The 72,089-nt window shown below is 36.0% G+C and overlaps 1 long non-coding RNA gene across 1 annotated transcript; it reads right to left on the bottom strand.

The window, feature by feature from the left end:
* Positions 1-47,070: 47,070 nt before the first annotated feature.
* Positions 47,071-52,357, bottom strand: LOC131039013 (uncharacterized). Its single transcript, XR_009372673.1, has 3 exons — positions 52,039-52,357; positions 50,788-50,910; positions 47,071-47,145 (listed from the first exon to the last, which is right to left on the bottom strand). It is a non-coding gene; the product is annotated as an uncharacterized LOC131039013 (long non-coding RNA).
* Between the last annotated feature and the right edge of the window lie 19,732 nt (positions 52,358-72,089).

Raw genomic sequence — 72,089 nt, 5'->3', positions numbered from 1 at the left:
CAAAAGTAGATTCCAATGTTTGTACCTTGGGGAGGTCTGCCTTCAAGGAGTCTCCTTTCAAAGTATCCTCCTCCTTAGGTGATTTCTCCTTCACAACATCCTATGTTCTAGGGAGTTCCTCTTTCTTTTGTTCTTCCTTTTTAGCAGTCAAAACAGTCGTTCATGTCTATAAGTCCATCGATTGACTGGATAAGTCCACCAGTTTGACTGGATGTTAACTGAACGTTGTCAAGACTGTCGGTTACAAACTCTCTCGGTGTGTCGATCAAAATATACTTAGTCGGTTACCTCTTGTATACTGGTTTAATAACTACTTAGCCAATTATACTGATCTGTTTATTGCTTATTCGGTTTACCTCTTATGTTTCGGTCTACTCACTACTTGCCGGTTGGCCTCTTGTGTGCCAGTCTACTCATTGCTTACCTTGCTGTGTCGATCTCCTTACTGCTTTCCCCGTCTACACATTGCTTACCCGACTATCCTCTGTACACTAGTCTACTCAATGCAGATAGAATGTGAAGAATTGGAAGATGATGTTGCCAACACTGCTCGACAAACTATTCATCCGACTTGATTCATATACCCTATAAACCAACACTACAGAGGAAAATTTTACTTCAGCATCCTCCATATAAGTGATTGTCATTTCTCTACTATCACAATGGGATTTGCTTAGCCGGGTGACTTCAGTTGATGAGATTTTTCTTAGGGTTAATGCTTCACCGGTTACACTAAACACTGTAACTCTTCGAATCACATCCTTTGTGATCTTGATCGGTGCTTGAGTTTCCAGCCACAAGAATTAATCACGAACTCTTCTCAATACATACCTAACACAGTCGACATGAAACTAATTGGGAAACCGACAGCATTAGACAAACCCTTGGTCTTTAGAGGTAGATATTCTGCCTTGAACTGATCATTAACACAGAACCCTTAAAATTGATTACGAATGAATTTGTCTCCAAGCTCTTCTAGCTTGCACTGGATGTAGGAGTGAATGTCTTCAACCAATAATACACCGAAGGGAATAGATGATAAGGTACCGGTCATGTCAATTTCATTGGCTTTCATCGGATGCAGCTTCAACTCGGGCTGGGGTTCTTTGATAGCTTCAACCAACACACGAGTTGATATAGGCGCTGCCATCATGACCTTCAAACAAACTTTTCTTAGACAAGGTTTAATACCTTCTCCTCAGAAATACCAAACACCACTATCGCTCTGTTTGAACTTTTCGCACAAATATTACTAGCAAGATTTCAATCTCCTTTGATCGCACAAGTGCTTGAGAAATTTCACAAGAAATCAGGATAAATGAAAATGTATTGACATTTCCTTATTTATCTGTTTAGATTCATCAATGAAATGATACAATGGTTAGATTTTAAACTTACAACTTAAAGTACACCAATTTTCCTTTTTACCGGTTGTTTGTTACTGATACCGATACACAAACAATTAACTCACAAGACATTTCTCAAACAAGAACTTTAGGCTAACTTTTATGCATCTCAACTATGCGGATAGACATAACCTTCTATTGGTAACAGGGGATTCAAAAGTAATCTTACCATATGTGCTCCCCCTAAGCATCAGTATGCCTAGTTTGAAGAGGATCTGTGATCACCGGTAGATGATGACTTTGTTTTTGGAGGACTTTCTCCTTCTTTTCGTTCTTCTCTCTTAATCCATGTCTTTTTCATTTCATTCTTCACCTCTTCAATTGTCTTCTTTCCTTTCAATTCACTTTGTCCTTTCTTCTTGCCAGACTGGTTCTTGCCTCCAGACCAATTATATGATTGGTTCCTACACTCTTTGGCTAAGTGACCAATCTTATAACAATTGAAACATGTCATACCAGTTGTCCTCTACGGTCCTGCATTATTTGTCTATCCCAATCTTACTTTGCAATTTGTTGCAACATGACCAAAATTACCTCAAGTCAAATAGGTGACATTGAACTGATTATTCCTTTTGTTAGGACTAACCGGTTTGAATGGTGAACTTGATTCATTTGACTTGAGCTTGAAATCTTCAGATTTGTGTCCAAACTTATTGCATGTAAAGTAATGTCCATTGAATCTTCTTCTATTTGACATACTGCTAGATTGAGATATACACTCATAAGTAGTGTGGCCATACTTATGATAATTATGGTAGTAACCATCAAAGGTGAAAATGTTCTTTTGACTAACTGGTTTGTTTCTATAGACATCAGACTTATGACCCGGTTTACCACAATGATTACGAGAAGATTTGGGAAACTTCATACCTTTCACTTCTAAATGATTCTTTCTATCATCTTTTATCCTTTTGGATTTAGATGATTCTCCAGATTCCATAGGACCTGTACCAGAGTAACCACGACCGGTTGTTTCCTTTTTTCTTCTCTAATCCTTTAACTGTTTCTCTATCTTCTCAAATATTTCATTGAATTTCCTCAGCTTCTCATTTCTCTCATTGTCAGTTGAGTGAATTCATCACCGGTCCTTAAACCCTACTAAAACCTTAGCAAAACTTCATCAGAAATTTGAAACATGCCTTCTGTTAATCTCCACAAGTTTTAGTTTCGATCATATATATATATTCATGATACAAGTTCACCATCAAAACCACAAACCAACAATCATCGTCGATCAACCGATCCAATCAAAATAATTCTTCTTTATCGGTTAAAGTCCTATTTCACATACTTTAGCTCTCTATCATTAAACCTTGTCTTTTGGTAAACCAAATCAATTAGATGACAAAACAAAACATCGGTTGCCAACAATGACAACACAAATAACTGATCATGTCATCAATTCATAGAATCTTAATCTCTTCATCACAAATAGACAACACAATGACAACACAAATAACTGCCTCACCTGATCTACATCGGTTATGCCAAATGCCAACAGTACTAAAACATAGATCCATTATACATAATCAACCTTCATTAAATCAACTGATTAAATCTACAACTAACAAACAACATGCTGCTAAGACTAACATAAATCTAGAAAAACCATAATCGGGATACAAACACAGAAGGTATTACCCTAGATCATAGGTCACTTCCCAAAATAGAACACATAGAAAACATGGTTAGTAAACTTACACATTTAATATTACCATGGCATCATTAAATGACCATCTTCAAATAAGCACAATCACAATATTTGCATACTATACCTAAGCACCCACACATTCACGTAAGCAACCAAATATTAAATTCATTGGAATGGGATTCTAACATCATATGAATTCTCCTCTATTTAGATGATGTGATGTCATCCCTTACCATCCATCATCCATAAAATATAACCATGTTACCTTCATGAGTTAACTATATTAGTGGAGACACTATTATCATGACGACCAACATATCTAATAGACATAGTTATCTACATTTATTGTCATATCATGACGTGCTTCATATGCATTAAGTGTAGGTTACCTACCTTATTGTGTGAGGGTTAGAAAAGTATTACATATTGTGCATGATTATTATATGGTTTTCATTTTATTGTTGCATTAAATTAACATAGTGTGCTTAATATATTAGTTCATGCATCATGATTACGTGACATTAATTTTATCATGACGATTATATGCCCAATGTGAAGGGTTTGGTGAAATTCACTCTTGTACATGATCATTATAAAGGTTTTGTGTGAAGGGTCAAATGACATATAGGAAAGTAAGTTGTATCGGTTTTGTTTGATGGTTGCATTAATTTTTCTTGTTGTGCATGGCCTATTTTTTCATCCACCACTATTGAGTTTTATTGATTTTTATTAGGATATCTTTATTCTTGAATTATGTTTAGTGTATTTTACTCTTTTTCCTTAATATTATATGTATTTTATGTGAAGAGTCAAATAACATGTTCTTGAGTTGAATGGGACTTGCTTGATTATTCCATTAAACTCTTGTGTGCATAATGTGTTTGTTCATTCATCATGGTTGTGTCATATCCCTAGAAACCATAATAATATTTTTGCATGACCCTAGCCCCAGTGTAATTTGGACTAGGAGTGGAGTTCTTAGATTTTATTTTATGGACATGTGTGTGTGTGTGTGTGCTAGTTGAGAAATTTTATACTAATAACATGTTGGTGAACTTATGTGAGGTTTATTGTCGGTTGCAAGTACAAGGGTGCAATATGAATTGGATTTTCTGGTTTTGTTGGTAAGAGATAGGTAGTCTAGTGTCATCTTTGTGTCAAGGTCTTTGATTAACCCTTGCAATAATTTAGATTTTCGCAATCCAATTAAATTGAATTTATAAAATTTAATAATCTCCTTAGAAAGATAAGCAAGTCTAGCAAGAATTGGTTGAGTTGTTGTTTAATACTAAGACCCTAGACATTTATTCAATTGCCATGATTTATTTATTAATGATTATATCTGTAAATATTGATAATGTCCTAACTACATCCTTGTTAAATAAAGTTGTTGAATAATAATAAACTTACCAAAGAATAATTAAATGAATTTAATCTATAATGAATATATTATATGGCAAACAACAACTAAATATAATATAAACATAAATAAATAAATATAAATATACATAAATAATTAAATCTATAACTTGTGGGGAAGGAAGTTACAAAATCTAAATATTAGATAAGCTAATAAATGGTCTAGATATCGAATGCATAAGGGAAGGAAAGAAATAAAACATGTAAAAATATTGAAGGAAATACACTCACGAATAGGAAGGGAACGATAGTAAAATAATTTATCGGAGAAGGTATTTGACACCAAAATGGGGGATAGGAGAAGTAAATGAGCATGACCTAAGACGTGAAAGAGATGAGTGCAAGAACAAAGAGGATAGTTGGGCGATTAAAATGTTATAAAATCCATGCCTGTAAAGGCTTGTATTGGACGAAAAAGAAAGAAAACTATGATGCCAGACATGCTTAAAAACCTTGCAAACCATCATAATTAAGATTATCAATATGCATTTTGTGTTGGGAAGGAGAAAAAATATGAGGAATTGGAGTCAAAGTGGAGATCAAGGAAGAAAGTTCCAGGTTCAGGCATTGGAAAACATTAGGACTTCATTAATTTAGGTTCACTTTTTTTAATAGAATTTCTAGTTTCTATTATGGTCGAATGAATAAAATTTTAAATATCAATAATTAAATATTTTATTGTGAATGTTGGGTGTTGTGGGTTCACTTTAGAAAAAATCTTAAATTGTCCCTTTCTTGTTGATTTGCAACACCCTAGTTATAATATCAGTATTTCCATATGCAAGTTAGTCTAAAACCCTTCATTTTAATTGTTAATTCTGTTTTCTCATCATGCCTCTAAATTTTCCATCAACAATAGATTGAGTTGGGTTACATGTTTTCCATAATGAATGATAGATTTGAATAAATCCATTGTAAATTTTAACATTTCATAGTTTTTGCTACAGTTAGAATTTGGGTAGGTGCATTAAACAAATCATCTAATAGATAGATATAATAACATACTAGTTGTGAGGATGTTTAAAGGTACTAATTTTGGAGCTGGATCATGTCAAAATTCAGGCATATAATTACTTTTGTAGACCAGCAATGTATCTCCACAAACATTAATATCAAACCTTTCTAATGAGATAGTTGAAATAAAATAGTTCAAACAACTCAATCCTTTCAAACTCATATTGTGATGTATCACTTTCTAGATCTCATGTGTAGGAGAATTGTGTATTCAGTTGCATAGGTTAGCATCTACTTATTTGAAATATTGAAACTAAGTAATGAAGTGACATTACAGTATTAAATATGTTAACTCAAAAGTAAAATCAAGATTACCTTGTATAAGATGGCACTAAAAAAATACATACATACTTTATAACAGGAAATACTCAAAGAATAAACTTATAGTAACAAAAAAATTCTACCTCAATGGTCTTGCCCTACCAATATTGCTAGACCCTTAGTGAAGAATCTAAGTACACAAACTACATTGATTATTATAATAGAAATTATATTTTATTATGGTGTTAAGCTAAATCAGTCTTGGTTTGTTAGAATGATATAATCCGTCATGAAATGGTTTATCGATTGCACATATGAATTTGCTAAGGGATTACTACCTTATAAGGTTGGAAGTGCAATGGTTGATGTAAAAAATAAAAGATTTAGTTGATATTACTTTCAACTTAGTGTCATTAGAAAAACATGTCATTTCTTAAACCATTTTTTGGAGCACATTCATAGTTGAAATATAAACATAGAATAGTTGCAATACCCTTCTAAGTGATGAATAAGGATGAATCAGTTAGTACCAAACCGGTACTGAGAGGGGGGGGGGGGGGGGTGAATCAGTACAGACAAAAACTTTCCCTGAACCAGTTTGACTGCAAAGACTGTACTTAACAGGTAAACAGTAACACTAGTCTAAATCCTGGCACTACCGGTAAAATACAGTGAGAGTATGAAAGACATAAACTGGTAAACACTTAAATCTCTACACAATCTAATATCCCATTTCCACTTCACCCGTATGTATGAACAAGTAATATATCATCAAAAATATAATGACTACCTGTTCAACATGCTTTACCACTTGATAGAGAATATTAAAGAATCACATGAAAAGAATCACACATGACACACTGATTTTTCACGTGGAAACCCAACTGGGAAAAACCACGGTGGGGATGAATACCCATAAGCTGTTCTTTGAACTCTTTGAAGTCCGCTCTGTTAGGAGCCTAGTCCGATTAAAGACTTTTACAATAGGTTCTAGTAGGAACCGATCCTTCTAGGGATCACCCGGTTAAGAGATGGCTAAATACCCGGTTAAAGGTTAGAACCCTGTTAAAGGTTACCTCACAAGAGGATTTGAAGAACTCATTGAATTGAGTCACCTTGTTAAAAGATTTACACAAAAGCCTGTTAAAGCTATCCAGTTAAGGGATTTTCCAACTGCTGAAATCGTTAGAAGTCAACAGGTAATACACTGATCTAATAACAGCACTTAATGCCAAGGTAGATCCACTTTAACTCATTTTCTTCTACAATCACACTCTGTAGGTATCACCACACTTCTCTGGTCTGGCAGGAATCAAGTATCACTCACTGGGATACACACATAACATTTGCCAACAACTTCAAAATGAAAAACATCATCGACCTTATAGGAAACAGACAAGTCGGTAGCATAAACCCTAAACCCTAAACATTTAGGTTTTACAATTCAATCGGTTCAATCCTGACCGTTAATCATATTGCATTGAATACAACGATCTCAAACAGATCTCAAACATTTTCCAACATTCATTCTTTGTCGCTTTAGGAGTTTGAAAACCCATCACACCTTCTCCACCGCTTACAGAGACTTCACGCATTCCCAAGGTAGATAAGATCAATCTCCATGCAAGATCCTCAAGGAAATCCTTCATGCGCACAAGGCTAACGTGGCAACACTATCTGATCTTTATTACAATGCTATCTCATCGCACAATGTCATCGGTTCGATTGGAATGCATCAACTGGAAACCCTGAAGTTGAGACTACCAACCGGTAGGCATGCCAAGTGAAACCCCGATACAAAACTTCCCATATACTGGTTCTCATTTCAACATACCGCTTCACTTTTTCATATATACCGGTTCACAATATCATATCGGTTCTCACATATACCGGTTTGCTTACTTCAATATATCGGTTCATACTTCAGCATATTGACATCAATGACAACATACAATATCATCATTTCATCAAGTTCCACACATATGCCAACACTAAGCCAAGAAATGATAGTAGCAACCGTCATTGTTGTGTTGCAATTTGACTACCTAATTGGCTTTGTTAGAAATCCTATGACCTTTAAAGAGATAAGCTTATCCATGTTCAAAATTCACAATAGTCAAGAAGCATATGATGTCAAACAATTGTTAACCATACCACATAGATAGTAGGACAAATTTTGCTAGGAGCATATGGGCCTTGGGGCCAACAACATGTCAACAATGGATTTCTTTGGTTGCTTAGTTGTCTAACGGACTGCAAGAAGAAGAAGAATTTACAATGAACTAGGTAACATACCAAGCCTCACTATGCAGTAGAGATATGGAATTGATACCTTATTTTACTATTTAGGAAAACTTGGTGTAGCTAGTCTTTAGGTGGGTACCCCTTTTGTTTAGCAAGTTGATTTGAACATCCACTCTCTCACCACGAGCCACAAAATTTGATTGGAGGGGTGCATAGGAATCATATCCACATTGGAGTGTTCGTATCGCACCCTTGAGGTAAACAATAAAATATTTAAGGGAAGAGTCTACATGACTAGGCAAGTAATTATGGTCTGTTAGCCCTCCATAGATATTGTGATGTAATCAATTTGTAAAATTGTAAATTACTTATGGCACATTTATGATCTATGATCTAGAAAAATTACATTGTTAGTGAATATTATGCATTGTTGTCATTCAATGTATATTACTCTTTTGTTACCATATTTTTTAAAAAAGAAAATTGTGCAAACTTATAGTCCTATCTGGGATTGTCATTATAGGTTGAGTGATATCAATTTTTATCGTGATGATTATTAATATTTTGTGTGAAGTAGCTAATGGCACTCTCTCTTTCATATGATGTTTATATGTGTAATTCCCCGCCAGGAAACCCTGAAGGGATAAAGCTAAAACACAAAAATAGAGTGCAAATATTATTTTTTTAATTTAAACACAACATAATGATACAAAGAGATATCATAAGCTCAAATAACACAGCAGAAGACTCAAATAACACCTAAAGAGTTTCCCAATGTGATTACTTAATTTAACACTTAACTCAACTCATGCTAATTAATCCAATTAAGTTGATTAACTTAATGGCAAGATAATACTTTAAACAAAGATAAATCTGTTCGGTAAGATAAAAATATATATATAACATGATAGGGTTCATCCATTGAGGTTAAAAATATAGATAATTTGATTAAGTTCATCCATTACAATATAACCATACATCATGCTCAAACTTTCGTTAAAACATAAGTCATGCATCTAATTTCATTACATACTTTAATTGCATTATCAACAACTGAATGCATTCCATTAATCAATTCTACATTCTTCATGATCCAAATTACTGCATTTAGTAAGATGACTACATACATGCATTTAAGATTAACTTCATTTAATCCACATTATACATTTTAACCATAATGTCATCCATAGATGTTAAATTAAAAAGTAAACAGAAGAACATAAACACCACATAATACCGTAATGATATCGGAGTTCACCCCTAGTGGGCTACATCTCCAGGTCTTCTCAACTGCAAGACCTCTCTGATAAAATAGTAGGGTGAAGAATACATAAGGTTCACGTGATTTACATCCCACCATCAAGGCGTACATAAACCAATAAAATATACAACCACATCGGTCCAATAAATACACGAGTGATCCCTAAATAGGAAAAGGATCCAGCTGAACATGATAAGAAGCAAATACAAAGATCAACCGGAGCATCCACGAAACTAAATCTTTGCAGCAAATCATAAGCAACCCATGGCCTAATATGAATATCAGGTTCTCACAAGGGCATAAACAACAGGATGACTCCACAACAGTGCTCCTAACAAAGACAACACAACCAACACACTAGCGAACATAAGGGACAAGTGTCATCACATAACTTGGTATGGTTACCATGGCAGGTCTCCATAGGTTTCGGCCCCATCTACTGGGTTACCCTAGCAACCTATCCCGAACCTCCAACCCATCCAAGTCTCATGTGGACCCAACACACCCTTTTGTGAAGACAATGTTGATGGTTTTCCATTTCAGGCCTTCTCACTGCATGTTGGGTCTGTACTAGTACTCATCCCATGCGTAAGGCACAATTATCTTACTTAGTGTTTTGATTAACTAACTCTCTAATGTGATATTAGGTTATCACTTATTTAGACACACTTTCGATGGGTTACCCAACAACCACTTTGGGCGCGGCCCCCACTCGAAAACCACTTTTCCATATGACACTAGACCATAATCAAACAAACTCCTAAACCAAGGAATACACCAAGACAAGATTATGAAGTTCAATACGGTAGGAATACCCCATTGGTCAAACAAGACTTCATACGAGGTGCACTGTTTGACGGTACTCTAACTAGAGACTTGACCAGCTATGGTCAACCACGAACCAACATTCAATGTCCGCATAAAGTACATGACCAGATACAAAACCATCGCACGAAAACAATCAACACTCGAGATCAAGGACATAAACAGGTACCCAAATCAACATACGACAATATCCAACAATCACAATCAAGGAGTTGCCATTTCTTACGCAAATGCAAATACAGAAAAATTAAACATACATAGGCATAGATCGAAAAAGATAATCTTCTTCCATATTGTTTACACACAACAATCGATCCATTTTTCTAATTAATCTAAGTTTGATTGCAGTTTGTCTACCTTGTGTAGGTACATGTCGTTCACGGTTTACTAACTCACTAAAGTTCGTTTTGCATCATAAAATAACATAAATACGTCATCATGAGTTTTCAAACCAAACTCACAAGAATATAATTAAATAAACATTAATCAACTAAAAATATGATATTCATTTTTCAAAATAAAACATCATTCCATATTGGTTGGAAAACAATCTCTCTAAACTTTTCTTCTCCAGATCTAAGTTACGTTTTTCGGTTAAAGGAAATATACATTTATAGAAACCAAAACAGGTAAACATTTCTCAATTAACCGAATATTTCCTTGCGTATATTAAACAAATATACAAACCTAAGATATTAATTAGTATATATATCTCTAACTATATATACCTTAATTAATAAATTCATAAATTAACAACAATTAATATATATTTAAAAAATATACATTAATTAAAACGACAATTAATATATAATTAATAATACTCATTAATCTATAAATTAGAACAATTAATATATATATATATATATATATATATATATACATTAATTCGTAATTGGCAATTAACATATTATTAATAAAATATATTAATTAAAAATTAATAATTAAAAAAAAAACTTTTTAATAATAAAAAGAAACTTTAATTTTTTTTAAAAACATTTTGGGAAACCCACGAGCCCCACCAAGTGGAAGCCACGTGGATCCCCTTTCCTTTGGGAAGGGCTATGGGGACCATGAGGTGGTCTCCCCACAACCATGGTTGTGTGGAGACCACGCCATGGCTCTCCCCATGGCTTGGGGAAGCCATGACTCTCCCCAGCTATGGGTCGAGGCCATGGTTCCCCCCAATTTGCCCCAATAAAATAACATTTATTCATTAATAAAAAAATTTTGTTTAATTTATTTTATTAAAAACAAACCCCAATCTGTAGTCTCAACTGAGACAATATTCTAAGAATTAAGTTTCCAGAATATGCATGATTAATTTATAAACACAAATGTCAATAGTAGGATGTTGTGATGGTTAAGTTGTTGTGTTGTTGTTCTTGTCATCAAGATTCAAATACCACCGATTCATAGCTCCGGGTTAAAAGCATTTGCCCCTTAAAAAAAAAAAAAAATATAACCCAGAAAATGGCAGGGAGGATGAAAAATAAGCGCCCCCAATTTTAATTTTAAAACAACCCGAGCAACCAAAATCTAAAGTTGAGGTTGGAAAAGAAGACAAGGACCTTCCCCCAAAATGCCCAAACATTTCTCCAAAAATGTCGTTACAGTTAGAGGTGAGTCAAAGGACACGCGTCGACCAGTGTTCGACTCACCGTAGAATTTGAGATTCCGCAAGTTTATTGGGACGTTAGAGCGGTGCATGGATGTCCACGTGTCTTGCCTTCCTCCTTCCAAAGATAAGCCCAAAGAGGGTTTCAAGGCATACAAAGGAACTTTATCTTTAGGGCTCATGATGCCAAAATAAATAAAAAAATTAATCCTGAGTTTACCATTAATGTACCAAGCGCCATGTGTGTCATAAATGTGTTGGGTGCAATTTAGGACATTACATTCTGCCCCCACTTTAGTAGACTGATCGACTCAAAGGATTGGGTGTACTAAAGTATCTTTAGAAAGATACATTCATTAAGCTCATTCAATGCAATAAATGCAAAAAGTGCAATAAATACTTAGCCTAAAAGGATACTGTAGAGGTCCCAGAGGTTGAGCCGGAGATCACAGACGATGCCCCCAAGTCTCTCCTAGAAACCATAGTGTTAAGTGTGACGAATTCCATACTACAAAAGTCAAATATTTATCAGCATGAAAAACGGAGGAAACTACTTTGGCAAGAAGAATGCTTAAGGGGCATTAGTACAAGCCAAAATTGTTCCAAAATGGTCAAGAAAAATTTTGGGGAAAAATTAGGCTATATACTAGAGAGTGGGCTCCGAGAAGGGTCATTTTCACTATTGACATGACACTCTATAGAGCCAGGTTGATGATCTCAGTTAATAGGTAGATGTCGCCTAGTAGGGCATTGTGAGTCATCTTGACCACCCCTGAGTGCGTCAGCTGATGATAGGCTTAGAGATGACATGTCAGCGAAAGGTGGCAGTTCGGGAGGAGTTGATGACACAGTGAGAGACCATGGAAGAGCTACGAGGGGAGCTAAGAGGTTTGTGGTCACTAAGCACAATTGCTACGAGATCGCACTCCACCTTAGTGACACAACCCTCTCATCGATATTAGGATCCCCCAATGCTTGCGACCTCAAAGACCTGCCCACCATAGTGTTCATGAGGCATTTTTTATCTACCACATGTATAACATTATTTTGATATATATATATATATATATATATATATATATATATATATATATATATATATATATATATATATATATATATATATATATATATATATATATATATATATATATATAGATATATATATATATATATATATAGATATATATATATATATATATATATATATATATATATATATATATATATATATATATATATATATATATATATATATATAGATGTATTCATGTATATCAAAGACACATATGCCAACATCATGTGTTTTTGTAGTGATGTGATACATATACATTGATATTGATATTATACACATAAATATACATGTGACTCATCATTTTGATCTTCATAAATTTATATATATATATGCATGATTAAAATTTTATGATGATGCTTATGTATATATGACGAGTTATAGATAGAACATGTGTACACATGCACACACACAAACACACATGGATATAGAAATGCACGGTCACTTCATAACACATAAATGAATGTCATGTTGATGAAGGTATACATATATCATGATGCGACCACTATAAGGATCTAGATGTCATACGTATGATATATATATATAACCCATTTTCTATGCATAGTACCTACGTAGGTGTGCTACGTTGACAAGTTCTTTGATAGGAGTACCATCCATGGACAAACCATAGGCTCTCGAACCATAAACAGAAGTGACGATGTATGAACCTAACCAATCCGGGTTGAACTTTCCTCTTTGATCAGGTGGCGCGTTGGCATTTCTTTGGTTCTCACAAAGAACCAAGTCACCTATCTTAAAGGCTCGAGGTAGCACACTTTGGTTATATTGTCTCGATAAATATTTTTGGTAAGCTTGAAGGTGTTGAATGGCCTTCAAATGACACTCATATAACAACTCCAGTTGATTTAGATAAAGAGTATGATAAGAGTTGTCGTTGATAACCCCTTTTAGAGAAACATGCAATGATGAAATATACAACTCAAGCAGCATGATAGCGTCAGTGCCATACACGAGGTTGTAGGGCTTTGTTCCAGTAACTATATGAACACTCATGTGATAAGCCCATAACACATATTGTAACTCGAGAAGTCATCCATGAAGGAGAGACAAGAATAAAGCACCATAGAGTCCACAATCATGTCAATTATTGGGAGTGGAAAGTTGTCCTGAAGGGAATCTTTATTTACATCCCAAAAGTCAATGCAGATGTGAATTAGACCATCAGGCTTACTTAATACATGTCCCATAGAAAATAATGATGAGAAATTAATACATTCTTAACAGGAAAAAGATATAGCATAGGAAATGATTTTTTCGAAGGGGCATCGACTAACTGATTGTCGATGACCTACCCTTTAATTAAATTTTCAGTTACGAACTTCAGGTTGAACTCGGAGAGCAACATCACCTCCTTGGCCAACCATCTTGAAAGATCAGAATTTGAAAAGAGATGCTTGAGGATATCATTCTTAGCGATAACTTGTGTTTCTGCATGGAGGATGTAATGCCTCAACTTTTGAGTCGCAAACACAAGAGCTAGACATTCCTTTTCCACAACAAAATATCAAGTTTCATATTCTATCAAAGTATGACTAATGTAATAGACTGCTCTTTCTCAAGCCTCATCATCATATTGGGCTAACAAGGTTGCTAGAGCGTGAGATGAGGCGGAGATATACATGAAGCAAGGTCTATTAGATATAGCCGACATCAAAATAGGAGGATTAGCCAAGTAATCCTTGATGGAATTGAAAGCCTCATGGCATTCGTCATTCCATTTGAAATGAGTATCTTTCTTTAGCAGTCGCGTGAAAGGAAGAGTGTGATCATCCAATTGTGCCACAAACTTGCGAATGGCTTGAATATTCCCTTGCAAAGTAAGAAGCTGAGAGACCTTCTTAGGTGGAGGAATGTTCACAACTGCATCAATTTTATTATTGTGTATCTTGATTCCTTGATGAGACAATGAATTCCAAAAGTTTTCTGGCATTAAAACTGAAAGCACACTTGAGGGGATTCAATCTCATCTTATACAATTGAAGCCTTTCAAAGACCAGATGAAGGTTTCTAACATGCATTTGATGAGCTATAGATTTTACTAGGGTATCATCGACATAATCCTCTAATATCTTATTGATGAAATCATGAAATATTATCGTCATGGCTCGTTGATAGGTTACTCTTACATTTTTCAACCCAAACGGCATGACAACATAGCAAAAGTTATCTCAGGTGGTTGCAAAGACCGTCTTCTATTGATCTTTCAATTTAATATGAATTTTATTGTAACCCGAGAAGTTGTCCATGAAGGAGAGAAAAGCATAACCCACCATTGAGTCCACAATCATGTCAATGTCTGGGAGTGGAAATTCGTCCTTAAGGGAAGCTTTATTTACATCCTGAAAGTCAATGCAGATGTGAATTTGACCATCAGGCTTACTTACCAAGACAATGTTCAAGATCCAAGGTGAGTAGTCGATGGGATGGATAAAACCAGCTTTCAAGTGCTTTTCTATCTCGATCTTAACTAATAAGGCCACCTTAGGATTCATCTTTCAAATATTTTGTTTCACTAGCTTAGTGTTAGGACTAAGAACTATGTTGTTCACAACAATTGACTCATCAATGCCAAGCATCTCTTCATAAGACCAAGTGAAGATATCAGGGAATTGATGTAAACAATCAAAATATTCCTTAAATTCTTCAGAAGATAGGCATTTCCTGACCTTGATAGTTTTGTTAGGGTTCTTATCACTCATAATGACATCAATAGTTTCTCCGCTAAGGAGTGCACTCCAATCCTCTAATTGAGATGTAGGTATTTGCTCTTCATTACGAGATAAAGATACCCCCTGTTCAACAGTTTCCTCAAAGTATGCTTGAGTATTCAAACAATAAGGGAATTGACATTTATGATGATAAGAGAGTAAATCATCATGCACGCCTAGAAATTACTTCCAGGATACTTCTGAAGGAAAGAGATCCAAGGAAATTTCATTAAGCGATGCAATGCAATAAATGATTTTAAATTTAACAAGCTTAAGAGGAAGAGGGTCGACCAAAATCATATTAACAATCAACCATGGTTTATCTTTTTGACCTGTATGATGATATCCTAGTCCAATATTGTTGTGATGAGGTTTGGCTTCCAAAGGAATTAAATTACCTTATTCATTAGGCCCAGAACCTTTTCCATCATAGCCAAATTATGATATGAGCTTATATCCAGTACCATAAATATCCTACAATTCCTTAGATGAAGGAGGTTTTACATAAAATGGTGATCAACATGACATGCATCACCTGGCTTTACAGATGCATAATCGTGCTTTAACAAGAGAAGTCTTAACATAAGTAGATTCCAATGTTTGTACCTCGGGGAGATCTGCCTTCAAGGAGTCTCCTTTCAAAGAATCCTCCTCCTTAGGTGATTTATCCTTCACAACATCTTGTGTTCCAGGGAGTTCCTATTTCTTTTGTTCTTAGTGATTTGAGTCGACATGGTACCCTTAGCACGTTTCATGAATCGGTTGGTCTTTGGGCTGACTTCATAAAGTTATTATTATTTGTTGATGGTATAAAGAGAAGTTTGCAAATCATTTGAGAAGAGAAAAGATAGAAGATAGAAGACTAAAGTTCGAGATAGAGCAAGATATCATACCATGTCTCTTAATCCATGTCTTTTTCATTTGATTCTTCACCTCTTCAATTTTCTTCTTTCCTTTCAATTCACTTTGTCCTTTCTTCTTGCCAGATCGGTTCTTGTCTCCAGACCGGTTATATGATTGTTTCCTACACTCTCTGGCTAAGTGATCGATCTTATGACAATTGAAACATGTCATATCAGTTGTCCTCCACGGTCCTGCATTATTTCTCTATCCCAATCTTACTCTGCAATTTGCTGCAGCATGACCAAAATTACCACAAGCCGAATAGGTGACATTGAATTGATTATTCCTTTTAATAGGACTAACCAGTTTGAATGGTGAAATTGATTCATTTGAATTGAGCCTGCATTATTCAGATTTATGTCCAAACTTGTTGCATGTTAAGAAATGTCCATTGAATCTTCTTCTATTTGACATACTGCTAGATTGAGATCTACACTCATAAGAAGTGTGGCCATACTTATGATAATTATGACAGTGACCATCAAAGGTGAAAATCTTCTTTTGACTAACCAATTATTTTCTCCTATCATCTTTTATCCTTTTGGATTTAGATGATTCTCCAGTTTCCATAGGACCTGTACCGGAATAACCAAGACCAATTGTTTCCTTTGTTCTTCTCTAAGCCTTCAACTGTTTATCTATCTTCTTAGAGCTTTCATTGAATTTCCTCAACTTCTCATTTCTCTCATTTTCAGCTTTTAACTCACTCTTGTGTTGTTCAATCTCTTTCACCATCTTTTCCTTTTCTTATGTGTTGTTATGCAGTTGCTTATTTATGTATTCATTCTACATACTGAAAATTCAAATTTCTTCATCTTTTTCCATCATGATTGCATCATTTTCTCTCTAGGCATCTTCAACAAGCCTTTTGGCTCTTTCAGCTTTTGACAAAGCTTCTTTTGCATCTCTTTTTCCTTCATTAGCAGTTTTGTTGTCTTCTAGTAACTTAGTCATCGTTAGGGCCTGACTTTCATGTTCTCTTTTGAGATTGTGAATTCTTCAGTCAGCTTCTTGTTCTTTTCCATGAGTTCTGAGACTACTTCTTCGACGTCTTCAGATCGGCTCTGTTCAGAGAGTTGATCTATGATGTCCTTACTCTAATTTAATTTTTGAACTAGTTCCTTTCTTTTTGCAAAATATTTTCTCAATTTCTCTTTCAGTTGAGCAATAATTTCATTCGCTTCATCAATATACTTCTAATACCGATATTCTTCCATGATCGTTTTCCTGAAGCTAACAAGCTTCACTTCAGAGAACCAGAGCTCTGATACCAATTGTTAGTCCCAACCAGTTTTGAGAGGGGAGGGGTGAATCAACACTTTACCAGTTTTAACCAATTAAAACTTTTAACTCAAGTTTTCACTAACTTAACACTCATCAATATAAATAATTACTGTAGTAGAATATGCATGCATGAAAAGATACATAGTGACACCAAGATTTATCTCATGGAAACCCAAATGGGATAAAACCACGGTGTGAGTAGGAACTCACAAAATTTGTACTCTTCTGAAGTACGATCGGTGAGAAGCCATCCCTGTTAGTAGATTACAAAGACACTATTAGGTGTCACCCGATTAAGGGTTTTTTATTAAGGTCTGTCAGTGCCTTTACCCTATTAAAGGTCTTAAGATCATCAATTAAGATGACACCTTGTTAAGGGAGTTTTACAATGGGACCTGTTAAAGTCCACCCTATTAAGGGATTTTACTTGCAATGGTTAGAAAGCAACAGAAAGATGATTTGTTGAAGTGGCTACTAATAGCTTGATCAAATCACACTGAAAATCATACTCTATATGCACCAGTTGTATCTTCTCTACACAACACCGGTTTTATGCTTATACCTCCAGTTCTGCACTTTGTTGATGTTGTGACCCTCAGCTCTGCACTCTGTCGATTTTCTGATCCTCGGCTCTGCACTCTGCTCTACTCCCCCTGTGCTCACCCTTTCTCATATCTTTTTCATAGCAACAACAACCTTATCAAAAATGAATTTAGTGAATTTATTTAGCTTTGATTTTATCGCCAAATTTCCCTCCAAAACATCAGATTCAAAATTTTGTTACCACGCCATAAATCACTTTGTGCAAATCGTTCCAATTTTCTCTGTCAAAACAGTTGTTCATGCGGATAAGTCTGTCGGTTGACTCGATAAGACTATCGGTTTGACAGGATGTTAATCAAACGTTACCAAGACTGTCGGTGTGTCGATCAAAATCTACTTAGTCGGTTACCTCATGTATACCGGTTTAATAACTACTTAGCCGATTATACCGATCTCTTTACTGCTTATCTGGTTTACCTCTTTTGTGCCGGTATACTCACTACTTGTCGGTTGGCCTCCTGTGTGTCGGTCTACTCACTGCTTACACTTTTGTGTCGGTCTCCTTATTTCTTGCTCTGTCTACACATTGCTTAGCTGGTTATCCTCTTCATACCAGTCTACTCATTGTCGATGGACTATGAAGACTTGGAAGATGATGTTGCCAACAATGACAACAATATCATTTATCGGTCATACAAAATGCACCAAAATGCCAACATATAGAACATAGAGGATAGATCTTAAGATTTGATGTCCCAGTTGTGACCTATTCTATAATTAAGCATTTTTTAGCAAGCCCATGAGCCAGTTTTTGTAAATCGGTTGTTACCACTTGATTGTAATCAATTTTCATGATATAATTCATCCAATTCTGCATTACCTCCATCACATCCGTTTGTTTCCGTTGTGTTTACTCTTGCTAACCGGTCCAGATTTATCTATTTGAGGTCCCTCCTAACCGGTGATTGCACCAAATGGTATCAGAGTGAGCTTTCGTTATGGAGATTGTGTTGTCCTGAGGATTTTTATTGTAGGGTGGCGGATTATGGATCCGACCTGCAACTGCAGAGGACTAGCGTAAAGATGGCACAAAGAGGAAATCAGAATGGTGGAGCACATTGGAATGCAGACCCTACTGTGATGGAAATGTTGTGAGGAATTGCAATCCGGTTGGATGTTGATGAGACAGCCCAAACAAGAGACCAACATATTGAAGATATGAATGAAAATGAAGGAGAAGAAGCCTTGGCATAACAAATAAACCCACCAACAATTGATCCAGACGAAGAAAGGTTTTTAAGGGTTTTAAGTAGGACGAATACTAAACCTCATTTTACCCCATCGAAATATGATGGAAAGTTGGATTTGGATGAATTGATGGTTTGGGTCTTGGAGATGGAGAAATATTTTGATTTGGAGAACACCGCAGAAGAAAGAAAGGTGAAATATGCTTATACCCGGTTGAAAGGTCATGCATCTCTTTGGTGGTAGCATTTGCAGGTTGATGTAAAGAGAAGAGGTAAAGAGAAGATCAAGACATGGGATCAGATGGTTGCTAAGTTGAAATCCAAATTTATGCCAACTTATTATCAAGTGAATCTATTCTAAAAGTTGCAGAATTTGAGGCAGAAGGAATCTAGTGTACAAGAGTACACCAAAGCATTTTACAAATTGAATATCAGATCAAGACATCGTGATGATGAAGTTGAACAAGTTTCAACATATTTGATTGGATTATGGATGTCTATACAAGATAAACTCGACTTGATCAAATTGTAGAGTGTTGAAGAAGCTTACCAGTATGCCCTGAAAGCAGAAGAGAAGCTGAATCAAAGGCATGAGTAGAGACATAGAGGTAGAGGTGGAAGATTTTTCAAAGGAAGGTTTCAAGGAGGAAGAGTATATAATGTACGGATCAGAAAAAGGACAAGGAAGTGAGTAAAGAAGGTAATTCATACCGAAAAGATGATACAATTTCTATTGGAGGAGAGAACCGGATGGCTACCGGAATGAGAATTTTGTAAAAGATGACAGAAGATAAGACAAGAGAGTGTTTAGAGGAACTTGATGTAAGTGTGAAGGAGAAGGACATCGTGCTTTCGAATGTAAGAAGACATAATACTGGAAGAACAGTAGTGGTGGAACAAAACCCCAGCAGATCAGCTAATAAACTAGAAGATGGAGAACTGTTAATGATGAGAAGATTTTTGTGTCATTGCGAAGGAGATTAAGAGCCCTTGCAGAGGAAGAATTTGTTCAAGACCAGATGTAAGGTATCGAGTAAGTGTTGTAAATTTGTTATTGATAGTGGTAGTTTGAATAATCTTGTTTCAGAAGAGATGGTGAATAAGTTGAATTTGGAAAGATTGAAACACCCTAATTTGGAAAGATTGAAACACCCTAGTTCGAATTATCATGATGAAGTCTTGTCTGATATTATGCCTATGGATATTTGTCACCTTTCGTTGGGTACACCTTGGTAGTTTCATAGAGAGGCAATACATGATGGGAGAAAGAATGCATACATTATTGTGGCCAATGGGATGAACCAAACCTTGTTGCCCTTGGAGAAGCCTTTGAAGAGTGAAGTTTGTACGAATGCTAGAATCTATTTGGTGGATGGAATGAGACATGAGAATGTGTGTTTTTCATTAGTTCCTAATAAGACTAAGAATCTGGAGCATGAAGAAGAACTGGAATACATAAAAGAGTTGCTAATAGAGTATGAAGACATCATTTCAGAAAATGTGCCTGATGGATTACCACCTGTGAGAAGTATCAATCATTGCATCGAATTGGTTCCCAAAGCTAGTTTGCCTAACAAAGTTGCACACCGGATGACACTGACAGAGAATGAAGAGTTCAATAGACAAGTGCAAGAATTGTTGAAGAAAGGTTTAATAAGAGAAAGTCTGAGTCCTTGTGTAATATCAGTAGTATTAGCACCTAAGAAGAATGGAGAAAGAAGGATGTGTACCCATTCCAGAGCAATAAACAAGATCACAATGAAATATTGGTTTCCTTTGCCTAGGATGGGAGACATAACGGATTGTTTGAGAGGAGCCAAATATTTTACAAAGATATACTGGAAGAGCCAATATCATGAGATCAGAATCAGAGAAGGAGATGAGTGGAAGACAACGTTCAAGACAAATGAAGGATTGTATGAATGGTTGATGATGCCTTTTGGGTTAACTAATGCACCGAGTACTTTCATGAGCCTGATGAATGATCTATTGAAGAAATTATTGGGTAAGTTTATTATTGTATATTTGGATGACATTTTGATTTTTATTAAGACAAAAAAGAAGCATTTATTGCATTTAAGACTGTTGGCATTGCGTTGTCATTGATGTCAACCCATAAGTATAGCATGTCATCGATATGGATGGTTACTAATATGCAAGGTGTATACAGGATGCAAGTAGGAGATGTTACCGGTATGGATGTTCATTGGTAAGAAAACATAAGAAACTAAAGAGATAAATTGGTTATGTCAACTAGTATGCAAGAAGGTGTAGTGCCAACCGGTAAACAAGTCCACCGGTGAGTATATATGAACAAGTTGAAGAACAGTAGTATAAGGAAAATACAGGTAGCATATTTGTGGTCAGTGACTAATTCTTAATCGATATGGTGAGAAGAGTTGGATGTCGGCGATGATGACACGCAGGACACAAGTGGCGTACATGGAGTGCAGGATAAACGGTGTGTTGGTGAGGTAGTTGGTGATTGGGTCAATATTTATGTCAACTGCTGAAATCACAGGAGGAGTACAGAGGAATGCGGCTCGATGCAGATCGAGGGGCACAGATTTGATCCTGTATCTTCATGATCGATGCAAGATATTTGATTGACTAGTTAATCTGTCGAAGGAAGCTACTATTTACATTTATTATGATGGACTCAAAGTTGGGTCGTGTTTGCTAAATATAGAAAATGTGCATTTGAAGGAACGATTTGGCGTGCGATGTGTGATAATTGCAGGCTATCAATCTTGGAGATGAGACTCGATATGACAAGATACAGATTGGGTTGGTCGAGAAAACCCTAAGTCTGCCAAAGTTTGAATCTATGTTTTGGCAGGAAAGCAGATTATTAAATATGCAGATCAAAGATCAAAAACATGATGCCAATTGTGAGAAGAGAGAGTGCTTGAGCTAACAAAGTGCAGATCAGACTAAGAAGAGTATTATAACTAGGTATTTGAAGGAGAAACAGTAGCAAGGGTGTAACCGGTAAGGAGGTTTAGGAGAGGTTTAACTGGTAGATAATAGAGCTGAGGTGAACCGATAGGGAGGCATCGAAGAGTGATAGAGTGAAGGGTGAGTATCAGACGAAGTCAGTAAAGGAAGAGATTGACCGATAAGGGATCAAAGAGAGTGAATTGATAATCGGTAATGAAAGAACCAGTGAAACAGAGAAGATTTGTAGCCGGCATAGAGAAGTTGCATAAGTGTTACAAAACTCAATTTTAACAAGGAACTTTCATTGTAATAAGTAGTCATTTCATTGTGTATCATTGAGTTGGTACTCGGGGTAGTGGTTGGTGCTCCTTTGGGTTGGTGCCCATAAATCATTAGGGGTTGGTGATCCTTAGGTTGGTGCCCTAAACATTGTAACTATTGTTTCATTGTGAGGCTGCATTGGAGCAGTAGTCTCCAACATCATTTCTCACCAACATTTTTCCTAGATCTAAGTTGTAAGAGTTGGTTTGTAATCATGGATTGCGGTCCAGAATGTGGCATATGTAATTCTTCAAGTGGTTATAAGATTTGTTCATATTATTTACCGATTATGTATTCTAAGATGTTACTGATTGTTCTTTCTACTTTATCGAGTGTTGTGGTACCGGTTACCGATATATCTTCCATGGTCTTTGTGCTAGGCTGCAATGATGGGATGTCCTTCCTTAGATCTCCCTACCTTGACTGCATCACTTTCTAAGAAGATGAAGACAGATTTGAAGTTCAGTTCTACTTTGCACCCCCAAACTGATGGACAGACAGAAGTAGTTAACCAAAGTTTGGGAAATTTGTTAAGATGCTTAGTTGGAGATAAAACCGGAAGTTGGGATTAGATTCTTGCACAAGCAAAGTTTGCCTACAATAATTCAGAAAAACTATAGTACCGGAAGGACACCTTTTGAGATTGTTACCAGAGCACACCCTAGAGGTATAGCAGAATTAAAAGATATTAGCAGTGAAGACCAAAGAAGTTGAAAAGCAGAAGAATTTGTAGATCACATAAAAGACTTACATATTCTAGTTAAGCAGCATTTGGAGGACATGAACAAAAAGTATAAGGAGAAATAAGATGAGAAGAGGAGACATAAGGAATTTGAAGTTGGCGATGAAGTGATGATGTATCTGAGAAAAGAAAGATTCTTGGTTAAAACTTATAACAAGTCGCAGATGAGGAAGTTTGGACCTTGCAAGATTTTGGGAAAGTTCAGTTCTGGAAATGAATATGAAGTGGAGTTACCGCATAATTTGAGTATTTCACCTGTATTTAACATTGTAGATCTACATTAGTATCATGAACCAGAATTCAGTGACGACACTATTGCAGACTTGGAGAAACAGTTGCCCTGAAAGGAACCAAAATAGATTGAAGACATTTTGGACAGTAGGATTGGGCGTAGTACCCATAGTAGTCAGTATAAGGAGTATATATTAAAGTGGAAGGACATACAAGTTAAATATACATCTTGGATTTCTCAAGCAGACGTAGACCCTGAATGTCTAATGCAAGAGCATCCCCAATTCGTGGCAATCTCGCATGAACCAAAAAATATTTCCTTTCTGTTTTGCAGTTACAACATTTCATTCTGCATTTTCTGGTATTGGCTCACCGGATCTCAAGGAGTTGGATTTTTCTTGAGGACTTGATTATGTACAGGTTTTTCCCAAACCGTGGAGCATTTGGATCATTTTCTAGCAAGTTATCGCTATCGATTTCCGAGACAATTTCTCATACCAGTTGCCTGGACCTATTTCCATTTATGATCTACGGAATCCCTTCCCTAGCTTGTAGAGCCCTGAGCATTGATTCCAATGTTCCTTGGCATCTTGCCGACCTTCTCTTTAATCAACACTTCATCCTTTGGATTTTTCGAAAGCCGACCTTGTTTTTAAACGTTAGGTCTTGTTCAGCATTTGATCCCTTTTGGGACGACTAGATCCCCTTGGATAGTATAAATCTTTGTAATTGAGCATTAGAATGTAGATCAGTTAAGATGTAAAACCTAGAAGGTAGATCTTAAGATATGAGGTCTCGGTTGTGACCTATGCTGTAATTAAGCATATTTTAGCAGGTCAGTGAGTCGATTTCTATAACTCGGTTGTTATCGGTAGATTGTAATCAGTTATTATGATATAATTCATCCTGCATTGCCTCCATTATATCCTTGTGTTTTCATTGTGTTTACTCTTGTTGACCGGTCCAGATTGATCACTTTGAGGTCCCTCATAACCAGTGACTACACCACTACCCCTACTTTGGGAAGATTCCTATATTGTTTGATACATGGACGATGGATTCCCATTCTATTTGACGGATGAATGCCTATCTTGCTTGATGGATAAATTCATATCATGTTTGATGGATGGATTCCCATTATGTTTGATGGATGGATGTTTATCGTGTTTGATGGATATATATGTATCATGCTTGATTGATAGTTGAATACCCAACTATAAAAGGAATGAACACTTAAGAATGTAAGAAAAATTAATAACTCAAAAAAAAATTAGCATGGTATTCTTGATGTATATGTTTTGGATTACTACAATTAAGGTGCATGATGGTTTCACTTCTCCCACTATAGGTTCCATCACCCTTTTCTATAAGTCAATTATAAGAGCTTAGATGTTACCTTTGCCATAATCCCTACCTTGAACCAATTTCATGTGAATTTCAAACATCCTTGTTTCATATAAATGAAAGCAATCCCTTCTACCGTCCATAAATGTTTGAATTTCTCGCACAATGGGCAAGTTACAACGATTAATCATAATATTTACTAACCCTTGATGAATACTAAGAGGGGGGGGTGAATTAGTATGCCAAAAATATTTGCACTTAAACACTTTGCAAGAGTAACAGTAAACTGGTAAAATAGTTTAGCAGACAAACCGGTTAGCACACATGCAAACCAAATAGAAAATAATGCATTCAGCCACAAAAGCACAAACACCATAACACAAGAGATTTTGATGTGGAAACCCAAATGGGAAAAACCACAGTGAGATGGAACTCACAAGTAACTATCTGCAGAATAGGAACCAGACCAGTTAAGGTCTTACAATGTTCTTTACCAGAACAGATCCTATTAGGAATCTCAATCTCTGTTAGGAGATAAGTCCGATTAAGGACTACCTTGCTAGAGGATTTTAGATCCATAGATGTGAACCACCTTGTTAGAGGATTTACAAGAGGCTTTTAGGCCTACTCGGTTAAGGGCTAGAGACTTGTCGAAGATGTGAGTAATCAACAAGTGAGTGATCTGGCAAATAGCACAGATTACTTGGTTAGATCCTTGATAGCTCGTTCCTAATGCATTCCAGCATTACTTCAGTCTTCTACACATTCATACTCTCTCTAACTCCTCAACCACCTTAAACCCTAGCAACAACATCAATCGCAACAACAACCTAAAACCCTAGACATGATGTCCTTATAAAGGAATCTGATTTCATGTCGGTCCAATAGGATTACAATACAATTTCCTAGGTTCAATGCATCTAGACATATTCTGTAACACAACACAAAAAGCACCGTTAAAGTGTTGGCACCGTTAAATAATCGGTGGATGGTAACTCATCACAAAATGCCTACCTCAGGAATGTGTAAAGTCTGTAAACGGTGATAACGTGTGATGGGTTATCAGCCACCATGAAATCGGTGGAAAACGAACAATGGAGATTAATGCAGTGTGCTCAATGATCAGGATTGAACTGTTTGAATTCCTTAACCTAACAGGTTTAGGGTTTAGGGTTTATGCTACCAACCTATCTATTATCCTATAAGGTCGATGTTGTGATTCTTTCTGAGGTTGTTGGCAAAAGTTGTGTGTGTGTATCCAAGAGAAGAGATACATGATTCTTGCCAGACCAAAGGAGAGAAGTGATACCTGGAGAGTGTAAGTGCAGAAGGTGAAGAGGAGCTGAAGCGGATCTGCATTGGCATTGAGTGTTGTTACCAGATCATTGTAATACCTGTTGATCTCTAACCACTTCAACAGTTGAGAAATCCCTTAACAGGGTAGCTTTAACCGGCTTGCTGTAAATCCTTTAACAGGGTCCTTAAACAGAGTACAACGGACAAAACCCAAAATAACTGAGACAAGCATAAACCGGTTGACACTTATCTTCTCATACAATCTAACACTTCATTTCCATTTCACCCTAATGCATGAACAAGTAATCAACCATCAAAGATATACATATAAGCAACTAGATCAACATGATTCACCGCTTGACAGAAAACAACATAGCATCACATGAAGAAGACATCACACATGACACACATATTTTTCACGTGGAAACCCAACTGGGAAAAACCACGGTGGGGATGAATACCCACAAGCTTGTTTTTGAATTCTTTAGAAGTCCACTCTGTTACGAGCCTTGTCCGGTTAAAGACTGATACAATAGGTTCTGTTAGGAACCGATCCTGTTAGGGATCACCCGGTTAAGGGATGGCTAGAATACCCGATTAAGGGTTAAACCCTATTAAAGGTTACCTTGTTAGATGATTTCAAGAACTCAATGGTTTTAAGTCACCCTGTTAAAGGATTTACAGCAAGCCAGTTAAAGCTACCCTGTTAAGGGATTTCTCAACTGTTGAAGTGGTTAGAGATCAACAGGTATTACAATGATCTAGTAACAGCACTCAATGCCAATGCAGATCCGCTTCAGCTCCTCTTCACCTTCTGCACTTACACTCTGCAGGTGTCACTTCTCTCCTCTAGTCTGGCAAGAATCATGTATCTCTTCTCTTGGATACACACACACAACTTTTGCCAACAACCTCAAAAAGAATCACAATATCGACCTTATAGGAAAACAGATAGGTCGATAGCATAAACCCTAAACCCTAAACCTATTAGGTTAAGGAATTCAAATTATTCAATCCTGACCGTTGAGCACACTGCATTAATCTCCATCGTTCATTTTCCATCGATTTCATGGCGGCTGATAACCCATCACACGTTATCACCATTTACAGAGTTCGCACATTCTCGAGGTAGATAAGAACAATCTCCTTCATACAAGATCCTTCACGCACATAAGGCATACATGGCAACACGATCTATTCTTCATTATCATGCTGACTCATCACACAAAGTCACCGGTTGAGCCACACTGGCTTGAAGCACTTCAACCAGAAACCCTGAAGTTGAGACTACCAACCGATAGTCATACAACGCTTCCATGTGCCGGTTCCCATAACCATATGTCGGTTCACCTTGAACAAACACACTGCTTCACTTTGTCACAAATATCGGTTCACGGTGTTATACCGGTTCTCTTCTCTTCATCATATTGAAATCAATGACAACACACAATGTCATTATGTCCTCATACCGGTACACATAATGCCAACAATCTCCCCCTTTGGCATTGATGGCAATATACAAAGATATCTCTCTGCTTCACATCTTCTTCCCATTTTTTGCAGATATCTTCTCCGCTTCACATCTTCTTCCCCTTTGACAACAATGCCAAAGTGGAGGCACAAGCTTCGTTGTTCCATTATGTTGCTCCCCCTGAGGAGTAGCATCCTTCAACACATCAATGCAAAATAAATTTGACTATGCAATACCTGACTGATGTGGAGCATATGCTTTTAGTTTACCTCCTGAAGGGGCAATACCCCTAGTTCACCTCTTAAGTACATAAATGTAGCCTTTGGGAGAGGCTTGGTGAATATGTCTGCTAACTGCTCCTTACTAGAAACATGTTCCAGTGCAATCTCTTTGTTCAGAACCTTTTCCCTCAAGAAATGATACTTAAGCTCAAAGTGCTTGGTTAGATTCTTGATAGCTCGTTCCTAATGCATTCCAGCATTAATTCAGTCTTCTACACATTCATACTCTCTAACTCCTCAACCACCTTAAACCCTAGCAAAAAACATCAATCGCAACAACAACCTAAAACCCTAGACATGATGTCCTTATAAAGGAATCTGATTTCATGTCGGTCCAATAGGATTACAATACAATTTCTTAGGTTCAATGCATCTAGACATATTCTGTAACATGACACAAAAAACACCGTTAAAGTGTCAGCACCGTCAAACAATCGGTGGATGGTAACTCATCACAAAATGCCGGTTGGTAACTCATCACAAAGTATTACCAATTCATACAAAATTACGGTTGCCGGTTTGACAAAATGAAGACTGGGAAATATGTGTTCTGCCACTTTGATCCTTCGTTCAGCTTGAGATCCTCGAACCACTTGGGGTCAACATACCGCTTCCGATCGGTAATCACTTTCTGCAAAACACCAATAATCTAAGGACTATAATGCATCATACCGGTTGGAACATGTATCGGTTGAGCTTTAACTTATGCATACAAAAATGATCTCAATGCAAGTGTGTGTCCATCAATGACAATCACAACATAATCATCAAAAGTGCCAACAACCCTTACCTAATCATGGAAACTTTACCCTTGATTTCATTTGTCCTCAAAATCATCAACCTTTGAAACCTTTTCAAGATGTCATCTTCCTATCTTATCAAAAGTTATAAGCCACTAGAATCTGAGTTGTCTGTAAGTAATCCTTTGGGGTCCTTTTCGACTACTCTTCCTAATGATTCTTCATCTATGGATATGGAAATAAATATTTTGGCTACACATCCTAGACTAGGACTTCTTCCTACTCATGTTCTTCCTATATATGTTATTGTTCTACCTCCCAAATTTTATAATGGATAAAGGGTAAAGCACCTAGCATCTTCTATCTCTCAACCTAATGTGGTTTGTTTCATTTTTTTCTTCCATATCTAGATAAAGGAAGAAAGGGAACAAATGTTAAATGATCCACAACCTTCCTCCACATATGTTTTGAGTCGTAAAAAATAAAATCATACTGCAAGAGAACATCGATGAAGATGTCATGCAAAGGCTCATGATCTTTCTTCCAAAAATGATTCTTCTCCTAAAAAGTTGAATGTTGATTTGGTCTCGTTTTCTCAACCTTTGCCAAATCCTAGAGAAGAGCTTTATCTTGAACAACCTCACCAAAGATTGAATTTATCTATTCATAATTATTATTCTTCTTCGTCTCCTTTGTGCATGAGATCTCCTATTTTGATTAATTTGGATGATAATATTCATAATAATATTGAGAGTAGTATTGAAATTGATGATATTTATGAATTTGTTGAGATTAACCATGCCTTATCTTTAGTATTTTTTAAATCTTTAACTCTAGTTTCGAGTGACACATCTAATGATGCATAATTTAAGCATGGTCTTTGTTTGTCACTAGTGAGAGATCAATCTACCATGCATGTTGTGGCTCCTTTAGAATCATATCCACCATCTCTAAATTATGTTGAGCAACATTGGGAGGCAGATGATTTTCTAGAATAGCTCACTCATGCAATAGATTCTCTTGTGTATTTTTTGGCATGTAACGTCATCCCTTTAATGTGATGATTGGCCTATTTTTATTAATATTTCTTTGGATGACCCTTATTTCTCTTTTGGCACAAGGCATTAAAGGGGCCGACCTTATCATGGCATTTCTCTATTTGTATCATCATTCTTTCATATGTTGTATACATGTTATGTCGTAAATGTGTTTTTTTGTTATCTACTTACAAAAGATGGAAAGTGTTGAGATCTTTTTGGTCTCTTCCATATTGACCCAAAAAGACTTTGTATTTATCTTATGTGCTCTTCTTCCATTTTTCTTGTAGTTTCATTTGGTGGATAAGGTCAATTAAATAAAATCATACTTGATATACATAATTTATCTCATGCACATACTGACCTGATATAGTGTATCTCTAATGTTCTCTTTCGTGAATCTCTTATGTTCTCTTTTGTCTCTTGTGACCATTGCCTTTGTTTTTCCTATTTTTTGCGTCATTTCACTATTGTGATGTGCTTGTCTTTTGGATTGATGTGATAATATGATGAAACTATAAAAATCCTGTCAACTACTGACGGGTGAATCAGTAGATAGAAAATAAACTAAACATTCACCAAACAAACTTTCAACTCAAAATCAACTTGCAAAGTATACTGGTTTAGATACTTAAACAAATCTGCAACTGCACTGTTAAACTTTATCGGTTGTTTTAATACTTCAATGACATAATGCAACAGATCTTTCATTTAAATATATCTATGCATATTTACCAGTCATTCAAATCAACCATATCAAAAACACATCCATAAAATCATTCACCACTTGACACAATGATTTTTCACGTGGAAACCCAAATGGGAAAAACCACGGCGGGCATGAATACCCACAAGTATTTTGAACTCTTCTGAAGTTCGCCCTGTTAGGAGCCAAGCCTAATTAGAAGCTTATACAATAATGTTCTGTTAGGAACAGATCCAATTAAGGATCGCCCGGTTAAGGGATTGACTACAAATACCCTGTTAAAGATAACCTCAGTGGAGGATTTCAAATCCAAGCTAACGGATCACCTGGTTAGAGGATTTCAACAACAAGCCTCTTAAAACTTACTCAGTTAAGGGATTTAACTATTGTAATGGTTAGAGAACAACAAGTTCTTGAATGATCTGGAAATAACACTTCCTTGCTGAATCAGATCCTTTACCGCTCCTATTTGCCTTCACAACATTCTGTAGACACACCTCCTGGTTCGGCAGCAATCACTTCCACACTTAACCAAATTGCCAACACTCTTACAAACAATCCATCGACCTTAAAAAAACAAATACATTAGGTCGGTAACACAACACAAACCCTACAAATCTCATAGAGATTACCAACACATTGGTTCAATCTTGACCATTAGATTACATGCAATCAACATTACATTCTTCTAAGCATTTACAACCGTTCCTAGATCACCACAATTTGAATCTTGAAACTCATCATGCGTTTGTCACTTCATACTATGCATTTGATCATTCCCAAGATAAACGATTATCTCTTACACACCAAATCCATTTCAAAACTCATCACGTGCAACATGCTTATGTGGCATCTTCATCATCGATCATCATTCGGCCATAGATCATCACTACCGATCAACAAACTTCATCGATTCGGGTTATGCATCTCAACTGGTTAGAGTTACCGGTTGATCTTCACTGCATCAACATCGGTTGCTTTACTACATCATTACCGGTTCTGCATCTCAACTGGTTGAGGTTGTTATATTATTTTTATGTCATTTGTTACTAATTGGGTAAATAAATATTATAAAGTCTGTCTACCCCATTGTGCTATTGGTTAAAAGCTTTGGGTAGATAAAATAATAATATTTGGGGGTATGGTAGGTAGGTAATATAGTATTTTTGGAATATTTTGATTGGCCGATTCTATTGCATAGTTTTGAATGCAATATTATTTATTTGATTTCCTGCATTTGGGCACGTTGGCTTTCGAGAGTTTTTCTGCAACTTTTGAGAATTTGATTGCTAGGATTTTGCCTTGGTTGAAGTTAGCTTGGATTTGGATTTGGCTAGAGGCTTGTTGGATTTCGGATTGCTCTTCATTGATTTTGATTTACCATAACTTCTAACTCCAAATTGGTTGAATGTTTTTTCTCAGTCTCTACAATTTTCATTCCGAAAGAGAATATTTTCTCCGTGTCTATGTGTTGCTTGTGGGAAGGAAGGAATAATATTGAAATTAGAATATTAATATAGATTAATGTATATAGTTTCGGAAGCAATTTACTTATGCATTTCTTATTGTTTGGGTTGTTGTTGTGAAGGGCTCTATGAATACTTTGCATTTGACGTGGTAAATTTCTGTTGTCCTTTCATTTGGATTTGTTTCGTGTGGGGGTTGTTTCCATTAAACTTCTTGAAGATCATTGTATTCAAATTATATTTGTTCTTCTTTTACGTGGCTATTTTGGTCATTGTAGAGCGCATTTTTTAAGCTTTGGGTAAAGTATTCTCTATGCATTTGTTTTCCATTTAATATTTTATTAAGTCCTTGGTTTCAAGTACCTTTTGCATTCCTATTGGACTTGTCTCAGAAATGTTCAAAGTCTTGTTTTTTTTTTGAGTCTATCGAAACTTGTTTATACAGTTTTTTGAGTTTTTGGACTCTATGCTAAATGTGCTACAATATGTGTTGTATGCACCATTTCCTTTGTTATATGCACCATACATTATGTTAAACACGCCAGAACATAATCATATGCACCCTTCTGGAAATTAAAGGCGTTGGAGAACCTATCAAATGCGCCACCGAATATGTTAAATGTGCCACCGAATATGTTAAATGTGCCATTATGTTTTGTTTTCATGTATGTGGTTGTTTCAACTTTCTGAGTTGGATTTTTGGATTCTTTCTTTGTAGTAGAGGCTTTTTACGATGCTCATGTGGTTCTCAGATCTATGTATTGTTTATAATCTTGTTATTTGTAAGTGTATTTAACTCTGGCAAGAGGAATTTTGTGCTTTGCTATTGAAGTTTATATTGCATTTTCTCTAGCAAGACGAGTGTTCCTTGTTCTACAGAGTATGTTTTGGCTCCAATGAGAGGACTAGAGCCTCACTATAGAGGGGATTATGTTATGATGAGCAAGAGGATTTTTGCCTTGCCTATATCTTTATTTAATGGTATGAGGCTCTTGATCTGAATGCTTGGCTTATTGTTTTTGGTATGTGATATATGTAAACGTATAAATCTGACCACTTTCCTAAATACATATTTAAGATTTATTTTCATGCCCATTCCTCCTATTAATTAAATTCTATTTAATTAATTCCTTCATTTTCATCTATTTGATTAAATGAATTACTCAATTTATATAAGTAAAATCACATTAACCTTTTCTAGCCTTTGATTAAATAAATCATTTTATTTAATTAATTCCCCTTTCTCCCTTTTTAATTAAATTCACATTTAATTAAATTGATCCTTGCAAATAAATAAATCTAATTTATTTATTAAATCCCCCACTTGTATTTATGCAAGTTGCATCTATTTTGGTTGAAATAAAGTTATTTTATTTTAATTAAAATCCTTTTCCTCCATCCACTTGCATTTTCCTACATCTCCTACTTGCCTCATAAACCCCTTCTAGATTCTTCTAATCACTTCCAATTTAGGCTAATTCATCTCCTAATTATTGTCACATTCCTAAGCAAAGTGAAGTCACTTCTCAAAACCTCCAAAGTTTTTGAAGTGCATTAAAGGCTTTATGTCTTCAACAAGTTAACCCTCAAAGTCTTCCTAAACATTAATGGTTAACTCAACCTTCTTGCATGGTTAGAGACTTTCTCTATAACTTAACCCCCGGCTAACCCAAGGGTCTCATCAAGCACTCATGACTTTGACCCTAGTTATCCTATTAATCCTTCACAAGAGTTTAACCCCTTGGGTAAAAGCTTTATCCAATGGATAACCTTAACCTAACCTTAACCCTTGTCCCCTAGGGTAACCTTCATGTCTTCTCAAGCATTTAATGCTTCTTGCATCTCCTCTCAAGCAACCTCTTGTTGACAGTTGTCACGATTTCATTGGTGAGAATTGTAAACATGGACTGATTAACTTTCAATCCTAGCCCTTGTTAAGATTTTTCAATCTTGACCATCCATTGCCCTATTTTTCCTATAAATAGAGCTCTTATTCCTCATTTTCATATCAACAATCTTTCATGCATCTACATTATACTCTAATTTACTAAGCATTTTAGCCTCTCTTTGTTAGAATATCATCATAGCATTTAGGAATATTTTTCATATCATAAGATATTCATGCTAGGATAGTATATCATGCTACGATAATTTGTTAATCTTTTATCATATCATCATCTTCATACTAGCTTAATCACCATAGTTCTGATATCATATATATCTTAGAATGCATTCATGCATATAAATCAAATATCACTTGTTCTTGGAGTTGTCATTCCTAAGTCACTTGCTCAATTATCTCAGAGCAAAACATTGACTTTAGGGATCCTGTGAGATAGAGAACAATGGGACACCCCTTGGGAAGTTGAACTATTTCAAATATTTCATATACTTCCACCAAGAGTCTTATTGGTGTGGGTCTTTTGGATTCGGTTTATTCATTTTTGTCACCGCATTTTCCTGTATACAATTAAAATAGATGCAACTAGCATAAATACAAGTGGGGGATTTAATAACTAAATTAGATTTATTTATTTGCAAGGATCAATTTAATTAAATGTAAATTTAATTAAAAAGGGAGAAAGAGTAATTAATTAAATAAAGTGATTTATTTAATCAAAGGCTAGAAAAGGTTAATGTGAATTTAATTAAATAAATTGAGTAATTCATTTAATCAAATAGATGAAAATGAAGTAATTAATTAAATAGAATTTAATCAATAGGAGGAATGGGGGTTAAAATAAATATTAAATATTTATTTAGAAAAGTGGTCAGATTTATACATCTACAATATGTAAATGTTATTGGTGGATTTTATTACTTGGGCCTCATAGTTGTTTTTGCTTGTGTTTCCCTAAGGTCTTGGATCATGGTAGGGAGTGTTAAATTTTGATCAAATTTAACAAGTAGGTAATTTTAACTTTTATTTTAACTTTGATCTCAATTTGATATTAATTCAAACTATGTAAGATATGAATCCAATCTGTAGAATATAGGTTGAATTCGTTGTGAGTAAATCTCACAAACTATTGTGTGTATATGTCACAATTGAATATGATTCAATCAGTCATCATTCATATGATCTGTTGAGTTTATATCTATAGCCATGATCTTTAGTGATCATTGATTGTTGTAGGTTATTAAATTCGTCCAAGTTGGTGATAATCACACACTACTATATTAATAGACTATTGTATATTAACTCCTTATTGTATCGATGTATTATCTACTCCAAAGGAAACGTACTATGTAGATATATGATACTCAATGGCTTTCAATGAAGTCGTGACTCTCAAAGAGACACAATGACCATTCACTTCATTAAATTGTTATAAAACCGATTCATATAATCGAAATTATGTTGAACCAAGATCACATACAATCGGTTATGAATAACCAATATTGGTCATTACATAAACAATATTAAACAACCCAATAACAAAATAGAATCGATTAATATAAATTGGTAGTTAATAGGTTATACACGACTGTAGTAAACATGACAGTGATTACTAGAATAACAAATCAATAATCACAATTAGTCTATTTGATCTGCAAGTTAAGAACATATTAACAGGAACAAGTAAATCGAATACACACAAATGTCTAAAGTTGATAGGCCAATTAGACATTTGGATTAGCTAGGTTGGTCAGAGGAATCTGTCTGTAGCTATAACATCTTCAACACTCCCTCTTAGCTAGGGAGGAATCCTTCCTAACCTTTAATAAGTTAAAACACTTCATTGTAATGATTGTCCACAATGCCTACATCCATATGTGGAAAGGAAAGAGATTACCTGACTGTGATATCAAGTATTATGGCTTATCCACGAATATCACCTCACGTGATATTCACCATAGATATCTCCTCATGTAATATCCACCATTCTGGCTTATCCATAGATATCACCTCACATGATATCCAACATTATGGCATATCCATAGATAATACCTCACAATGACAGTAAGATGCACAAATGTTCATCATTGTGAGATCGTCACCTCACAATGATATTCATGATGGCTCATCTAGAGGGTAAACACACTAGTACAGGAAAATCACCATGGACTCTCTCACGTGGTATTGTCATGGTGTCACACACATGACATCCACCATGAACCATATCAGAGGGTGGAGATAAGGCCTTTCACCTCAAGTCTCCCTCAAAGAGAAATGCATTAATCAAAGGTTTTCACTTTAGAACATCTTTTGAAAAGTAGAATACATTAGTATAACATATAACTAAATCAATGATGTTGAGACTCAATCTCAGCTAGGGCTTCATTCTCCATCATACCACGCTTACCTCGAAAGTACACAAGCTTTATTTTTAAGAGAGGATTGGTGAGAATGTATGTTGTATGCTCATTTGTACTAATGTATCTTAAGTGAATAGCATGCCTTTCCACCATGTCTCTAACATAGTGATACTTGATCTCCACTCCCTCTAAACCAATATGACTAAGATCCTTGGATATCAATCGAAGCACATCCTCTTAGCTACTCCCTATGTCACGGAAGCCTCCCCTGCTCACATGGTCCCAATCATGGAAGATATCTTTCTTCAAAAGACTCTCATCATTTGGTATGATCCTCATACAACTGGAAGTGCTAGATCCAATCCAACATGGATCTACTATCATAAGATTGAGCCCTAGGCAGGAATATGACCATCCTAAGATTTAGAACAAAATGTACTTGCGGTACACTCCCTCTCACTAGAAGAGCCTTCTTGTCTCAAGTTGCTTTGTAACCCGAGATGTTATCATCACTTGCACAAATGCCTCTATGGCTTTCACAAGTGAACGGTTACACTTCTACAGGTAAACAAAAGCAACAGGATGTAATTCTAAAAATGTCTTGTATTTAAGGGACAAGTTTCTCTAAGTAAATTGAAGAATTTTTTTAAAACAAGATATCCAAAAGCAGCTTGTCGTAAGCGGACATCTACTGACAATTTTGTTTCACAAATAACACGCTTAATGTAATTGCATTGAATTAATAACTACATATGAAATTCATGATAATTATTCTATCATAAAACTTATGCTTTAAATTAGAATATGAATTCATCTAAATCCTTTTATGGAAGAGTAACAGGTTGTAATTCTAAAGATGTCTTGTATGTAAGGGACAAGTTTATCATAGTAAATTGAAGAAATTTTAAAAAACAAGATATCCAAATGCAGCTTGTCGTAAGTGGACATCTACTGACAATTTTGTTTCACAAATAACATGCATAATGTAATTGCATGAATTAATAACTACATATGAAATTCATGATAATTATTCTATCATAAAACTTATGGTTTAAATTAGAATACGAATTCATCTAAATCCTTTTGTGGAAGAGTTTCACCAACATCCGCAATGGAAGCTTGAGGCATAGTCCTGATTGGACATTTCATTGCGTAGTGACCATATTTGTCTCATCTAAAGCATTGGATTTCTTAAATGTCCTTTCTTACCTTTGTTCTTTGAGGAGTGTGAGACAAGAACATGAATATCTTAATTTGTGGAGATTTGGCCAATGCCTCGTGTAACCAATCTTGACTCTTCTTGAATGTAGTATGTCTTCAATCTGTCAAATTAGGGAGTTTTCATCTTGCGCTTATCCCTTGAATAAATTACTTCCATGATGAAGGAAGACCATTTAGAACAAACATTGTTAATTCTTTTCTCTCTATAACGTGTCCAATGGTAGACAATTGATCTCTCAATTCGGTAATCCTCATGAAGAAAGACATGATGGATTCTCCTTCCATCATCTTGATGTGGTGAAGAAGTTGTTTCAGTGCAAGAGCTCAACTCGTGTTATTGATCTCATACATCTCCTCTAATGTCTTGACCATGTCTCATGCCTTCGTCAACTTGGAGATGATTGGCACAATGTGATCTTTCACAGAGTCAACCAACATTTTCATTGCATTGTTGTTTTTTCTCTTCCATTGAAGCTTCTCATCCTCTTCCTTTGGTTCTGGTACTGCATCCTTCATGAATTCATCTAATTTGTTTTCCCCCAAAGCAAGCATGATTCTAAACTTCCAAGATACGAAGTTTGATGCACCCTCAAGTCTATCTTCAACTTTAATTCCATTCACCATCTTGACGTTGATAGAAGTAGTCGAACTTGAAGACAATAGTAGAAGATAACCTTGCTTCTATAAATCTGATCTAATCTTTCCTTAAGCCTTTTCTAATACCATGTTAAATTTTAATCAGATTTAACATGTAGGTAATTTTAACTTTGATCTCAGTTTGATATTATTCAAACTATGTAAGATATGAATCCAATCTACAAAATATAGGTTGAATTCACTATGAGTGAATCTCACGAACTAATGTGTGTATATGTCACAATTGAATGTGATTCAATCTGTCATCATATATATGATATGTTGAGTTTATATCTATAGCCATGATCTTTAGTGATCACTGATTGTTGTAGGTTATTGAATTCCTCAAAGTTGGTAATAATCACGCACTGCTATATTCACAAACTGTTGTATATTAACTCCTTAACGTATTGTTCTATCATCTACTCCAAAGAAAACACACTATGTAGATATATGATAGCCAATGGTTTTCAATGAAGTCGTGACTCTATATGAAGAGACTTAATGACCATTCTCTACATTAATTTGTTACAAACCTGTACGTCATAAATTGTACGCACTTGCTAAAGCAGTACAATTTCATACCTAGTTTAGCACCCGCCTTGGCGCATTTTGCATTTGCATTGCATTTCCCCTTTAGCACTTAATTAATCAAATTAATTAGGTCTAAGGTTCTATTTCATCATCTTCCACATCATAAAGTTGGGCCCTTTCATTAAAGTTTGCCCCTTTCATTTTATTCCTCCAATACATCATTTAATCAAAAACCCTAATTAAGTCCTATTTTGAACTTGGGGGCTTGATTTCGGGGTCAAAACGTCTCGAAATCACCTGTAACTTCGGGATTCTCTCTAAAATCATCATATCCGACGGCCCTGAAAAATTTGGTGAAAAGTTGTCGGGACCATGGCGCCCAAAGTGCACACGATCCCGGACATTTTTCCCGAAATTTTAGGAGCGAGACCCAATCATAAAATAAAGCTTAACCCCAAGAAATTGGTGGGAGATTCAATCTCTAGGTCGGCCAAAAGTCGAAATTAAGACCTAGGGTTTCATATATAAGAGCTCTCTTTCTTCATTTGAAAGGATCCGAATTCTGTTTTCAGAAACCTTCTATGCAGCAAAAGAGCAAATCTTTGAAGACTTCAACAACATTCAACATACATCCATCAAGCATCTAACAATTTCATTTCATCCAGTTAGGGCTTTGAAGGCATTGAAGAGCAATAAGGGATCACCGACTGAAGATTGGCTTGTACCCCTCCCTTGGGGTTGGGTATGATTTCATGTTGTTTTCATGTCCTTGCATAAGCTTCATTACATCATTGGTATTCATGCTTTAGATCACTTTACATCTTGATTTGGAGCATTTACATTGTCATTTACAAGCAATTAGGGTTTACTTTCTAGGTTGCTCTAGTTTGCTTACTTGCATTTTAGATCTTGCACACACACAAGGTCTGCACACACACTACTGTTATACAACTTGGCTATTCGTGGAGGTGGAAATCACCGAAGCGGGGGTTTGACTAAGGCAAAACCCTATATAGCCGCCCACCATACTTTTTAGATATAAGTGCAGGTTTCGAGATTCGGACGACGCCAAAAGTTATAGATCCGACGGAAGCAGACCGAGACAGAACCTCACTCCAAAATTCAGAGCAAAAGACCAGGACAGGGGCATGGGGCACCCTGGTCCTGCCAGGACAGGGGCGCTAGGCGCCCTGGTCCTACCAGGACAGGGGCGCTGGGCGCCCTGGTCCCTCTGACAGACAGCATTTCCGGCAGTTTTCCAGGTTGCAGACAGCAGTTTCAGGTGCAGAATCAGGACAGTGGCACTCACGCCCCCGTCCCGAACATTTTCACTCAGATTTTAACTCCGGGTACGCATCTGCATTCTTGTGTTTTCAGCTTTCCATTGTTTAAGTTCAATTCTGCAATCTTATTATTAGTTCATACTTGCATTTTGGGGTTAAGAATTGAACTTGCATAATTTTACCTTTCAATTACAACAAAGGAATAGAAATCCTAATAGGTAGCCCGTGGCTCTCTCTTTTACCAAAAAGAAGTAGCCAATTGTGTGATACCTCTAGGCTCTTTCGTATTCCCTAATGTGTGTCAAAAGGTAGGATTAGGGCATGTTAACCTAGTCTCGCTTTTTCCCCTACACAAAATCGATTCATATAATTGAAATTATATTCAACCAGGATCACATACAATCAGTTATGAATAACTAATATTGATCATTACATAAACAATATTAAACAGCCCGATAACAAAATAGAATCGATTAATATAAATCAATAGTTAATAGGTTATACACGACTATAGTAAACCTGGCAATGATTACTAGAATAACAAATCGGTAACCACAATTAGTCTATTTGATCTACAAGTTAAGAACATATTAATAGGAACAAGTAAATTGAATACACACAAATGTTTAAGGCCAATGGGCCAATTAGACATTTGGATTAGCTAGGTTGGTCAGAGGAATCCGTCTGTAGCTATAACATCTTCAAGAGGTTCCTAGTAAGGATGCTTGGAGTCTAGACCACCAAGGCACATTGAAAGTTTTCCTTGTTTAAATAAGTGATAACATTAATAATTAATTAGATGGCTTGGGTAATTAGGATCCATCTAAATAAGATAATAATGGTTGTTAGGAGCCCCAAGACTTAGTCCTAGGGAGGATGTTTTAGGATAAGCTTGGGAAGGCTATTGTGATGGCAAATTGAACTCCATTGATCTCTCATAGGTTGAGACAGTTCCACATGTCTATCAGGGTTGATATTCCCCTTATTTGTGAGGATAGCATGTAGTGCTATGTCTATCAGGTTGCGGCTTTTACCCTGTGTGAGGCTAGCATGTGATGACACTCTAATCCTACATCTATCGTTGGTCCTTGTTTTGTATGCCATGGTTTTTGGTACGCCTTCGAGAGTTTCTATGTTTATGATTAACCTTGTGATGTGAATTGGCTTATTGCATTTGGTTGCTTCTTTGTTGCGGTTCTTGATTTGTAGAGTTCTCTTTGATTGTTAGTGTGTGTGGGACCTAGCGTCATCTCCTAGCACGGGGGGTGCTTCCTTAGGTTCCACATAGTCAAGTGGTTTGATGCCTTCTTCCATTGGGATGTTCTTTGTTGGATGCTTTTATTCGTGGATGTGGATTCTTATCTTTTCAGCTTATGGATGGATATTGTAGTAGATGGATAAACTTGATTCATATGGCATATGTATTTGTAGATTTCGCGAGATCATAGTATTTATAGTTGAGAGCTATGCTCCTTGGTGTAAAAAGGATAATGTATATGTATCAGTAGTTGATGTATTAGAATATGGTAATAACTCTTGTAGTATGACATATTGATGAATCATGTGTATCTTGAATATTAAAATTGTTAAAGAGAATAATGTGATTGGTTCTATTCATGTGCACTTAGTATCATATGGATGTTTGTTGTGTTAAAAGAAATGGGTTAGTAATGTGATAGATCATATGGGAAAAAAGTAATGATATTAGATAACAATTAAGTAATTGGGGTTCTAGGAAGAATGGGGTTTAAATGGTACATTATTAGTGGTTGCATTCATGATAAATAGATTAGAGGTAGATCGTATATCTATGCATGGAAGAAGTAATTGTTACATGAGTAGGTTGCATTATATTATAGTAGCATTCATGATGTTATTGCTTATGGTGATGTAAGTAATGACGTTGAGATACCCTAAAGAAGGTACTTAAATGATGAGTTGTGTTTATTTCCACTTGCGTAATGAGTTTTATGATTATGTTATCATGTTCATGTTGGATATGTGTATATCATGTTGATGGATATTAGATGCATATGAGTAAATGGGTATGTGTTGTATTAGATGTTTAAAAAAAATTTATCTCTATTTGCATGTTAGTTAGCTTTATTTCTCTAAGGTATTTTGGCGAGCATTACATGCTCCATATGTGTGTAACATGTGTTGATCATGTTGCTCATTTTATCTTGATATTTTAGATAGATGAGATCCTAACTCCTTTGAGGCTTGATGTTTTCCCGTCTCTCTAATATCTTAGTGAAAGTCTTTTGATGCTATCATGTACTTTATTTGAGAGTGTGATTGTAAGGTCATATTCCCACTAAAGTGGGGACTAAATGTAGTATTGTAAATTATATCCTCATATAATTTTATACTCATTTAGGGCTTACTTTGGGGCTTCTCCTTTCATGCCTCGAAATTGACTAATTCTACTCAAAATAGTGCCTATTTTTGGAAGTTCAACACCTTTTCTTACTCTCTAACCTTGTTCCATCCCAAGAGGACTAGACTAGGGTGCGTGGAATAGGGCACCTATCACCCCAGTCCCCCTAAAACATGGCACTAGGCACCATAGTCCAGCGAAAAGGAGCCCAAATTTGAACCCTTCAACAATAAAAAAACAATCAAGCAAGAAAATGCTCCCGATATTGGCCTTCTTTAAAATTTTCAGCACATTTTGTGGGGTTAGGTATAAAACTAATTCTTACCCCCTAATTTCAAACATTTCATCCTACATCTCACAATTGCAATTCACATGTAATGTACAAGATTCAAGGTCACTTGACTATAATGCGTTAATAAGCACACTAGCACATTACTAAAGTATAACATGTTCTTGAAAAAAAATATACTAAATAAACAATATGCCATTATAATCTTCAAATAAAACCCCTACAACTTAACAACGTATACATCAATAGACCATTCATATAAAAAGCGATATAATCATGATGCACAAGAACCAATGTCACTTAGTTATGATACATGCACATGCAATAAACAACCTTTAAATAAAATGCATAAAACTCAATGATATGTCGTTAGAACCTTAAAAAAAACCCATACAATCAACACATGTAATTAGAACCTTCACACCAAAGCCATGATTGCATCATGCATATCAACTCTTCACTGAACCATGATCCACAAACAAACACACTAGGTACACCATAGGAGTTCAATGCAACCTTCAAATAAAACGCATACAATTCAATGACATGTGTGTCATTAGACCTTCAATGTAAAATCCATGCACAAGAATCAATGCCACTCAATCATGATGCACAATCAAGCACACGAAGTACAACATGTGAGTTTAATGCAAACTAAAACTCATGCAACTAAGTGACATGTGATATTAGATGCTCCATGCAAAGACCATACAATCATCATGCAAAGGATCAATATCACTCAACCATGATGAATAAACAAGTATGGTAGGAACACAATAGGAGTTTGAAAAAACCTTCAAATAAAAACCCATATAATTATCATGCATAATAGTACATATCAATAAATTATGTAACACTTTCAAAAACAATTGATCTCATATTTCTTCGACTAGAATGATTCAATAAGTTAAAGAACATGAATGAACTTGCACCCCTAAACCTTTGCTTTCTTCCTAAAATACTACTTTGTCATACTTCTCTTCAACCTTATTTGAGGTGCACTAAGCCTTTGAATTTATTTTTCTGTTGAGACTACATCAATAGTTCGGTATATTAAAGCCCAACAAAACAATTTTAGTGAAAGTTCAATGCTAAACTAGTTTGATTCTTTAAGATAATTGAGTCATAAAAAAATAGAATATTCTGTAATAATCTAAGTTATAACTTTTAAATATCAAGCATATTATTTGCAGAAATTGCTTTCAAACCAATTTCATTGAATCCAGATCTTTGGTATTAACTTGGAAAAGTAATCTAAATTTAAACAAGAAAATCAATAGAGTTTGACTGACCTAATGGGAATAATAGAGCCTCACAAAATGCTCAAGTTTTATCTATAGATATTAAAAATAGACTACAAAAAAAAATTGATAGGGTCACAAACATTACAGAGGATTTTGAAAGTAGAAAAATGTTTTCTTCTAGTAATGTTGCTCTATAATTTAAAATTTAAAATCTTGTACCAATGATTGAGTTGATTTAAAATGATGAGTAATCTTCACCCTAAAGCCTTACTTTCTTCCTCTTATGTTGCTTTAGTTGAGGATGACAGCAAACTAAAGTTTGACTGGTCTAAAGAAAATAATGCGCGATTCCAATAGGACCTTCTATACAGAGTAGCAAAACATACTACAGCAAACAATTGATTATTATTAACAAAATTACCATTTGCATGCCCAGAATAATAACAACACAAACATATACCATCACTAAACAAAATAAACATTATGAATTCTTTGTAACTACATTAGCAACATACATTGCAACTCACTGTCGAAATACAAAGCTCTTTGAACACCACTAAAAAGCAGATCAAAATAACAAAAAGATCAGTAAGACATCAGAAAAGTAAAAAACTAGCAGCTGCTACCACATACAGAATCATTTTCAACTCATTTTTACCTTATTTTGTGACCGACTTCCAAGATCAGATATCCATTCTATGTAAATTTTGTAATCTTCTTGCCAGTTGAACCTTATTTTCTATTAATCTTACCTAAAAAACGATGTCTGAAAAAAAAAATCTCCATATTTCTAATGTTTTAGATTTTATAAACTTATTTCTAATTTATAGTTGACCTGTGTTCCATGGAGACCCAATAGCACAAGTTTAGCTTTGCCAACTGAGGAATGCCATCTGTTTGTCCTATGGAAGAGTTTTAGATAGATTTTGCAAATGGTAGACTCCCAAAGATATTTGTTGCATCTGATGTATTAAGAAAATCCTACATATGTTATAGGGATTTGTTGCTTGAAGAATGGGATTTAGGAATAGTTGTTGCTGACTTGCTAACCGAAGGCCACTTGATAGAGCTGCAGAGCTAATATATCTCAGGGGAAAATAAGACATGTTATCCTTCTCTCAAAAAGTCAACTGAGTGGTTGATGGCTCCAGACTGAAGCCAATAAAATTAAAAAAACTTTCAAGGATTTGAATCTCTGTCTTCCCTTTTGTTCGTCAAACAATCAAACTAACTTATTCAGTACCAAAAAGAAAATCTCAGCTATGTATAATAAACATGATACGTATTAAAATTTAACCATTTCTTAAAAAGAGTAGGCAATGGGTCACATATCTGGAATTTCATCTCCTACTGTAGGGACATCACTACCGACCATCACTAAAGAACGAAAAGACAGTTGCTTTTGAGGAGGACTAATGGAATCATTGAAGGGCATAAACAACCTTATAGAAATTAAGGAAGTGCTCTACAATGGCTGGGCCAGCCTTAAACCACACAAACTAAGCAACATATTAAGCCTAGAGAATGTCAGTCAATTCTGTGCATTTAACACTTTTAATCCTAGAAGTCAAAGCTTAAGTGTGTGTGATTTAAGCCATTCGCAATAGTAGGGGCACTTAGATATTAAGAAAGTGTGCTGCAATAGTTGGGGCACTAAGGTAGAAAATAAAATAGATACTTCTAATTTTAAAGGTACATCACTACTGACCATCACTAAAGAACGAAAAGACAGTTGCTTTCGAGGAGGGCTAATGGAATCATTGCAGGGCAGAAACGACCCTATAGAAATTAAGGAAGTGCTCTGCAATGGTTGGGCCAGCCTTAAACCACACACACTAAGCAACATATTAAGCCTAGAGAATGTCAGTCAACTCTGAGCATATAACGCTTTTAACCCTAGAAGTCAAAGCTTAAGTGTGTGTGATTTAAGCCGTCTGCAATAGTTGGGGCACTTAGATATTAAGAAAGTGCGCCGCAATAGTTGAGACACTAAAGTGGAAAATAAAATAGATACTTCTAATTTCAAAGGTACAAAGAAACAAAAGTGGCGAGATTTTTCCACAATGCCTGCCCTAGGGAATGCCCTAGGGAACACATTGACACTCTTATTTTCATTCTCTCAACCAGAAAGGTAAATTACTAAATAAAGAAGATTAGCTAAGGTGGTTATGCTCCTCAAATTGGATCCCACTCAATTAGGCTTGACTATGCATCCCTTGTGAAGCCTCTAGAAGATCCTGCTTGGCTGGCAATCAAATGTTGGCACAAAGACTGCCTCCCAAATATGAAGCATTTGCATTAGTGGTTTTATATAAAATGGTCCTCCCTGGGGATAGACTTCATATGGGATTCAATGATCTCTTCAAATCTACTCTTTGTAAGTAGGTTGAGGAATCTAACCCAAAGATGTTAAACTCGGCTCAATGAACATCTGTCATAACCCATCAATCTACTTGAAAACTTATTACATATTTTCAAAGATAAGCCAGTCGCTAAATCCAAAGCTCATCTATGGGATTTCTAGGCTAACTGACAAGCAATTAACAAATCATTGATTTCTAGGTTCATCTGCAAGAACTTTCAAAAAATGATGAAAAAGATACAAATCTTGGGTCTATTCCCCATGTCCTACTAATACAACTAGGTAATGGAGAATGGCATGATGACAGTCAAGATTTTTCTACATGGAGCGGGTTTGGTTAAATAGGAGGGTGGATTTTATTGGGCTGATTTTGTAAGCCCTGATTTAACTCATCCTCTTAAGCCTATAATGCTGTCTTTAGTAAAATTGATGTAAGTATTTATTAGCTCCAACAGGCATATATTGGGATGTATGTGTTAAGATTCTAGATCTAAAATGCAAAATGTCAGATGACTGAAATTCAGATGCAGCATGGAATGTTTTTTTACCAAACTTGGTTCAACAACTATTAACAACAGAGCAGCCAGCAGAGAATGTATCACACACAGATTCAACCCACGTAATTAGACTATTGTATATTATCTAGAAGAAGAATTTGAACAAAGCTGAGGATTCTTGTTAGCCACAAGTCATATTGAACCTCATTAAATTTAGGTAGAACAATTTATTCCCTGCATCACCAACACAGAATATCATACACGAATTCAACCCTTGAAATTTTACAATTGTACATATTGGAAACTGGTAAGTAGATTACCTGTAAGAAGAATAATTATGTCTGTTCTCATTCATCTTCTTCCACCGCCTCTTCTCTGTCTCTTCTTTTGCTGCCGCCGTGGACAAGACCACACCAAGATACAGGAAACAAAGAAACATAACACAAGATTAAAGCTTTTATATTTATAATTTCTACAATAATAGACATTAAAGCTTTTCATTTCGAAGTTTATAATGTTTTAATTAGCACTCGCATTGGATGTAAAATATGTTCTGCATGCAGTTCTGAAACTGAAAATTTTGAAGTACTGCTCATGATATACCATATATACCACAACGTCCACAAATTGTAAATACATGTAAATTAAAATGGTTTTTAATGGATCAGATGGATCTCTAGCCATGTGTCAAAGCCCCCATTTCGGCACAAGCTTGGGGGATGGTGCCAAGGGCTGCAGTTGCACAACTTTCTTTAATTACTTTATAACTGTCAGCAAATTTGCAAAAAGAGATTTATTCTTTATCAGCAAGCCCAGTATTTTGCATATTCTACAATCCATGAAATTGTGGAAGCATTTTATGAAATAATTTATTAATTTGTGCCTGTGCTCCTTATGTATACTTCCACATTATGCATGCATGTTAGTGCAAGTATAACAATATCTGACAAAATCAGCTTCCAATAATCACCTTATCGATCTCCATATTGCTCAAGAATTATCAGGTTTAATAAACATAATGCCTATTAAAATTCAACCACGTTTCTTAAAAAGAGTAGAAAATGGATCACATATCTGGAATTTCATCTCCCACGATAGCCTACTATACTTTTTAAGAACTTAAAAAAATACCCACTCTGTGGCCTTGAAATGTACTACCAAATGTTCAATGGTCAAGTTAAGCTAGCATAATTGTGTTTTTGACAGTAGGAACTCTGTACCACAGAATTTTTCTGCCAATCTGGTAAAAGTCATAAATAAAGAAATAATAATCTATGATGATCGTACAGGAGGTGTTCAATCATATTCTGGCTACAATACATATTTCATTTTGCAAGCAATAATAAAGTCTTGCTCTTCCATCAACAAAATCTTCTTTGCATGGTAGTTCACTGTGTTGCCAGTACTGGCTTTGTATACAAGAAATTTAGATTTGGCGGTTTACATTTCTTGAAGTGCATGTGTAGAACAATTAGAACGCATTTTTTCTGTTAGATATGAAGGCGCATTTGTTGTATAAAACATGACATCTGTCACACCTAGCCTGAATTATTGACAATTTTTACGTAACTAGTCTCTGCAAGCATTTGAAAACAAATTCAAAAATTTCACGGAGCATAGTGCATACCATTCAATTATATGTTTGATGACAAGTTTGTTCATGTAATGTTGCTGAAAACGTGGAAATCTCTCTCACACGGAATATGAGTAAACTATGTTGGTTTTGTCGTCCTCACAACTATGCTGGAATAAAGCACTTAAATTTGAAAAATTCCAACAAAAACAAAAACATAAATAATAATTATCAAAGTTGACCCTACAAAATGAAACCTTATATTTAAGATTTCTGTTATAACTAACACTCAATACTAAGCTCCTTTTTATTGCCTTTTTGTGTGAATGTTATTGGAACTTTGGACTGTTATGGTTTGGGAACCATTAACCAGCAGCAGTGTTTTCGCAACCATCCATGTCACACTGTCATCTGTGCTTTTTAATTTTCTGTAGTATGGTGCCACTTTGATCTATTTTTAAAATCTATTTAAAGGATTCCCCCACACTTTTTTGAGACCCAAATTGATTTGCAACCATGTTCAGTGCAAAAATGTTACTGTTATGAAAACATTGAGTTAAAGAGAAATCTGAATTTAAGATGACAGTTAGGGCATTGTTTTTGAAACGTAGTTATCAATTTGGAAAATCCGAAAATGTGCAGATCCAATTTTCTTTTGAAAGTAAAATTCATTATTAGGACTCATGGAATTACTATGAATCATTGCAGGGCAGGAAACGATCTTGTATAAATTAAGGAAGTGCTCTGCAATAATTGGGGCACTAAGGTGGAACATTACATAGATACTTTTAATTCAAAGGTACAAAGCAACATAAATAGCGATATTTTTTCACAATGCCTATGGAACAGATTGACACTCTTATCTTCACTCTCTCAAAAAGAAAGGTAAATTATTAATAAAGAAGATCAGTTAAGGTGGTCATGCTCCGCAAATCGGAGCCCACTCTGTTATGCTTGACAATGCATCCAATGTGTTCCCCATGTCCTAGGAGACAGATTGACACTCTTATCTTCATTCTCTCAACAAGAGTATTGCAACCCATCAATGTACCTGAAAAATTATAGATTTTCAAGAAGAGGTTGGTCGCTAAATCCAAAGCTCATCTATGGGATTTCTAGGCTAATTGACAAGAAATTAACAGATCATTGATTTCTAGGCTTACCCGCGAGAAGTTTTAAGTACTGATAAAAAAGGTGTAAATCTTGGGTTCATTTTTCATGTCATAGGGAGCAGATTGACACTCTTATCTTCATTCTCTCACCAAGAAAGATAAATTACTAATAAAGAAGATCAGTTAAAGTGGTTATGCTCCTCAAATTGGAGCCCAGTCAGTTAGGCTTGACTATGCATCACTTGTGGAGCCTCTAGAAGAGATCACTAGGGATAGGCATCATATGGGATGCAACGATCCCTTCAGGTCTACTCTTTGTAAGCAGGTTGAGGAATGTAACCCAAAGATGTTAAACTTGCTAAATGAACATGTGTCACAACCCATCAATCTACCTGAAAGTTTATTACATATTTTCTGTAATAACCCAGATTTTTCTTCTGTGTCAAGACAACCTCAATCTTTCTCACTTGGGTAACAGAATCTAGTGATAGAAATAGGAAGAACTGTTAAAAGAAGCTAGGATTTGAATGGAAAATAATGATGGCGGGAAGAAGTCCAAAGCATCCCCCTTCGATTTTAATTTTCCTCTTTTATCCTTTCCTATCCTTCCATTACGTTTAGTAATTGAGGGATAGCTGTGAGTGGTGGCAGGTTGCAAGTTAGTTTTGGGTTTTCTTTAGGCAACGTGGTAGATGAGATTTCTCGGCTAACTAACAAGCAATTAACAAATCATTGATTTCTAGGCTTATCTGCAAGAACTTTACAAAAAATGATGAAAAGATGCAAATCTTGGGTTTATTCCCTATGTCCTAGCTCATCCTCTTAAGCTTGTCACACATTCTTCAGTAAAAGTGATGTAAGTATTTATTGGCTCCGACAGGTATATATTGTAATGAATGTGTTAAGATTCGAGATCCAAAATCCAAAATGTCAGATGACTGAAATTTGGATGCAGCCAAAATTGGGATGAATGTGTTAAGCATCAATTTTTTTTTACACCAAACTTGGCTCAACAACTCTTAAAAACAGAGCAGCCAGCAGAGAATGTATGGAGAATATATCACACACAGATTCAACCAATGTAATTTAACTATTGTACATATTGGAAACTAGTAAGTAGATTACCTAGAAGAAGAATTATTTGAATAAAGCGGAGGATTCTCATACTGGAAAATGATATGAATTTGAACAAGTCATATTGAACCTTATTAAATTTAGGCCCCACAATTTTATTGCCAGCGCAGAATGTATGGAGAAAATATCATCACAGATTCAACCTACGAAATTTAACTATTGTATTTATTAGAAACTGGTATTATATATATTAGAAACTGGTAAGTAGATTACCTGGAAGAAGAAGAATTCTACCTCTTCTCATTCATCTGTCGTCGCCTCTACTCTGTCTCTTCTTTTGCTTCTCTGTCTCTTACTCAGCTATGCTTGACAATGCATCCAATCTGTTCCCGTGTCCTAGGGAATAGATTGAAACTCTTATCTTCATTGTTTCAACAAGAAAGGTAAATTAATAATAAAGAAGATCAGTTAAATGTAGAATTTGTCCAGATCCAATTCACAGATCGTTGATTTTTAGGCATATCTGCAACATCTTTTTAAAACTGGTGAAAATGATGCAAATCTTGGTTATATTCCCATGTCCTAGAGAACAGATGACACTCTTATTTTCATTCTTTCAACAAGAAAGGTAATTTACTTATAAAGAAGATCAGTTAAGGTGGTCATGCTCCTCAAATTGGAGCTCACTCAGTTAGGCTCTACTTTGCATCCCTTGTGGAGCCTTTAGAAGATCCTACTGCACAAAGACTGCCTCCCAAAAGATGGAGCATTTGCATTAGTGGCTTTAAAGAAAAAGGTTCTCGCTGGGGACAGACTTCATATGGGATTCAATGATCCCTTCAAGTCTTCTCTGTGTAAGCAGATTGAGGAATCTAACCCAAAGGTGTTAAACTTAGCTCAATGAACATCTGTCACAAGTTACAACCCATCAATCTACTTGAAAACTTATTACAAATTTTCAAGGATAGGTGCTAAATCCAAAGCTTATCTATGGGATTTCTAGACTAAATGACAAGCAATTAACAAATCATTGATTTGTAAGCTTGTCACACAGTTTTCAATAAAAGTAATATAAGTATTTATTAGCTCCGACAGATATATATTGGGATGAATGTGTTAAGATTCTAGATCCAGAATCCAAAATGTCAGATAACTGAAATTTAGATACAGCAAAAATTAGGATGAATGTGTTAAGCATAAAAAAAATTGTACACCAAACTCTTAAAAACAGAGCAGCCAGCAGAGAATGTAAGGAGAATGTACCACACACATTCAACTCGTGTAATTTAACTATGTACATATTGGAAACTAGTAAGTAGATTACCTAGAAGAAGAATTATTTGAACGATTCTCATATTGGAAACTAATATGAATTTTGAACAAGTCATATTGAACCTCATTCAATTTACGCACAACAATTTATTGCCTGTGTTGCAACGCAGAATGTATGGAGAAAATATCATTCACAGATTCAACCCACGAAATTTAACTATTGTATATATTAGAAATTGGTAAGTAGATTACCTAGAAGAAGCAGAATTCTGCCTCTTCTCATTCGTCTGTCGTGGCCTCTTCTCTGTCTCTTCTTTTTCTGCTACCATGGACAAGACCACATCAAACTACAGGGGACAAAAATATAACACAAGATTAAAATGTACAGAAAACAAAATGAATAGACGGACCAGCGTGCACGCTAAAACGAAACTACTGAGAGAAAAAATTTATGAAATGAAAAAGAAATATTACAGAGAAACACAACAGCCACAGAAAATCAATCGAGAGGTAAAAACAGGGCAACGATAGAAGAAAGAAAACATCCACAGAAGGAGAAAAACATTAAAAAGAAAAAGAAAGGACATTCTTGAGAGAATGAATTAGTAGAGGTTTCCCCGGTTATTTATAATCCCTCCAAATTTTGAACTCCTTACTCCAATTGTACTAGCTTTTTTAATTTGAACGGTACTAGCTTTTTTTGATTTCAACGGTACAAATTTTTTTTTTTAATTCCAACGGTACTAGCTTTTTTTAAAACACCTTATTCCAGGGCAATGGTACTTTTCAATTGTTTTTTATATTTTTACAGTATTATGAAGACAGATTAAGAAGATTTGTAGATTTTTTATATAATTGAATTGATTTAATTTAAATTTATGATATTAAGATTTATAAAATTAGAATTAAGTATTAATAAAATATTTAGTTAATAATCATTAAGATGTATGCATAGAGTTTATACTTTGATTTTGTATAAGTGAAATTACATGCTTATGGTAGGAATTGAGTGGAAATGTCATTTATATTATCACCACATTATTTATTTTTTCTTAGGTACAATTTTTTTATTCATAATTGACATCTAGTTTTTTATATTTAAATTTTTATTTTTATTTTTTTGATTGATAAAAGGTCGAAGCCAAAGAAAGTTTATTAATTTTAAAAATGATATTTGCAACTCCATTCAGTGTGGGCACCGGTAGGAAAGAATGGAGGGAAGAAAACCTCCGGTCTAGCCCAGATTCATTGATGGATCAGAAATCAAATCTAATGCTATAATTGGCAAATAACAGAGTACAAGATACACGAATCCCTGGATAATTCATATCCAGGTTAATCTATTTGAAAGATTTCTTAATAACCATCCTAGATTTCCTATGCATTGTAATTCGATCCTCCCCTATTAATGATGTCCTTGTTAGTGATGTCCAAAAATAGTTGAATTACCAGCACCAGCCCTATACAATCCCATCTTAGGATTCTGGCGAGGCGAGATCTGGTAGTCCCAGATGGCTAGATTAAAGAGTGGGGCCACAATGCTATCCTCTATCCTGGATTCTTTTACTCTTATCTTGCAAGCTTTGACACATCCCCATTCCACAGTTATGCAAAAGAACCTTTTCACACCTTACAACCAAGACCAGTGTTAGTGTTGGCATATGATGAAGTGGTGATAATGTATGTTGTCATTGATGTCAATAAGTGCTCAAGCAGGCGAACTGGTATGCACTAGAATGAAGATTGGAAGCGGTTATGGTAAACCGAATGAGTGGACCAGTGTCGGGGTTCACTAAGTGTGACTATCGGTTGGTAGTCTCAGTTCAACTCTAGGGTTTCCGATTTGGCTTGTGCAGTGCAACCGATGATGTTTTGTGATGAGTTAGTTAAGAACAAGGATAAGGATCAAGATGCCACATTAGCTGTGTGCGCGTGAAGGATTTCTTTGAGGATCTTGCGTGTGAAGATCTAATGCATTGAATGTCTACCTCGGGAATGTGCATTTTTCTTAGCGATATGTGAAAAGCATGTGATGGGTTACTGTTTTCCAGATGCGGTGAAGGTTGGACGATGCAGAATGACTTGAGATCTGTTTTAGATTGTTTCATTCTATGTAATGTATTTGACAGTCAGGATTGGACTGCTTGTAATTGTAAATCTAAAATGTTTAGGGTTTAGGGTTTATGCTACCGACCTAATTGTTGTCTATAAGGTCGATGAGTTTTGTTATTGTAGTTGTTTGCAAAAGTTGTGTTTGTGTCTGCATGTTGGAGATTTGATACTTACCAAACCAGGCTGAGGAATCTTTAGAGTGTGATTGCAGAAGAAAGGAACTGAAAAGGATCTGCCTTAGCAAGGAGTGTTGTTATCAGATCGGAGTTTTACCTGTTGTCTTCTAACCATTTCAACAGAAGGTAAATCCCTTGACCGGGTAGCTTTGACAGGATTTGTTGTAAATCCTCTAACTAGGTGGCTTTGTTGTAACTCTTAACAGGGTTTCAACCTTTAGCAGGGTATATAGTCATCCCTTAACCGGGTGATCCCTAACAGGATCGGTTCCTAACAGAACCTTTATTGTAAAGTCTTTAACCAAACTAGGCTCCTAATAGAGTGGACTTCAAAAGAGTTCACAAACAAGCTTGTGGGTATTCATCCCCACCGTGGTTTTTCCCATTTGGGTTTCCACGTGAAAAAATTGTGTGTTATGGGTTGTGAGTTTTTCACGTGATGATTGAGTGGTTTTTGATTAAGTTAGATATGCATGCATTGTCTAATGGTTGTGGTTTTTATTGGTACAAATCATGCATGATTAAACTGGTGAAGTAGCTATCAAGATTTGAGATCTACTAAATGTTGTCTGAAGTATTTTTGTTTAACCGGTATTGCTATGGTTAAGTACAGTGGTGAAGACAACCGGTTATCTGTGTTTTGATTTGTCAAAGTATTGGAGCAAGTTTTTGTGTGTACTGATTCACCCCCCCCCCCCCTCAGTACCGGTTAGGACCTTAGTAGTTCATCGTTATTCATCAGTTAGTAGGTCAAAAAGAATTACATATCCAGAATAAAATTGACAACATCTTGAATCTTAACTCTTAATTTAACTATTATTGTCAACTTCGCTCAGGGGTTATTGAACCCTTAATCATGTCAAGACAATCAAACTAGGTGAAATCACAGATACCTGCAAGAAACCTTCAAACCTGCCCTACAACAAACCACTTCATGAATTGTTAGCCAATAAATAAACCCAAATCCAGGTTGCCAAGCCTATTCCATTACAACTGCTACAACCACAAAGCTTTAGTATTGAGAAGTACTGAAGTTAGAACTTCAAAACCACAACACTGCCTGCATCTATATCATAATATCGAAATAGCATAGCACTGCTCTGGGAGATGGGGAATCTTTTGCCAAAAGGATCTAAAAGTCACCTCACTCCTTACAAAAATTCCGATGTATTTGATAACCAAAGACAAAATCCTTTCAAAAAGTCTTAATCAAACAATCCCTACCAGAAAGTTCGCTTATTTGAGACACTAAAGAGTTTTTTTGTTTTTTTAAAGATTATCCCCTGAATATCATAGACAAGCAAAGCCAAAAGTAGGAAGAAAAGAAAGAGGGGAGATATCCAAAATTTCATAAGAGAATTAACAAAGAGTATCCTATCCATACTTCACAGATCTCTTTCAGAAAATGAAACTAGAAGCGGTCAGCCTCCCCAATTCAGTCAAAACCTAAATCTTCATAAGAAAATAACATCTATGCTTTTGAATAAAAGGCCTAACAATAAATATACGCATACATGAAGATATATATATATATATATATATATATATATAAGCATAAATTTAAGAATATAAAATATGAGAGGAGTGATTCATCACACATAGCCAAGAACTAAAAATACTTTAGGAAGCTAAGATTTCGGACATAATCAATTAAACCCCATAAACAGGATCTATAAAATCACACAGATTCTGAAGAAACCTTTTAGGGTAGATTGAGAAAGGGAAACCAACGAACTAAAGATAGTAAAGCATATCTAAAGCTAGAGCATATATTAATCTAAGCATCCATAAGTCTTAAAAAGATAAGTCTGAAATAAGGTGAAAGTTTTACTGTAAACCCTTAAAAGTCAAAAACTGACGATAGGATAAACCCAAGACAAACACCCAGCTATCTTGCCCAAAATCTTCTCACCCGCTCCTCTGTTACCTTCTCTCCTGAGCTAGCTAGAGAATTAACTGGGCTAGAGACGGGGGCAAGAGGGATGTCCATGTCATTTGGGATCACTTCAATGTTTTCAGCTTCAAGATGGTTGTCCAACCACCTATTACATTTCAGTTTTCTAACCTACAAAAGCCACATAAGATAGAAAAAATTCCTTCGCCTAGTCGGATTATAGGCCTCAAAGGCGGCCATATCCTCAATTATTAGGATTGGAAATCTAAGCACCTGATTATTCATCTGAATGAGAATATCATAATCGCAAGGCTTGGGTGCAATTAACTCCTCGTCAATATTGACAACCACCCGCTCAAGTTCACCCAACAATTCTTTCTTGAAGACCTTTTTACAAAATTTTATCACCACATCCCTGTCCTTCTCATAATACATATCCACCGCTAAGAACATACCAGCAATATCTGAATTAGCCCTAGTGCGGTCTACATTCAAGATATATTCTTCCCCAAGAATTTTCATAACCGCCCTGATGACCAAGACATTCAGGGAGACCAGAACGCCTTTCAATCTTTCTTCCTTAATTTCTCCTAAAAAAGCCATTTGTTGCTTGAGCCCTATAAGCCGTGGTGGAGTATCCATAGGAGCTTCAAGACTCTCAAATAGCCAACTACTCAAAACAAGCCTTTACTTATAATAATCAACTATTAAAAGGCATCGAGAAGTACAACTCATCTTTCTCGGTGAAGGACCGATAAGATCGCTAAAGAGTGTTAGAGGAGCGAGGATGAAGGGTCAGGATGTAACTTAAGCAATCTATAGGATCAAGGTAATAAATATCATTGCCGCTAGATGAGTGAGTTCCTTGGTATTAGCTGGCTCTCACGACAAGGGAAATCGCATCATCAGTCCCAAGTATGCTGCCAAAGATGGTACTACTCAAGGGAATTTGCTGACAATATGATGTCCTAATAAATGTGTCGAAAGGCATCTGGCTGCCCCTTGAAACATGAAATATATCTAAAGATAATCATTACCAAATACATCCATACAATAACATATACATCTATTAATATATATGCAAGACTCACAACATCATAATCCTTTATGCATATAGTATATAATATATATATGTGTATTAATACATATACATCCACACACACACACACACACACACACACATATACCTATAGACATAAAATCTTATAAGGCTCCGAGAATGTATATGAAACTATATGAGTGTATATATATATCTGTGTGTGTGTGTGTGTGTGTGAATATAAGCATTAAGAATTTATCCCAAAGACCTTAAATATTTATAAACAGAGAGATAAAAGAAGAGAAACATCCTCTAAAAGCCATTTTTACTGAGAATATTCAGGATTTAAGAGATGTGGGATTAAATCATCCAATCACCTACGACCTAGACTTAACCTTCCATTACTGATGAAACTATCATCCTCTTGAAGCGGAAGCTAGGTCAAGGGACAAATGCCTGAGGAGAACCCAAAGCCTAGCTAATCGAGACCAGAATCCTAAGAGTCCAACCTTGCAATAGATACTAAGGACAAGAGGGAGGGCTCTATCTTAACTTATGAACTATCCATCAGCTCTCGCAATAACTAATTCATCCGCCCTAGAGTTGTCTTCTCTATAGATATGATTGAAGGTCATTTTCTTGAACTCCTTGAGGAGGCTAAGAGCTCTTGACAAGATCGCATCCAGCTTCTAGTTAGGTAGAAAACCTTTTCTTAGGCCATTGATAATAATAGTCGAATCTCCTTCAATGGCGAGCTTGCTAATACCCTTATTTTGACATAAGAGGAGGCCTTCAACTAAGGCTAAGATCTATGCTTTATTAATTCAAACCCTATAGGTTTGGATAACTTGGCTAATTCCCTACCAGTATCATCATGTAGACAACACCCAATCCCTGCAGGACCTGGATTCCCATGAGAAGCTCCATCGATGTTAATCTTTACCCACCCTTTTTTAGGGACCTTTCATTTGCAAACTTCTCTTAACTCCTTTTTGTTAGAATTGCTAACTCCTAAAAAGGGAGGGATCTTCAGACCTAACCATCTACCTCTCATCTTCTCATCCCAGAATGTCATCTCCGAGAGATTGCTAGGAAATTTCGAAGTTCTGCTATTAAGGGTTTCTACTACTGAGGCTTCAATTTTATTCACAAGTTGGAGCCAATCCAATTTTTAATCCTTGAAGAGTCTTTTGTTACATTCCTTCCAAAGTTCCCAAATAACCAAAGATGGGGCCAGTTTCCATAGTCCTCCAAAGAGGGAGCATTGATGTAGAATGGGCCATGCTTGAAACATTACAAGAATGGAGTTAGGAAAGGCTGAGCTCCATCCTAATTTGTTACATAACCAGAGCCAACAATTGGAGGCATAATTGCAGTTGAGGAGGATATGATCCTTGTCCTCTTCTGCCTTTTCACATAAAGGGAATCTACTGTTGGCAATTGACACTCATTGGATTTATTTTGTTGTCATTTATGGCAACAAGATCAAATGGAAGTCATATATTGGCACTAGGAGGCATATACCAGAAGATACCGACTTTGGAGCATTCAGGGCTACACCGACACCGACACCAACACTGGCACTGACATCAATACTTCATTGGAAGCTGATATCAAGGAGGATTTATTAATGAATCATTTTGTAATTATTGTCAAGGTCGACATTGAATATCTTTTGTAAATATATTGTAAGCTAACATAAGGCATATTACTTGTAATAGGTATATAGGTCAGTCTGCTAGGTTATTTTGAAAATATGAAATGTGTGGATATAGAAGAATATAGAAGAACTGTATAATGTGAAATATATGTATGAAGATCATGTTGTATGCAAGTGTTATATCATGCAATGATCTATAGATAGCTTGGAAATCATTCTTGGAGGAGAAGAGATACCAGTAGTAGTTCAGGTTTTCTGAACCGGTACAGAGCAGAGCCAGAACTGGAACTCTATTTGGCATAGCAAATGCATTCTTGAGTTCATTTTTAGTAATTTACTTTAGCAGAAAGATTGTAGTCACTGAGGCTCTTTAGTGATGAGAAATATGCTCTAGGCAGTGTGCCTTCCTGCATGTGCAGGCCCGTATTATATGTAATGTTTTCATATGGCCAGTGAACTAATATTGTGGGTCACAAATCCCACCATGGTTTTTCCTCTTTGAGGTTTTCCACGTATAATTTTTGTGTGTTATGGTGTTCATTTATGTGGATGGTTTATTTGCTTCTTGTTATATGTTTATTTGTTTACCAATATATATGTGTATGGTATAAAAGGATAAAAATTGTTCATATCGGCAGAACACCGATTCACCCTCCCCTCTCAGTGTTCTTGGATCCCAACATCTATTGGGACCCTCAAAGCCCATTTTGCTAAATTTGTTTGCCGTTAGAATCTTGTTATGGAGAGAAAACCATGAAAATGATCCTACCTTTGGCAAAAACATCTTATCCCAACACAGAACTGAGGGGGCAGGAGTGCTTGTGGAAAGCTACTAACTAAGGAGGAGAATATAACCATCTTTTGAGGTATATTCTCCCGATTATGATCCATCCCAGACAAGAGTATCTGACCCCATGTTGAAAGTGACCATCCTCTTTTTAAGGATGTCTTGGAGCAACTATTTCTCTCTTTCTGGGATATCTACATGATCTAAAGATTTCCATACCCAGCCCTTGGTTAGGTCCCCGTCAATTGGCGATATGTAATCCTTAACATACCTACCCCATACGGATTCTAGCACTACTCTGGATGACTCCAAATTATCACTCTCATGAAGGGATTTGAAACCTCCCCAAGAATCGGTCTAAAAAGGGGCTTATTCGCCATTGCCCAAATCCCAAGATAATTTGTCAAATAATTTTCCTGCATTCCAGCATGAAATTCCAAATGCGAGAGCCTCTCGGGGGAGAATAGTCTCTGAAGAGGCTAGTATGGTCTCTTCCACAAGATATTTGTGGTATAAGATTTGAGCCCACTTGAGGTGAGGAGATCTAAACATTCTCTAGACTAATTTGGCCCCTAGCACTCTACTCTAGTCCTTAATATTCTTAATCCCGATACCCCCTTCTGACTTTGGCCTACAAATCTTATCCCAAGCCATAAGGGAGATCTTTTTCTTCTCCTCAGCCCCTTGCCAAAAGAAAGACCTAATATGTCTATTCAATATTTTCTTTTTGGACTGAGGGAGGTTAATACATGATAATTGATAGATGGGCATTGCAGCCAAAACCGATTTGACCATAGTAGCTCTCCCCGTAGAGGATAGCCGCTTGCCTTTCTAGGTTGCTACCTTATTCCTAATCCTATCTATCATTGAATCCCATAAATTTGATGAACCATTACCCTTATCTAGGGGCAAACCTAGATACTTGCAGGGGAGCCTTCCCATATTAAAATTCAAAATTTTACAGATGTCATTTTGTAAGCAGACCTTAGTATTAAATAAGAAGACTTTAGATTTAGATGGATTAATTTCCTGACCAAAAGCCTTAGAGTAAGAGTCTAGGATCTGCTTAAAAGCCTTCGCTTCTCCTAAATCACTGAGCCCATATAACATAGTATCATCCATAAATTGTTGATGTGTGGTAGGGTCTAGGTTGCTAATAATTCTAATTCCTAAAATCTGACTACTTTCCCTTTCTTTGGAGATCGCTCTCCCCAATGATTCCGCCATAATGATGAAGAGAAAAGGGGATAAGGGATCTCCTTGTCTTAGACCCCTAGAAGAGCTAAAAAAGCCTTTAGGAGTACCATTGACTAACATTGAGAATTTAGGCATTGAGATACATTCAAATATCAAGTTAATCCACGAAGAGGGGAATCCAAAGGCTTCTAAGCATCTTCACAAGAATCTCCAATCCGCCTTATCGTAGGGTTTCCTAATGTCTAGTTTTAAGAGCATACTAGGGGTTCCATTATTCTGAACAGAGTGAATGGCCTCCTGAGCTATAATAACCCCATCATAAATGGACCTCCCAGGAAAAAAACCCATTTGTTCGTTCCTAATCAAAAGAGGAAGGAGTTTCTGAAGCCTATTAGCTAAAGTTTTAGTAAAAAACTTATAGAAAGTGTTACACAAGGCAATGGGTCTAAACTCATCAAAGAACTCAGGCTTTTCCTTCTTTGGAATAAGGGCCAGAAAAGTGTTATTAATTTCTTTGAGGATATTACCTGAGTTCCTCCCACCTTCAAGAGCTACCATTGCCTCCTCTCCTATGAAGGACCAACATTTTTGAAAAAAACTAGTCGGAAAGCCATTCGGACTGAGGGATTTGTCCAGACCCGTCTGTATTAGAGCTCCTTCTACTTCCGCTAAAGAGAATTTTGCAGACAGATTATAGGTTTGATCCTTACTAAGTAATCTTGGAATACATTTTATAAACTTGTCTTGGTCATAGCAAAGAAGGCTCTAGTCAGAGTTGAGAATATTGGAGAAAAAATCTATAACCTCCCTCGCGATAATTTTAGGATCAATTCCTTCTGTGATATCATCTTCTAGGCTCGGGCATGATCATAGATAGGGTAACCGGTAATCAGATGAATTTCCTTAGTAATCTTACATGGTTGCTCTTCTAGCCACATGAAATCATCGTGAACTTTGCTCAGAAAAAACTTGACCCATTGGGGTTTGAACACACGGGGATAGGTTAGGGCTTCAGTTAATCCTTTGATTTTGATGTGCTCCTACTTGTTGTTCAATTTACCATCGGTACACAACTCATCATAGGTGTCTTTGATTTCAACATGACCGAGTTCTTCAGCACGACATTTGGTGAAGAATCTCACATCCTCGACTAGTATCACTCTGTCTGGGATGAGTGAAAAGACGGTTTTGTCATCCAGTTCATAAGCGACATTGGGAGTCAAACATTATTTTAGTGAGGGCTTTTCTACATTCTTGACAACTATGGGATCTTGGATCTTGGGCGCCATTGAAGATTTCAGATAAAAGCTAACAAAAGATCCTTAGGGTTTCAGGATTTCAAACAACTGACGCTTTATGCTTAGCAGATAATGGCAACTAGATAAGATCGGTAAACCAGCTTAACGATGTGTTGAGATTGATGTAAATACCTTGAATTTGCTTTGTGGGAGGTTTGATCACCTTAGATTTGTTTGCTCTACTTTCTTGAAAACTTGGTAAGTGAAAATGACTACAAAAATGCTTTTAAGTACACAAAATACCTTATCGGGCTCCTTGCGGGTTAGGTCAAAAACATTAAATGCACTCGGTTCCTCTTTAACTGATTTACTCACCTTTTTCTGTTTTGACCGAGTAACCAAACTTCCTTCATTCACCGACTAGATAGGTTTCCTGTATTCACTAACTTGACAGACTTCCTGTAAAGTGCTTCAAAAGACTTTGATAGACTTTCAAACTTACTAATACATCTTAATTATGGAGATTTTGAATTAAGTACATAAATAGAATAGGAACTATTAAGATTTTAACCTTCAAAGAATGCAGTCCCTTCATACCTTTACTGATTAATTTGGAATAGGTGCACCTAACTCGGTAGGTAAGGTGCTTTCTTCATTTGACATAATTTCCTTCCTTTTCCAAATCATCTTTAATTTTTCTTTTATTTCTTTAGTGCCTTTTCTAGGTTGATCTTTGCAATCTCCAGCTAAGTGTCCAACTTTATGACAATGAAAACATGCCATACTAGGATTTCTCCATGATCTTCGGTTGTACATTGCAAACCTTATAAAATAGTTGGCACTTATATGTCCATATCTTCCACAACATTCACACCATATCCTTGTATTGTAATCCCATGGTACTACAGAATATTATCGGTAAGGATCTATGTGAGTTTGGTAACCTCTAGCATTTGCTCGGTGTGCATACCACATATAGTTCTTTTGCTTAAGCCGGCACTTCTCGGTACTATGTCCATATCTATTGCAGTTTTTACAAAACCCTTTGAATTTTGCCTTCTGATAATTGTTAACAGACTTTGTCCTACATTGATTAGATGTGTGACCATATTTATTGCAATTGTAACAATAACCATTGGACTTAGTGACATTCGGTTTCTTACCTTTTCTGATTTGGCATATGTTGGTAGTGTGACCTTGATTTCCACAGTAGTTGCAAATAGGCTTCTTTCTTTTGATGTTATTCTTGTTTCCAGCTTGCTTTGATGTTTCTCCTCTCTCGGTAGTATGAATTCCTTTCTCGGTAGAGACTTTTCCTTTGTAACCGAGTCCTACATCTTTGTTGGGTCGTCTTATATTTAGTTGCTCATCCAACATCTCTGATGCTTCTTCTTTAGTGTTTCTTTGGATTTCTTCTCTATTCCAAGTTCGTCGGTTAACTTTGATACTTCAAGTTTCAATGCTTGATTCTCATCATTCTTCAGAATTGCTTCATGATGTGCATAACCTAGTTGATCTGATAGGTTTTGTTGAATTCCAGTTAACCTTGTGATTTCATCATTCTTATCAGATACTAAGACTTCAAGTTGTTGTTTCTCTCTCTGTAGATCTCTTGCTTTATCCTCAGCTGTCCTCAATGCATCAAGATTTTCAGTCATTTGTGTGCTGAAATGTTCATGTTCTCTTTTCATTGCTTTCATTTGATCAGCCAATGCTTTGTTCTTTTCTTTCAATACTCCAATCATTTCTTCAGTTTCTTCAGATATGTTGTTCTCAGGTGATGTCTCAATTTGTTCCACTAACTCTTGAGAGTCCTGCAAATCATCAGATAATCTTCTTCTCACTTTTAGAGATTTTTGCATTTGCCTTTGCATGTCTGCAATCACTTGATTAGCATGATCTAGCTCTTCTTGCAGATACACAATCCTTCGAGATTGTTTATAGCCTTCCATTGATAAGATCTTTTTCTTTAGGTAGTTAAACCCTTTTCCAAGCTTCAAGCTTTGATACCAATTGTTAGGCCCAATATGGAAAGCTAATGTACTGAGAGGGGAGGGGTGAATCAGTACTTCAAAACATTTCTTCAACAATAACTTTACTGTTATGCATAAACCGAATAGTGCAGTAACATAATATAAAGCTAAAACAAATAGATAACAATCATACATGATTCACTCCATAACACATATTTTGGTTACGCATAAACTCTTGGTTAGAGAGAGAAACTGCGGTGTGGATGGCACCCACAACTTCACTACTGCAATAATAAAGAGTGCTCGGTTAGAGCTACATGTTTAGCTATTTCTGATAGCTTACCCTGTTAGGAGTAACAAGCTCTGTTAGATCTACCTTGCTAAAAGATTTTACAACACTTCATCTAAATGTTGCACCTGGTTAGAGGCTTTACAATTTATAGACTTGATTAGAGTCTTTTACCCTGTTAAAGGTTTCTCTTACAACTTCAAAATATTACAATAAAATTATTACAAATATCTGCAACTTTACATCTAGAATGTTATAGCAGATTCTATATGCTCAGAATAAGATTACCTTGCTTATAGCATACCTCGGTAACCCATATAGTAACTCGGTAAACCCTTTTGTTTACTCTGTTCTTCGACTGTTCTCTGAAAACCTTCTTGGTGACCTCTATGTCTTTGTAACAGTCTTCTTACACTCATGCACACACCTCTTTAACTCTTAACTCATGCTGTATAAATAGATCTCTTATGACGGTGATCCAATTCATTGCTTCGATCTTGTAAACATGATTTATTGAATGAATAACCATGCCAATTATTTCATTAGTTAAATGACCTCAAAATCATACACAATCTTTAAGTGCAATTTCCAATGTGATAACGATTAGATGTGCCTCGATCTTGTAACACGTTTTCATATGCATGTCCAGGTTCAATGAATCTGGTAACATGTTTCACTCGGTGTATATCAACTTGGTGTGTCATCTTTGTTGCTTGGTAGACATGTAAAGATACTCGGTAGACAGCTCGGTGTATACTGCGTTTTGTGACTGCTTTCTTCTATAACTGACTAGACTGTGCATACCGATTGAATATCTTAGTAATAGATAACCGACTAGAGTATATAGTATAACTTTGACATAAAACTAATGGCAATCTGATAAGTAGTAACAATCTCCCCTTTTGACATTAGTTGAGATGTTTGACAAAAACTACTTTCAAGGTTATAACTCAAAAATCTATATACTTGCAAAATTTGACTATACTGACAGTATATACAATAGTCAATAATATAATATATCAGATATACTCCATACTATACAAAACTTTGATTTTGCATGCTCGGTGATCTGTTCTATGTGCTTTGCTTAGTGTTTTGTTTACTGCTCAGTGTACTCCCCCTGTATACTATACTCTGAATACTATACCATTCTCTCAATACTGTATCACTCCGTATTACTCCCCGAAGACTATATCATATTACTCCCCCTTTTTGACAGACATCAAAAACTTAATTACCATTCAGGGGTGGTAACTGATCAAAAATGGATTTGTACTTGGTCCGGGCGTTAGTGAGAGCGACAGAGAGTGCATCCTTTACAGTGTCCATTAAAGAATTTCGCGCTTGAATATCAGCCAATAGTGATATTAAGCCATCTAGAGTGCTTCCCTCTTGAGTAGTAGATAAGTATGTGGCTCAGTTGATCTGTTCTTGGACCGATGAAAGATGTGGAAGGAATAATGTCTGAAGGGTCATTATGTCCATCTTGATCTTGTGTTCTTCATTGCTTAAGTTCAATTGTTGAGCCATGAGCTGTTGTAACCTTGTATAAAAATTCTGAACTGAATTTGGCTCTATGGTCAACTTGCTTGAGAGATCGGTGATCTCTTTCTCAATTTCCTCTGTTTTATTCTTAATGTCTTTAATGAATAAAGAAAATGTGCTGAGTTTCTGAAATAAATAATGAATGTGCTTGAGTTGAGGGGTCAACTCAGCAATAAATTTGACAAGTTTAACTTTGCCAATAGCTATAGCTTTTTGTACCTCTTCTATCATTTTTGCAGTGAGCTCTTTGTCTTTCAGCTTGCTCAAATACTCTGATGCATCTACTCCAAATGTCTTTATCTTTGTGAGGAGTTCATCCAATTGAATGTGGATGGCTGCATCAGTTGATACTGTAGCTTCAGGTAGCATATCTATTAGGAGTGCTTTTACCTTCTGAAGTACTTTATTTTTCTTTTAAATGACCATTTTCTTTTCTTGTTCGGCCTTTGCTTTGCACAGTTCACCGAACTCAATGAGTGCTTGCCCTTTCAATTTTGATATGTCTACATTTGGCAACACTATTGGTTTTGACAAATCAACTTTAAAACTATGCTTTTTCATTTTCTTTTCTTTACCTTTCACCGATGGAACTAAGACAAGGGCTTGTGAGGCTTGATGACCCTCGGTAGGTTGCTCGGTAGAGGCAACACTTTGATCGATTCCTTTAGCCTCTTTAGAGTCCTTTGGTGTCTCGGTACTTGTTGTCTCAGTTGCAACAGTCTTAGTGTTAGAAGGTGCTTGAGATGTCTGTTCTTGAGTAGTATCTTCTCCTGGTGTAGACTTGTGACCTTCAGTGCCTTGATCTATATCCTGAGGAGTTTCGGTTGAGATAGGTTGCTTGACTGATGGATAAGGCTGAACTTGTTCCAAGACTGATTCACTAGATACAAGTTTTGCATATGCAGTGCCTTCTATCATTTCCTATTTCGGTGCCTATGAATCCATGACATCTTCATCTATTTGAATGGTGTCAGCAGGGTCTTGTTTGGTAGCATTAGGACCTTGCTCGGTGACATCAACGATTTCAACTGTAGCTTGCTCACCAACATTCTTGATTTTGAAGATTTCCTGCCACTTTGCTTTTGTCTCATTTTCCACTTTAATATATAGTCTATTCATCAGTTTTAAGGCTCTTTGTTTGACAAGAAACTTTGAGTTGTAGGTTGTCAGATGTTCCTTTATTTCAGCTATTGACATGTCAGGAAAGAGATGAACCAGAGTTCTCTCTTTGATTTGTTTCTCCGAGTCCATTGCATACTTCCACCTATTATCAATATGCAGATACAGTTCATTTGGAAGTGACTTAGCTAGTTCCAATGGAGCTAATCGGAACTTTAGAAGTGTGCAGATGACAACTTCTTCAATTTGTCTCTTTTCATCATTGTTCCTGGTTTCATACTTGACATATCTAAATCCTCCAAATCCACCATATTCTTTCAGATTAGCACAGAAGTTTTCAACACTATGTATATTTACCTTCTTGCTCTTGACAATCTGGAATTTGCTTGCATCCTCTGATTCGGTATCACTCGACTCTTTTGCCAAAATGAGTCTCCGAGTAGATTTCTTGTATGTCTTTGTTACCTTGGGAATAGTAACACCTTTTGTTTTCTTACTCGATGAGGCTGCAGATGCTGTAGTGTTAGGTCGCTTTACTGGAGGTGGAGTCGGTGAGGCCTTTGATGTGTCATGTTTCTTTCTCTTCAATACTTTCCCCATAGGCAATTCGGTGCTCAGTGTTATAGTTGCCTCTTGGGCTTCAGATTCCTCTTCGGTAATGGCAATGGTGCCTTTGACAGGTGTAGAGGAAGAGTCTTCTCCGAATTTCTCTGACAATTCCTCAATCATTTTTTATGCCTTTCTTGTAGCTTTGGGTGCTACAATGTTCATCTTTACTTTTTCCTTTACTTCCTCATAGGTACCATACCTCAGCTCGGTAGCATGTCTAGGCAATGTAAGAAATGCATCAATTTGTTGTTTTGTGATGTCAAAATCAATCTCGTGATCCATTGGTGACAAAGATTGAGTCCTTGGTTCCACAACATTCACATAATAGTAATCGGTGTCAACTTCAAAACATATATCATTTTTGTATTTCTCTACTAGTTGGGGTGGAATCCTATATCTGTTATGCATTTTCTCTTGAAATTTACTGAAGTAACCATCCATAATATCATTGAAATTATCACCTAACTTCTTGATGAAGTCATTTATCTGATGGGTGATTGGTCGGTGTAGTTCCTAAACAACTTTACCGATTGATGGAAAGAATTTTTCAAAATAGAAAAACATGCATACCAGTAATGATCCAAACTTTAGAGTATTAGCCGAGTTGTTCTTCTTTGGCTTCCTGATGGTGTTCAGATTATCAAATAGGTTCTTCAGCAACACCTCACATAGATCAATTTTTATTCCCTTTTTCACAATTTTGTAGGCCAGGTCTGCTGTTGCACAATCTCACATCCTCAACATTTGGTGAAGAATCTCACATCCTCGACTAGTATCACTTTGTCCAGGATGAGTGAAAAGGCGGTTTCGTCATCCAGTTTAGAAGTGACTTTGGGAGTCAAAGAGTATTTTAGTGAGGGCTTTTCTACATTCTTAAAAACTATGGGATCTTGGATCTTGGGCGCCATTGAAGATTTCAGATAAAAGTTAACAAAAGATCCTTAGGGTTTCAGGATTTCAAACAACTGATGCTTTATGCTTAGCAGATAATGGCAACTAGATAAGATCGGTAAACCAGCTTAACAATGTGTTGAGATTGATGTAAATACCTTGAATTTTCTTTGTAGGAAGTTTGATCGCCTTAGATTCACTTGCTCTACTTTCTCGAAAACTTGGTAAGTGAAAATGACCACGAAAATGCTTTTAAGTACACAAAATACCTTATCGGGCTCCGTGCGGGTTAGGTCAAAAACATTAAATGCACTTGGTTCCTCTTTAACTGATTTACTCACCTTTTTCTGTTTTGACCGAGTAACCAAACTTCCTTCATTCACCGACTAGACAGGTTTCCTATATTCACGACTTGATAGACTTCCTGTAAAGTGCTTCAAAAGACTTTGATAGACTTTCAAACTTACTAATACATCTTAATTATGGAGATTTTGAATTAAGTACATAAATAGAATAGGAACTGTTAAGATTTTAACCTTCAGAGAATGCAGTCCCTTCATACCTTTACCAATTAATTTGGAATAGGTGCACCTAACTCAGTAGGTAAGGTGCTTTCTTCATTTGACATAATTTCCTTCCTTTTCCAAATCATCTTTAATTTTTCTTTTATTTCTTCAGTGTCTTTTCTAGGTTGATCTCTGCAATCTCCAACGAAGTGTCCAACTTTATGACAATGAAAACATGCCATACCAGGATTTCTCCATGATCTTCGGTTGTACATCCCAAACCTTATAAAATAGTTGGCACTTATATGTCCATATCTTCCACAACATTCACACCATATCCTTGTATTGTAATCCCATGGTACTACAAAATATTGTCGGTAAGGATCTGTGTGAGTTCGGTAACCTCTAGCATTTGCTCAGTGTGCATACCACATATAGTTATTTTTCTTAAGCCAACACTTCTCGGTACTATGTCCATATCTATTGCAGTTTTTACAAAACCCTTTGAATTTTGCCTTCTGATAATTGTTAACAGACTTTGTCCTACATTGATTAGATGTGTGACCATATTTTTTGCAATTGTAACAATAACCATTGGACTTAGTGACATTCGGTTGCTTACCTTTTCTGATTTGGCATATGTTGGCAGTGTGACCTTAATTTCCACAATAGTTGCAAATAGGCTTCTTTCTTTTGATGTTATTCTTGTTTACAACTTGCTTTGATGTTTCTCCTCTCTCGGTAGTATGAATTCCTTTCTCGGTAGAGACTTTTCCTCTGTAACCGAGTCCTGCATCTTTGTTGGGTCGTCTTGTATTTAGTTGCTCATCCAACATCTTTGATGCTTCATAACTCTTCTTCAGTGTTTCTTTGGATTTCTTCTCTATTTCAAGTTCATCGGTTAACTTTGATACTTCAAGTTTCAATGCTTGATTCTCATCATTCTTCAGAATTGCTTCATGATGTGCATAACCTAGTTGAACTGATAGGTTTTGTTGAATTCCAGTTAACCTTGTGATTTCATCATTCTTATCAGATACTAAGACTTCAAGTTGTTGTTTCTCTCTCTGTAGATCTCTTGCTTTATCCTCAGTTGTCCTCAATGCATCAAGATTTTCAATCATCTGCATGCTGAAATGTTCATGTTCTCTTTTCATTGCTTTCGATTGATCAGCCAGTGCTTTTCTCTTTTCTTTCAATACTCCAATCATTTCTTCAGTTTCTTCAGATATGTTGTTCTCAGATGATGTCTCAATTTGTTCCACTAAGTCTTGAGAGTCCTGCAAATCATCAGATAATCTTCTTCTCACTTTCAGAGATTTTTGCGTTTGCCTTTGCATGTCTGCAATCACTTGATTAGCATGATCTAGCTCTTCTTGCAGATACACAATCCTCCGAGATTGTTTATAGCCTTCCATTGATAAGATCTTTCTCTTTAGGTAGTTAAACCCTTTTCCAAGATTCAAGCTCTGATACCAATTGTTAGGCCCAATATGGAAAGCTAATGTACTAAGAGGGGAGGGGTGAATCAGTACTTCAAAACATTTCTTCAACAATAAATTTACTGTTATGCATAAACTGAATAGTGTAGTAACATAATATAAAGCTAAAACAAATAGATAACAATCATACATGATTCACTCCATAACACATATATTTTGGTTATGCAGAAACTCTTGGTTAGAGAGAAAAATTGCGGTGAGGATGGCACCCACAACTTCACTACTACAATAATAAAGAGTGCTCGGTTAGAGCTACATGTTTAGCTATTTCTGATAGCTTACCCTATTAGGAGTAACAAGATCTGTTAGATCTACCTTGCTAAAGGATTTTACAACACTTCATCTAAATGTTGCACCTGGTTAGAGGCTTTACAATTTATAGACTTGATTGGAGTCTTTTACCCTGTTGAAGGTTTCTCTTACAACTTCAAAATATTACAATAAAATTATTACAAATATCTGCAACTTTACATCTAGAATGTTATAGCAGATTCTATATGCTCAGAATAAGATTACCTTGCTTATAGCATACCTCGGTAACCCATATAGTAACTCGGTAAACCCTTTTGTCTACTATGTTCTTTGATTGTTCTCTAAAAACCTTCTCGGCGACCTCTATGTCTCTGTAACAGTCTTCTTACACTCATGCACACACCTCTTTAACTCTTAACTCATGCTGTATAAATAGATCTCTTATGAAGGTGATCCAATTCATTGCTTCAATCTTGTAAACACGATTTATTGAATGAATAACCATGCCAATTATTTCATTGGTTAAATGACTACAAAATCATACACAATCTTTAAGTGCAATTTCCAATGTGATAACGGTTAGATGTGCCTCGATCTTGTAACATGTTTTCATATGCATGTCCAGGTTCAATGAATCTGGTAACACGTTTCACTCAGTGTATATCAACTTGGTGTGTCATCTTTGCTGCTCGGTAGACATGTAAAGATACTCGGTAGACAGCTTGGTGTATACTGTGTTTTGTGACTGCTTTCTTCTTTAATCGACTAGACTATGCATACCGACTAAATATCTTGGTAATAGATAACCGACTAGAGTATATAGTATAATTTTGACATAAAACTAATGGCAATCTGATAAGTAGTAACACTAAAATGCAAAACTGATCCAGGGAGTTTGTAAATTCCTTGATTTCTTTTCAAACTCTTTTTTTATCCTCATTTAGAGTTGGTCCATACACATTAATAATGATAAAATCTAGTTTGTTTTTCAAACTGGTAACCCTGCCACTTATCCAATTGCCTTGAGAATCTAATAATGAGAATATTATATTGCATGGATCCCAAATAATGGCTAGACCTCTAGAGGCTCCATTGGATAGAACCCCTATAATATGTCTAACGCCTAGTCATTTACCAAAGGAGGCTAAGTCAACATTCTCTAATTTGGTTTCCTATAACATAACTAAATCAGGACTATAGTTGGATAGACAGTGTTTGATTATCCGTTGTTTTTTAGGGGTATTTAAACCCATAACATTCCATGATAATACTTTCATGGTGTTGTGGGAATGACCTTCCCCTTCCCTGCATGAAACATGTCCGTGAGTTTAACATGACCTTCTACTGTACCATCATTAGCTCTCAGCTCCAATGGGAATTTCCTGCCTCTATTTTTACAGAGCTTGGCACAATCCAGAGTGGATTTTTCCCCAGCCCATTGTTCAATTCCTAAGGCTTCATTTTTTTTAATTATCTAACTCTATAATGAGGAATTCCATATCCGTGACCTCAGG

The sequence above is a fragment of the Cryptomeria japonica genome, chromosome 5 (assembly GCF_030272615.1).
Source record: "Cryptomeria japonica chromosome 5, Sugi_1.0, whole genome shotgun sequence".
Taxonomy (NCBI): Eukaryota; Viridiplantae; Streptophyta; class Pinopsida; order Cupressales; family Cupressaceae; genus Cryptomeria; species Cryptomeria japonica.
Note: the sequence above shows the minus strand (reverse complement) of the source record. Positions and strands in the feature narration are given on the sequence as shown.